This window comes from Pseudochaenichthys georgianus, chromosome 10 (assembly GCF_902827115.2).
Source record: "Pseudochaenichthys georgianus chromosome 10, fPseGeo1.2, whole genome shotgun sequence".
Classification (NCBI taxonomy): Eukaryota; Metazoa; Chordata; class Actinopteri; order Perciformes; family Channichthyidae; genus Pseudochaenichthys; species Pseudochaenichthys georgianus.
The window spans coordinates 24,630,888-24,702,976 of NC_047512.1; the positions used below are offsets into that span (position 1 = coordinate 24,630,888).

Genomic DNA, 72,089 nt, shown 5'->3' on the forward strand with positions numbered 1-72,089 from the left:
TCGAGGAGGGGAAATTTGAGTATTGAGAAGCCTCTCCTGTCTCCTAAAAATTACGTTCCCACAGAACTAAACTGCATTCTCAATTACGTTAAGCAAGAAACGTATTTTCTCCCACGTTACGTTCGTTATGAACGTATCTCAAATACGTTTATTTTCTACATATCTTCTAGAAACATATTTTCTCCCACGTTACGTTTGTTATGAACGTATCTTAAATACGTTTATTTTCTACATATCTTTGCCATTTATTGTCTTGCTTATAATAATGATAATAGTCATTTATAAATATCATTTTAGAGCACACATTTGAAATCAGTAGGCGAGGCTGTAATTTTGCCAGCTGTTACTCTCATGAGCGAGGCAGAACATAATAGTTTTAACATGCCAAAAAGCTGCTGTGTCGTTTATTGCACCTCAAACGTTAAAACAAATCCAGTTACGTGTTTCTGTACTTCCTCTAAGAAGAAAGGACAGTAACAGAAGATCTCTGTGACGCCAGATGTGGTGTTGTTAATGCGATATGATATCCGAAAAACATTTCCGTTTAGGATGGCCGAAGACACTACACTACCCATAATCCCCAGATATCGTTTGGGCTACAGTACCGTTGACAAACCCCGTGATTCATCTTCAAGCTCTGTGATTGGATGTTGGAGTGGCAGTGCGCCAAGGTTACGCCGAGCGTCAAGCTCTTTGAAATAGAACGAAACCACGGCAGACTATTCAAAACTGGACTCGAACGCCCCCCCCCCCGAGAACTACACATGCTGGCTATTGTGTTTCGCAACATGTTCTCTATGGCACGTCTCTACTGGGAATTGTAGTTTTAAAAGACGTTTTCGTTTTTCCAAAAATTAGAAGTTGACAGTATTAAACTGTGTACAGCCCTGGAGGTTTAGACGATAGGAAACACATTGGTATGTACACATTTAAAACATGTAATTACTACATGGGTGAAAATCGCTTGTATCCATAATGGGCAGCATTAATGTATATTCTACTCCACTACAATTCAGAGGTTAACCTGGTATTTTTACTCCACTACATTTACTTTAGTAACTCTGCAGATTATGATTAATGATGTGAAATATAAACAACCTTTAAAGCAGACCTTAGTTACACCTGAATACAATTCAAGGAAAGGTGATTGTCAAGTGCCAACAATCAGGAGAGATATTTGATAGTTGGTGCTTGAGAAGACTAAACATTTATCTGCAGATCTCTATAAAGTATATTAATTACTCGTTATTCTCTACTAATAGTTAATTACAAGACATCTATCAATATGTGTGTACCTCCACCATTAAACTGTCAAATTCTGCACATTTCTTATTCTATCTACATACATAAGAGTATAATTAATGTGTATAATATCAGTTAGAATAAGTGCTTCAACATAGTTAACATTGCAGGAAAGCAATACATTAGACGTTAAGTACTTTGTCAGGCTTAATATTTATCTGTTCTCCTGTTTTTCCAGAAGTCTTCTCATCAGGGCTCTATAAATAAAGAACTACAGCAGATGTGTAATTAATGCAGCCGAACTGTGTATTACAATGCCGTTATGTGATGACTTCCAAAGAGGAAGGAGACAAGCAAAACACCCACTACCAGACACACAAAACTAAACACTAGGGTTACATATTGTAACCCAGCTTCTATGAGTATAGGCGCAGTCCTCTAAGGCTATCGCTATTGGGTAAACCCCACTGCACGTGTGCAGCACTGACAGACTTATTCCACGCCGACCTACGACGTGGGCCCCACCTCCGGGCTCACTTCCGTATAAATAGGAAGTAGGCCCTACAATCCACTCCAACAGCTTTTCTTCAGCTATTCGCGGCACCAGTGGGGCCCGAACCTTAGAGGGCTGTGCCTATACTCATAGAAGCTGGGTTACAATACGTAACCCTAGGTCTATTTCGTATAAGGCTTCGCCCTCTAAGGCTTCGCCCTCTAAGGCTATCGCTATTGGGTTAAGGGTGAAGCAGGATGTAGTCTACGCCCCACTGGTTCCGTCCGTTACCAGAAGCACAAAACACACCTACTCAGTTAATAACCCATGTCCATTTCGCCGTGCGTAAATGGAGCATCACGTTCCCAGGGAATATAGCATTAAAAAATGAATATTTCCCCATCAAGGAACGAAGGTAGGCTTACTCGGGCTACCTGTCGTTTAAAAAGTAGAGTTTTTTTAAGTCTTACTTGTTAAAAACGATCAAGAGAGGGGAGCAACGGCCGCGTTCTACATGCCTACATTCCGTGTGTACAGAATATCAGTATGACAATACGACACCCTCTGTCCGTAGACCCTCACATCGTACAAGGAAAAACTTCCGAAGAAAACCCAGTTTAAAGGGAAAAATGGGAGAAACCTCAGGGAGAGCAACAGAGGAGGGATCCCTCTCCCAGGACGGACAGACGTGCAATAGATGCCGTGTGTAAATTGAAAAGATAATACATTTGCAACATAGGTAGTCCAAATGTTTGGAAATGCATGTGTGTATAATAGGAAGATGAATCCACGAGGATATCCATCCAGGACCGATGATCCAGGACCACAGCCACGACTCAAGATCCAGCGCTCGCGATCCAGGACACAGGACCGCAGGATCATCCATGACTCCGGATCCCGGCGTATATAGACACCAAAAAGAAAGACATTTGGGGAAGCTGGGTTAATCGGAACATGAGAGGACACAGGTATAGACAGAGAGAAGGAAGAAGTAAGATGTCCCCCGACAAACTAAGCCTATATCAGCAAAACTAGGGGCTGAATCTAATCAACCCTAACTATAAGCTTTATCAAAAAGGAAGGTCTTAAGCGCACTCTTAAAAAGGATAGGGTGTCTGCCGCCCGAACACAAACTGGAAGCTGATTCCACAAATGTGGAGCTTGATAAGAAAAGGCTCTGGCTCCCATTGTACTTTTAGAGATTCTAGGAACAACCAACAACCCTGCATTCTTAGAACGCAATGCCCTAGTAGGACAGTAGGGTATAATGAGTTCTGAAAAAACGCAGGAATTTCCTGTGTTTTGGGATGATGGTTATATGGAAGTAAGCATCCTTCAGGTCTATAGAGGTGCACCAATCTCCCTGGTGAACACACTCCATTACCTGTTTGATTGTCAGCATGTGAAACGGTCTTTTCCGTATCACTCTGTTGAATGCTGACAGATCTAGGATGGGTCTCATCCCCCCGGCCTTTTTCGGGATAAGAAAATAACGGGAGTAAAACCCCCGATTTTCTTCCCCCTGAGGAACCCTGGAAATCGCACTTTTTACCAGGAGTTCCTGCAGCTCCGTCTGGAGTGCCAGGCACTGTTCTTGGGATGACAGAAGTGTTTCCTGAATCCCATTGAACTGCGGGGGGGGGGAGGCAAATTGCAGAGAGTACCCTCTGCTGATCAGCCTGCTCATCCATCCGTCCATTAAACATAGCCGCCTCCACTCTGAGCATCGCTCTGAGAGCGGGCGTACCTGTTTTTGTTGTGCTGTGGTAGTCATGGTGACTAGCCATGCCAGAGCCCTTGCCGCCGTAGCTCGTGACGCAACCCAAGGGGGGCCCCACCCTAAAGGGCTGTGAAGGGGTCTCCACACGCTGCATCAAACCCCGACTCTCATCCTGTCTCTGTTTATGAGAAGGCTCATAAACAGGACCCTGAGGCGGGTTTATGCTCCAACTTGTGGAGGTGTGTGCAGTGTTTTTCACCTCCTGCGTAATAGCCGTGCTAGGCTTAATACGACTGTGTGTAGGCACAACTGAGACAGAGGAAAAATCGCGCTGCTTGTTACCCGTAAGGATAGAAGCGGCCGATTTAAATGTCAAGCCCTGCTGTCTTATAACCGACTGGTTAAATACCGCAGGCTTATACAGCGAGCCTAGCTGTTTGCTAACCGTTCGATTAGAAACAGCTGGCTCCACCAGCGAGTCCCTCTGTCTATTAACCGACCGGTTAACAGCAGATGGATTATGCAACAAGTCCCGCTGCTTTTTAATCAATAGATTAATAGCAACCGGCCTGACTAGTGTGGGGGATACGTGAGACACAGATGCTACAGACACACTGTTGAGATTTGAATCATTTTTATTGACCAATCTCTCTTCCCACATAACCCCCCCAAAGAGTCATCTTCTGTTCTGCTTCCTCCGAGGTTCTCTCGGAGGAGCAGACCAGGAGCGGGGGTTCTTCCTTCCCCTCCGACTCGCCGCCTGCAGATCCTGTCTCTGCGGCGGAGGAGCGGAGACCTGGGACGGAGCCCCTGCCGCTGCCGAAGGGTGGTGCTTTCGCCGTTGCTGCTCTCGCCGCTGCCCGCTCTGCCCCCGTTGAGACTGTAGCGGGGGCTGCGGATGCTGTCGTTGCTGACGCTGCTGACGCTGCTGTCGCTGCGGACGTTTGTCCTGTAGCCAGCTAGCATGACGCCTTATGTCGTCTGCTTGCTCTGAAGCAGACTTCATACCTTCCACCATGGCATGGAACTGTGGTCCAAATAGTCCGTCCGGACTAATTGGAGCCTCCAGAAGATCTTTTCCTGCACCCTCCAGTATATTCCCCTGCTGTAGCCAGAGATACCGGTGGACCTGTGTCGCCCATGCCGCAATCCGCGCCTGCGAGACTGCGACTGCTGCGCACAGGGTGAGTGCAGTACTGGCCGCCTTGCCTATCTCCTCAGCCTCCCCTGAGGACATAGTTTTAGACTGCTCCGACATTTCCACCATGGAGTTTGTCAGCAACGCGATGTTATTTGCCGCCGCTGACGCCTGGAAAGCACACTGGTGCATCCGGTCCGTCTGTTTGGCGACAAACCTGTCTTTGGTGGCAGCCAGCATGGGTTGCCGTCCGGAAACCGAGCTGGCCTGCCTAGCCCCAAAGAATGCCGTGAAGACCTCTACCAGTTCTGTTTGCTGGGGGACAAACCTCTTGTGCCACCAGGCCTTACTAAAGCAGAACTTAGACTGACATTAACAGGTTTTATTGTAGCTGCCAGGCTTATCCTGCGCAACTGGAAGAGCCCACATCAGCCAGAGTTTACAGAATGGCTTAAACTCATGACAGAGACTGCAGCCTTTGAAATTATGATCGCCAGGGTAAATAATGTCCCAAGCAAATCTAATGGAGTGTGGCACATCTTCTTGGCCTATATCAAAGGGGCACTGTCCTAGGGAGGGACAGGAACTATATTTGTATATGTGTATATGTGTACATGTGCGTGTATATGATGTATTTGTTGTAAATGTATATCTACATGCTTTACGTTGATGTATATATGAATGTGTGCGCAGGCGTATGTAGGCATGTGTGTGTGAGAGAATAATTGGAGTGCCACGGGGGGCGGGTCTGCTGCCTGTATGTTTGTTCTGCATTTATGTATAAAATGTGAAAAATGTATTAAAAATCTTAATGACAAAAAAAGAAAGAAATAGACTGCTGCGGCTGCTTCATCCTACTTTGTCTTGATCAAGGAAGCACAATATTTTGGGGAAAAGCGTAATGCTTAGACTGAACTTTGGTCTTGTCAAACAAAGTAAATGTAAACCCCTGTGTGGGTTTACCTTGGGTCAGTTTTGGCTTTAAAGGTCCTCTATTATACAGTTTTTCATCAATATATTATAGGTCTCAGATATATAAAAAACATGTCTCTGAAGTGTTTGGCTGGAAACACCAAACAGATCATTGCAGCATTACCCATAATCCCCTCTGTTTTAGCCCTGTTTCAAAAGTGTTGATTCTCTGTCTGTTACTTCTAGGAGGAGATGCAGGTGATAAGGTGGGGGGGGAGTCAGCTCATTTTCAGACAGGTTTTTATATAAATGGATCAGGACAAAAAGTGAGTTTTTTTCCTGAAACTTTCAGAATCTCTGAATGTGAGGGGACACATGTTTATGAATAAAATACATGAAAAAGTGGTTTTGTGCTTTTCAAATGATGGGTATTATAGATTGTATTGTATTGCATTGATCTATCCATACTAATCCCATTTCAACTGAAGGCATGATCTGACTTTTTCAGAAAAAAACATCATTGAGTCGTCCAACATATTGCTACTATGAACAAATGTGTTGTCTTTGGATTGGTTTAACCTAATTTTGGAACAAAGCTCATTTTAATTGACTGATTAGATCAATAATATGTTTGTATATTTATGTGATTTTGTTTATTATGTATTTATATTTCATATTGCCCATAATGAGATGTTGTAATGCAGTCAGGAGACTTTAATATTCAACAGAGAAAAACACAAATCAATATTCTATTAAAAATATGAAAAAAATAAACTTCTTTGGAAATAATTTAATGAAGCCTATAATTTATCATGAAAGTGAATATACAAACATTTGGACTACCTATGTTGCAAATGTATTATCTTTTCAATTTACACACGGCATCTATTGCACGTCTGTCCGTCCTGGGAGAGGGATCCCTCCTCTGTTGCTCTCCCTGAGGTTACTCCCATGTTCCCTTTAAACTGTGGGTTTTCTCTGGAAGTTTTTCCTTGTACGATGTGAGGGTCTAAGGACAGAGGGTGTCGTATTGTCATACTGATATTCTGTACACACTGTGAAGACCACTGAGACAAATGTAACATTTGTGATATTGGGCTATATAAATAAACATTGATTGATTGATATACACAGTACATTCATGTATTTAAGATACTTCAAATTTGTGAAAAAAAGTTACATTTTTTTATAATACATACAAAACACAAATTTAAGTTACCCAGCTAGATAAGTGACATTAGTGTCTGTGTGCATACCACTATAGAAATGACACACCAATATGCATCATTCAGATAAACAGACCAGCATAATACAGATATCAGAACATCAATCAAACAACACCATAGCAACTATTGCATGTCCATCCCTGCATGGATTTCACATTTAAATACATCTGAATAAAAATGTCATTTGGCAACATTTGTTATAGTGCATTGGTGCTATGACTAATTTCTGAGGACTGGACTTTGTTCAGGTGCAACTGTGGATGGTGTAGAGTTTCCGCTTCCTCTTCCTGACTCTGATGCGTCTTCCATTACGAAACTTTTGTCCCTTTGTATATCAGACGGATGTACGTCATCTTCGAAAGCAGGGTTTGTCTGCCCATGTCTGTGCCGCATCTGAACCTCCTCGAAGATTTGAAGAACCTTTAAAGCACAACCACAAGCCGCAGGTATTAGAATACGCATGCACTAAATTAAAATTGTGTATTAGAACTAAATGCATAGAACCAACATTACCTTAGATTTAGGAATGAGACCCACTCTGAAGAAACCAATATGTCCTGTCTCGATCTTAGTGCAGTCGACCACAGTGGAGGCAATGTTCTCTGGGGAGGGTCCGTCACACAGCACTCCATCAACCTAACAATGCAAAAAGCACATGTAGTTTACTGGAAAATAAAATAACGTACCCAGGCCTCTTATCCAATCCAACTTTATTTATATAGCACTTTAAAAACCTTCAGACCAAAGTGCTGTACAGAGAGATAAGCTCACACAACATAATATAAATACATTTAAAATACAAGATACAAACACAAAACAAACCAGAATAAACGTAATAATTAAAAAATAAATAACAGCCATATAATAAAAATAATAGACCACTGAAAGCAAATAAAAGCAACACTCTACTTGTTTCTGAATGCCAAGGAGAAGAGGTGGGTTTTAAGACGGGATTTAAAAGCAGTCAGTGTGGGAGCCTGTCTGATGAGCGAGGGCAGGTCGTTCCACAGTTTAGGGGCGGCAGCAGAGAAAGCACGGTCCCCTCAGCGCTTAGACTTTGTTTTTGGCACCCTCAGGAGCAACTGATCAGCTGACCTGAGAGTGCGAGTTGGCGTGTAGCTGTGTAACAGCTCAGAGAGGTAGGGCGGGGCCAGGCCATTGAGGGATTTAAAAGTAAATAAAAGAGTTTTAAAATGAATCCTCAAATGAACGGGCAGCCAGTGGAGTGAAGATAAAATGGGGGAAATGTGCTCGTATTTGCATGTGCCAGTTAGTAGCCGTGCTGCTGCATTTTGCACCATCTGCAGGCGAGCAAGGGAGGATGCACTTATCCCCATATATAGTGCATTACAATAATCCAAGCGGGAGGTGACGAAGGCATGGATTACCGTTTCAAAGAGGTCACTATTTAAAAAAGGCTTTATTTTGGCTAGCTGCCTGAGGTGGAAGAAGCTGTTTTTAACAACTGCCTTGATCTGGCTGTCAAGCTTGAGTTCAGGGTCCATCTTTATCCCAAGATTTGTGATGGTAGGCCTGGTGGAGTGGCCCAGGGATCCTAGGTCTATAGGAGTGGTCCGAGGGGCACCAAAAACCATCACTTCGGTTTTGTCATCATTTAATTTTAAAAAGTTGCATGACATCCAGGATTGAATGTCTTCAAGGCAGTTTAACAGCGGTTTAATTGAATATGAGTCGTTCTTTTTTTAAGTGGCACATATATTTGGCAATCGTCTGCATAGCAATGGAAAGCGATACCGTGCTTCCTAAGAATGGACCCAAGAGGGAGCAAATACAGGGAGAACAACAGGGGGCCTAACACTGAGCCCTGTGGTAATTTGGAAATGGGCCTAAAGTTTGCAAGAACTGTGGGATCCAGACTAGGTTTCTTAATAAGTGGTTGTACAACGGCATGTTTCCAATTTTCCGGAACAACCCCTGTGAGCAGACTGCTGTTAAAAACGTCAAGAACAAAAGGTCCTATAGTGGGGAATACCTCTTTAAAAAATCGAGGAGGGACAGGGTCGATTGGAGAACCAGAGGGTTTTATTTTGGAGACAATCTCCTGCACAGAGGACAGAGTCATATGCTCAAATGGTCAAAAACAGCAAAGCAGGGGGCAGAGACAGAGGTGTCTTTTGATGGAGCAGTGATTTGAGTCCTAGTTGAAGTGACTTTATTAATAAAAAATTGAAGAAAATGTTCACAGACTGCAGGGGAGGTCTCTTATATTAATATAATATTGTCTTGACCTTTTTTCCCAACTTGGCGTAAACTTGGTTGTGGTGAGTCGTGTCTGCCTCGCCTGTAGGGTTGGCTGAGGTTACAGCGATGGGCCCCACCTGCAAGAAAAAAAGTTGTTGTTTTAAACAAAAGGCCTGCTGACTAGTTTCACACACATTTTGAATGATACATTCACTTACCATATTAATGAGGTGTGTGGCCACAGAGCAGTCTGGGTTTCTGATGGCAATGCTTTGTGGAGTCCCTATGTGTTTGGCAGCATCCCCTAAACCAAAAGTGTCCATCCACGGGCCTGTGTGAGCCGAAAAACCAACGTAAACCCCCGTCATGAGGCACACACAATAATATACATACATGAAGGCACACTTACCATAGTATGACCATGCTGATCGAGGAGGGCCAGGCAGCCTCCATGAAGTCCAGGAGCAGAGGGCTCAGCAGGTGTCGCACCGGCTCCAGCTGCTTGATGGAGGAGATCCACAGAGACATGGGCCGGTCCTCCGCCTGCTTCTTCACCCTGGAGTCAAACACAGCAATTAAAGAGTAATGAAATCAAATCAATAAATGAATGTAGATCAAATCTAAAAGGGAAACTCACTTATATGCTTTGATAACTGCGTCTGGCCTGTTGCAAGCTGCCACCAGCACATAGACGGTGTCAGTAGGCATTCCACATATGCCCCCATTTTTCATGATTTCTACAGATGGTAAAAGAGGAAAAGTAACGGCAAGTATGTAAACAACTTTTTTTTTAACTCACAGAACGGCCATTTGTATATCAAATACGCTCACTGTGTTACCTTGTATTGTAGATTTTTTTTAACTCATTTATCAAGTTTTTTGTTTACTACTTTTTTCACTAAAACCTTACTATTTCTGCATAAAGACTCTTGCACTGATGCAGTACTCGACTCATATCATTCCAAAGTGTTTTAACTATAGTACACAGTATTAATGCCTATAGTACACAGTATAAATGTTTCTCCATTTATTGATTCTTCGTTCACCATGAAGGCATGCAAGAAAAGCAAAGTCTTCAAGTTTCAAGGTTTAATAATAATTGATACACAAATGCTAATCTTTATGGAGAAGCATCACTTTTGAAGATTCTCACCGGCAATCTGCTGGACGGATGAGGCCTTGCGGGCCGGTACATGCGGACAGACATCTGCGCCTCCTCCAACCCCGCTCAGCTTCACTAAAGGTTTTCCTAAGGGCATCTGGGGGGACTGGAAGCTGCTGTTGAAAATGTGTGCCAGGAAACAATAAAAACTGACCAGACCAAAGATGATGGTGACTCCAATGTCATAACCATATGGCAGTGAGCCTACGGCATCCAGCAAGAAGCTTATAAGGATGAGCTGGAAGGTGAGGGCATAAACAAACCAGGCGACATTTAGAAACAACGCCGCGACCGTCACTAAACAGTTAAACAGCATGAAGCTTATGATCCCGACAGCCACATGGAAGCCTCTGGTTTCACCGTACAGGCCGCCGTATCGGGTCAACCCCCACACTGCCCACATCACCCCGTACAGAGTAAAAACTGTGCTCTCAAAGGTTTTACCTCGAGCAAAAGCTACTGAGCCGCAGAGCAGCTGGAGCCCGCCACCAGCCACCACCACCCAGGGCAGAACCAGCACAGACAGAGGGTTTCTTTCACCAACTGTGGCTGTGACAGCAAAAGCAGCCAGCACACTGCAGGCGTGGCCCAACACCTCTGCATCAGCATACTTGGAGTAGCCCAGGCGAGGAGCATGTAGCTCTTCATCATGGGCTCTGAGAGTGAGGCCCTGAATCCTGGCTACTAAGGCCTTGAAACAGCCCTGGCCTGTGGGAATCATTGTAGTCGAGACCATATTGAATGTGGTAATTAAAAGCATGCCGGCAGAGAGTACAAATATAGCTCCCTGTACACCCTGTGTGCCTCCTTGGAAGAAGCCTTGAGGCTGGGCTGCAATGGTGATACAATAAGCTGCAAAGAATAACTGGTAGAGCCCCTCCACCAGGCTCTTCTGACAGCTGAACACAGCCAGGATGGAGAAGAGCACGGAGAAGACAGCAAGGAAGGGAACAGGGGAGAAAGGCTGAATTGAGTAGAATGATAGAAGAGCACTGTAGCCCTCAGCAAATCTCAGAATAGCAGTGAAGCCGTAAAAAGTGGCAGCAAGTGTGTCCATGGCTCTGTAGAAGAGGACACACATGCCAAGCTGAAAGACTCCACCGTCCACAGCCAGGGGACATGACCGACGGAGAGCCGGGGGACCACGCCCAACAGAGGACAGGCTAACACTGAGGCGGAGAGCAGGTGCATCACCAGACACACTGACACTGCATCACTACACTGATTCTGCTCAGTTTCCAGCTCAGATTTTTTCTTCAGGCCTGTTCCCGGAGGCTCCACTTTACCATGAGTGATGATGGACAGCAGACGTCCAAATCCAAAGTAAACACCAACCAGACAGACAAGAAGGTAGTTGGCAGCTGTAGCAGACTGACCAAAACCTACAGCTGACAAACCAGCGATTTGATGGGCACATGCTAAGCTAATGCAGAAAGCTATGAGGAAAAGCACTGCTTTCTTCACTGCTATTGCCACGCCACCTATGACGAGCAGAGCTAAGGTGAATGCTGCCAGGCCCGGGACCAGAGAGGCTCTCAGCTCTGAGGGCTGCTGCACCCCCTGCCCCACCAGTATGTGCACCAGACCGGACCCTAGTGCTGCGTACTGGTACGCCGAACTTGTAAAAAGTTTCGGTTCAAGTCCGGTTAAAACCGGAACGTCGGGAACCGGTACTTGGACTCGCAAACAAACTAGCACTTACGTATATTCTGGTGCCTGTGGTTATTTAAACATTCCCTGATAAACGTTATTCAGTGTGAATAAATGAGTGCTAATCCCAGTGTGCTCAGTGTACAACATCACATGTCATTTCACCTTCGATTCACGGTTTGAAAACCTGGGCTGCAGTCGAATAGTCCAAAGATCAGCTCCTAAGTTCTAACCCTATCGTCTATTCCTTGACCTCTGAGTGAAACGTCACGGGGTTAAGGGATAGTGGATAGGAGAATTAAAAAGGACTTAGGAGAAGAGACTGTGGCACTTTAGAGAATCCGAATGCACTTTCACTATCCGACGTGTTTATGATGCGCCAGCGGACATCATTGTATGCGTCTGCTGCTGTGGGGAAACCATGGAAACCACAGTTTTCTATACAGTGGACTACAACATGGATGTTTAATAAGAACGAGGGACTACTGTAAACTCATCTAGAGACTCTGCACCGTGCTCTGATGCTGCTGCTTTGCTTTATCAACGTGGACAACAGAGAAACATATTCTTCATGACCAAAGTTGGAATTGAAATAAAAAAGGAAAGTGAAACTTATGCTCGTCACCCTCTCCCTCCGGTTCACATTAATACAAATGATCCCAATACGTATGATTGTATGAACTAAAGATCTTAAAATCAATACAGATGTATTTATTATAAACGTTAGTCCTTAACATCTATCACTGTGTATATCACCATTCAAACATCTTTTAAAAGTTGAACAAACCCCACACACATAATTTTAGTGAAAACTAACGTTCATATTTCTCTCTTTGATTATAATACTGATGAACGTTCAAAACAAAGCACTTTGGCAACTTACCACCTATGTTTTAAAAAGCTTAATAAGCACCGTAACTTTCATGATATCATTTCTCCGTCATAATCGTTTTTTTCTGTGAACGGCCGACTGTTGAGTGACAGCAAATGCTGCGGCTGCAAGGCATTGTGGGGCAGCATTTTCGCTTCTCCTGTCAGTTAGGGAGGTCCAGTGGTTCCTAAGCTAAAGGAGGCTATAAAGGAAGTTTGAAACCTCCTTTCCTTTCACTCTCATCATTCTAGAGAATTCGAACGGCACTTATCATGGCTGCCACTGAGGGACTTCCGGGTCATTTCACTCCTTTAGGAAGGTTCCTAAGCTAAATGGACTATTCGACTTCAGCCCTAGCATTTCGCCACATGCTAATGCTAACCGGAAGGGAAGAATTTTCAGAATAAAAGCATTAAGTTAATAGTGTGAACTTCCGTTTTTTTCAGAATAAAACTGATTTAAATTAAATAGTGTATTTAATTCAAAATTACGCCATATCAACATTGATTTTAATTTCTAACAGTATGTATGTACATCACTATGTATGTAGTATGTACTGTATAATGTACACATGTAGAGTTGTTTTTTTTACATTTGTACTTTGTAGAGAAATGTAGACACAAGTTGGAAGGGAGCACAATAAACCTGACGAGTTTGAATTTGAGTTGATTATGAGTTAATTTTCAATTGATAATTAGCTCACAATAGGTTCACTTTAGTCACACAACTTGACACAAGCCATGGGTTCAGGTCCGGACTTATAAGTCCGGACCTGAACCTGAACCTCTGGACTTGAGTCCGGACCTGAACCTGAATGTGAGTCCAGGTACGCAGCACTACCGGACCCACACCACAGGGCAGAGACAGTCAGACACACAGAGGAAAACAGCTGGGCGTGGGACAGGCTGCGACAGATCCCTTAGAGAGGAAGAGTAAACAGAGGAGAGGAAGACCTTGAGCTTACCCAATAACAAGTTAACCATTGATTCAGTTATGTAATAAACAAAACCAACCTGCATAGGCTAAGAGGACTGCAATGATGAGGAGCAGAATCCCCAGTGCAGTATGGGGGATGAAGTCTTTAACAGGCGAGCTGGCATAGTCGTTAACCAAAAGCAGGAGAGAACCTGTAAGTAATTAGATGAAAACATGATCCTTCTTACTCTGACATATTTTCAAAAATGTTATTAAAATACACTTGATGCACTGTGAAAAAAGTAATAAATTAGAGTCAGAGATACTATATGTGTGTGCCATATGACTGTAAACGAAAGAATAACAAAAATATGTCCATGTTTTAATTTGCAAACACGATTAAATAAAACAAATGCCAAACGTGTATATTCAATTCAAGTTTAGTTATATAGCCCAATATCACAAATCATATCTGTCTCAGAGGGCTTCACAAATCAACAAACACAATTAACATTGTAAAAGTAATGTAAAAACAGCAAATTAATCTTACAAGATAAATGTGAAAATACCAATTAAAAGAGGTACTTAACACAATGACACAAATACAGTTAGAGTACAATAATTGTACACAGTATTAATGCCTATAGTACACAGTATAATTTAAATTCCATAAAACGAAGGGTCCATGAGAATGTTTAAAAGGGGGTTTAAAACCAGTCCTAACTGTAAACTGTAGGCTACCAAAGTTTCACTTTAATGTTTTTGTTTTAGCAAAGATTACCGTTTAAAGTAATTGCATTTATGTATTAAAAACAATGGATTGGTTTCTGATATAAATATTTGGCCACTCGTTTTTTCCCCCTAACTTTTCAAAACTTAAAAATGTTTTACAAAAGGATTTCACTGAATTCAACCCAACAATTCATGATTAGTAATGATAAATAACAGTAGACAAGCAGCAAGTCCAACTACCGCAATAAAAACATCGTTACTAACCTCCAGAGATGCCCAGTATGCCGACGGACTCATGCAGAGAGTGGGGGTGAGGTGTAACTAAAGTCTGATTTAAGGGTTGTTTATATTTCACATAATTAATCAGAATCTGCAAAGTAACTCAAATAAATGCAGTGGAGTAAAAATACCAGGTTACCCTCTGAATTGTCGTGGAGTAGAATTACAAAGTAACAATGAGCTGTCATGTGGGTATATATTAATGCTGCGCATTATGGACACAAGTGATTTTCACCCATTTATTAATTATATGTTTTACATTTGATAACACCAATGTGTTTCAGTAGAGACGTCCCATAGAACATTTTGCGAAACACAATAGCCAGCATGTGTAGTTCTGGGGGGCCGTTCGATTCCAGTTTTGGATAGTCTGGCGTGGTTTTGTTCCATTTCACACAGCTGTTTGACGCTCTGCAACCTTACGGGGACTGTAGTCCTAAACGATAGCTGGGGATTATGGGTAGTGTAGTGTCTTCGGCCATCCTAAACTCAGACATGTTGACAATCGCAATGATGCTCGAAATGTCCCTTACAGGCCTACGTCTGTTTCCGGTTATTTTTATTTTGAAATTCAGTTCCTGACGGACGCCAAAAAAGCCAGAGATTATGGAATTAAACCAATAAATAAAAGCAAGGATAATTGTGTGTTATTGGTGAGTAAATAACAGTGTGTTATTTTGAAAAGAATAACGAATTAGAAGGAAAAAAATATTTAAAAATACAGATTTCCGTATTCTGAGGCTCTGAGCCCCATTTATTGTCTGAGCCCCATTTATTTTCCTCACAGACGGCAACAAAAGTCCGAAATTATACGATTTAAAATAAAAGCAATAACTGTGGCTTGATATTGAGTAAGAACATGTTTTTATGAACCACACAGCTTCCAGTCTCCCACAACCCGACCGGAGAAAAAGACGTGCTGCAGGCAGTAGAAATACATTGCTTTTAAAATCGTGCTGTGCAACACGAAAAAAAGGGCAAATCGTGTTGGTGAACACGAATCAATAGATTAAAAATCGTGTTGGTGAACACGAAATGCCGTGAGACTGGGTTGGTTATTTATGAAAGAGGTGTGTTTGTGTGTTTAGGGGCTGTTGATATAATAATTTTTTAATTGTAATCAGATTATGAATGAACAGTATGAAATTCATCAACACTGAAATATATGTTATTGTCAAAATAATATTGAACTGTTATCAAAACGTAATGCAACTGTAGAAGCTTGCTCTGTTGTCTCACTGAAAGAATAACTTGTACCACGTTTTTTACAGACAATATTGAGAGATAAATAGTAGCATTTCTCACTATGTGTTAAATATCTTTGCCTTCAATACATTCAATTAGAAAGCTGACAGTCATATTGCTTGTTAACATCTAAATGTAACCTTTTGCATGGAAAAAACCCTCAACTTCACTGATGTGTAGGTGATCTAGTATTTAGTATTGTGTAATGGAATGTATATCAGTGTATTAAAGTCAATACTTCATTTATTGAAACCAATATCTTTCTTGATTCTTTGTACAGTATGAAAAAAAGAGTCTTTGTACCTGTGCTGAAGTTCACTGCTGTGAGGCGTCCAGTTCTGTCTCTCACTCTCTGGTCCAGCCTGTCTGCATCACCTGGACACCTTAAACAAACAGATATATATGTAAAGAACCATGTGTACAAACAATATAACTGATTCTCTTCTGTTGAACATGTTGGATTGTGTATTGTCCGAGTCAGGGTCCTTTTTATTTTACTGTAACTTTGGAAGTTGTGTTACCAATGCTTACTGTTTATTTGATACCCATTTGGTGATACAATTAATAAAAACAACAAGGTTTGGATTTGTTCTTCAAATGACTGTGACGTTAACGTGTAAGCTCGATAATGAACTCCAGCTCAACCAACCATATTGTAATATCAAAGTAATCATCTTGAAATATGACATTAATGATTGTAATATACACACATCTTATTGTGAGTGATATCATAAACCTGTTAATGTACGCATTCAAACACTTTTTCTTTTACCAGCTGTATTCACCTTGCAGGTGCAGCTATGTGGCTTTGATCCTGGATAAAGTGTTTAAGTCATGGATGAACTTCTTCATATTTGACTAAGATTATAGTTGACTTTTCATTTAGGAAGTATGACGCTGCGCTGTCAGTACGCTTCTCCATGTTTGTGATTGGTCGAATGCTCCAGATACCACCCCTTTTATGTGAACGCGCACCTAATAGGACACGGCTGGCTTGAGCGAACGAGTTGATAGCTAGCGTTGTAGGACAGTTTAGCGAGAGCGGCTTTGTTTTCGATTAAGTCAACCGGATAACTCAAAACATATCCAGGATAGGTTGAACTAGATTCGTAGTATACCCCCCAGGTTAGCCGCTAAGCATACATTACCATGGAGATCTAGCCTGCTAAAAAGAGAACGAGCTTCGTAGGACCGGAAAGCCGGAGTTTTCCCTGAATTTAGCGGCTAAGCGAAAATCCTGCTTCGCAGTATACCCCCCAGGTTAGGTTGCAGGCTAAGAGCTCAACTCAGTGAAAGCACCGCCTGCTGACCAATCAGAGCTCAGTGTGCGGAGTTTAAAGCGATCAAGTCATATTACAGGAGAAAGGAAATACAGAAAAACTGCCGTCGCAGGAAAGACGGCCGGCAAAAATCACCGACTGTGTGAACGTGAACATGAATAGAATATCACCTCCCATCTTCAGAGCAATCTGACTATTATAACATTAGCGTTAAGAAAGCTTACTTAAATATCGGCCACAACATAAGTAACCGGATCAGAGTACATTAAGTACAGTCCGCGGCATATCACTTCATAATGTATCATATATCTCCTTATCTGAGTCAGCTGAGCCGTATCTGGCCGTGCAACACTCACAGTGTCACATACTGGATGCAGAAGTATTATTTTAAGCAACACATAAGTTGACGAAACACTCGAGACAAATGTAATTGAAGTCAGATCGTGTTTTAGACGGGGCAGTGATATCATAAACCTGTTAATGTACGCATTCAAACACTTGTTCTTTTCCCAGCTGTATTCACCTTGCAGGTGCAGCTCTGAGGCTTTGATCCTGGATAAAGTGTTTAAGTCATGGATGTTTAAAGTTTAACTTCTTCATTTTTGACTAGTATTAAAGTTAACTTTTCATTCAGGAAGTATGACGCTGCGCTGTCAGTACGCTTCTCCATGTTTGTGATTGGTCGAATGCTCCAGATACCACCCCTTTCATGTGAACGCGCACTTAACTAGATAGGACACGGCTGGCTTGAGCGATCCACTTGATAACCAGCGTCGTAGTACAGTTTAGCGAGAGCGCGTATGTTTTGGATTAGGCCAACCGGCTAACTCAAACATATCCAGGTTAGGTTGAACCAGGTTCGTAGTATAGGCCCCTGGTCCATGCCAGTGATGCCAACACATCCCAGAGAAGGCGCTGTGGGCTTGTGATCCGTTATGTTCCCACCTGTGCACATCCCACCCAGGTGAGATCAACATGGTAGATGTATTGCTATATTTCATTATAATTTCACAGACTTGTTTTGTGTGTTGATCTTGTATTTTTATGTTGCTGATAGGATCCTGATCGTCCCAGGAAATTTGATGCAACAATGTTGGCCTGTGGATCGGATCGCTTCAATAATTTCTCCGACAAAACCACATGAATCCTTCCTAGATTCATCCTGTGCTACAGTCACTTTACTGAAATATGTTTTAAACTCAAACCAAGTGTCTCCTATGTTGATTAATAATATAGTTTAACAGAAGAAGGACAGGTCTTTATGGTAGTTTATTCTACATTTCAGAAGTATTTATGTATGTCTGGATTGTGAATAGTGTGCCTTGATTGCTTAAATGTTCAGAATCTGTGTAATTTGCAATGATATTCATTTACTTGTACTGTTTTTAAATGATTAAAAATAAACATTAGAAAACACTTTCACTTGTCACTCATTACGTCTCAGTTCAGCCCAATGAAAGATATGAAAGACATCATTAGTAAAGGTTCATCAATGGAGTATTGAAATATTATCCAAAATGGAGGTATTTCTTTTTTCTTTTTTTAATCCAGCACTTCCTCTATATATACTCAGCTTGTTGTAGGGGGAAATCTGTAAAACATCTAAAAATAAAATCAGGCACCTTCAGTGATTCAATACTTTACATTTGATTCAGGTGAAATAGATTCCCTAGAGATTGTCCTTAAACTGGACTGGACTCAATTAACATGTTATCTCTTACCCAAATAGCTGTTCCACTTCAAGGTTTTCTTTATAAAACACGAAAGTAGACACAATGTTACACACTGATATTCAGAATATAGCATTGTACAGTAATTTGTTTTTAGTGTTTTTTTTCTGGTTCTACTACATACTAGAATAAAGGTTTACCAGTGCCAAAATTACATTCATAGATTAACTTACTTTTACATTTTTGGTGTGTAACATTTTTTATTGCCCCTTTTCATGCAGCTCAATGCTGATTTTGATGGCTAACGTGTTGTAAAGGGAAAAACCACAGGTATCTCTGGCCTATATGTGGGCTTAAAATTCATCTGACTATGAAAAGAAAAATGTGAAGTACAACCACTATTCACAGTATATTTTGCTGTATGAAAATATTGTGGAGTGTACCAAATGTCCATTGCTTTAAAAGAAGAAAAAACTCAAAATTGTAATTCGAGTGCATTTTATTAAAAATGTCAAAACAACACAACACAGACATCACTGCTATAACTTTATATTGAACACCGTGTTTGTATAGAAAATCACAATAGGTTTTTAATCACAACCATGCAGTGTGTAATCAGTGACCTCCTAGGCCAGCTTCAGTGTCTCTTTAACCATGACCCCTATTCCATCAAAAACATTATGAATAGGAGCATTGCACATGAATGCAGAGGTGGTGACCAGCTTGTTTTTAACATCAACGTGAGCTTTCTCCACATCTGTGTTGACGTGTTTGCAGCCCATTTCCTTCATAGCGCCTGCGGTCTGAGCGTACGGCCACCTGAAGATAATTGAGAAAGAAAAGTTAGAAATGTAGATCATTTTCTCTTTATATGCAAAGACATTTGATAAAGCCAAACTGTGTCACACACTTTTCACACTCCTTGTCCTGTCCCACAGTGAGCTCACAGCCGGGCAGGATTTTGGCAGCGAGGACGGGGGAGATGCAGCACATGCCCATCGGCTTTCCAGCCTTGTGGAAAGCCTTGAGGAGCTTCTCCAGATGTGGCTGCACGGTGCAGTCCTTGTTCTTCACTGCCCAGTCACTCAGGTTCTTTGCCACACCAAAGCCCCCTGGAAGACAACAGAACAAAAACGAATAATTAAATAAAACAGACAGAAATATGAGATATTGTTCTCTGCAGCATTTACTTATTGCAGCCTAACCTGGGATGATGACGGCATCGAAGGCTGAAACTTCCAACTTGGCCAGATCAGTCACGTCACCTCTGGCAATGCGAGCACTTTCCTGCAGGACGTTTCTTTTCTCCTCTGTGGGTTTCCCCTCACAGTGGTTGACAACATGCATCTGCTCTGTGTTTGGAGCAAACATCTGCACCTGAAATGAAGAATGTCAAAATGTAGACTCTGAGGACTGTGGGATCTCTTTAGGGTTGTTATAATGAACCACTTACTAAAAGAAGAGAAACGTCAAACTGCAGTCCTTCTTAATAGGACCAAAAACAGATGAATACACTCTAGTACATTTACTTCTCTTCTTTTCTTGCCCTTACTTTAGCCCCAGCTCGACTCAGATGTACGAGGACAGCAGAGGCCTCGTGGACCTCTGTGCCGTCATAGACTCCGCAGCCTGAGAGAATAACTGCAACACGCTTTGCCATGGTTCCTGTGAAACACACATAAAGCACATACATTTATCAAATGGGTCTTACCCTTGTTTAAACATTGTTGTTAGTTTCCCTATCACACATGCAGAGCTCTGCTGCAGTGCCACCTGTTACACTTGTTGACATAAAAAATGCACGGAGACAGAGGGACCCAGGAGAGCTGCTGCTGCCAGGTTACACTGTTGTTGACACCAGTGGGCACGAGATACAGGAAGAGTCTGAATTAATGAATATGTCTAAGACACTTTTTAAGCATTTCAACATCTCTCAATGCATTTTGCAGTGCTACTTTACATTAATGTATACAAATATTATAGTCTAAAATCAACATGTGTTAGTTCCTAAAAATATAAGGAATAAGCTTAAGGTTAAGTTTAGATAGCAGAAGAGAAGACAGTGTAGATATATCTCACCTTGTATACGTGCAGGTTAGGCTGTGTGTAATGGAGCAGTTCAGCAGAGAGGTGTGAGGCTGTAATCTGAAGCAGAGTCTTTATATCGTGCCTGTCTCCTCCCACACTGCTGTCCAAAAGGGTGGGATTAAGGTAACCATGAACCTGATGGATTGACTCAGTTACCTTTTAAGGTAAAATGCTGAGTCATCCCTCTCAGATTTCAATGCACAACAATGGGGAAAATGTAGGAACATTTAAATTACTCTATGAAACGATTTTGACTGGTTTGCATACACTAGAATAAAAATGTGATAATTATTTGATAGATAAAGATGCATTAGGTAATTTACTGTATTTCTAGGCTTAATAAATACAGAGCAAATAACAGGTGCTTTTAGTATAATATGAAAGTTTGGACATTTTATGTGACACAGTTGGAAGAAATATATTAGCCTAAAACATATTAAGCAAAACAAAAATCACCTATTTGTTGTTAATATTAACATGAGTTTGAAATGAATATATAGAAGAATATAAAGATGTTTTTAAGACGTATTTTCAGCGGAATGATTAATTTGAGTAGCCTATTTTTCTTCTTTGACTGTCTGTGACGCACCTGTCTCGGCATTTCCCGGTGAGGGGAAGATCAGGAGTTTGCGTGCTGACGTCACACGCAGCTGTATAAAGCAGCTTCACGTGCTCAGAGCTGTACTCCGCTATGGCTCACCCCCACTCTCTGCATGAGTCCGTCGGCATACTGGGCATCTCTGGAGGTTAGTAACGATGTTTTTATTGCGGTAGTTGGACTTGCTGCTTGTCTACTGTTATTTATCATTACTAATCATGAATTGTTGGGTTGAATTCAGTGAAATCCTTTTGTAAAACATTTTTAAGTTTTGAAAAGTTAGGGGGAAAAAACGAGTGGCCAAATATTTATATCAGAAACCAATCCATTGTTTTTAATACATAAATGCAATTACTTTAAACGGTAATCTTTGCTAAAACAAAAACATTAAAGTGAAACTTTGGTAGCCTACAGTTTACAGTTAGGACTGGTTTTAAACCCCCTTTTAAACATTCTCATGGACCCTTCGTTTTATGGAATTTAAATTATACTGTGTACTATAGGCATTAATACTGTGTGCAATTATTGTACTCTAACTGTATTTGTGTCATTGTGTTAAGTACCTCTTTTAATTGGTATTTTCACATTTATCTTGTAAGATTAATTTGCTGTTTTTACATTACTTTTACAATGTTAATTGTGTTTGTTGATTTGTGAAGCCCTCTGAGACAGATATGATTTGTGATATTGGGCTATATAACTAAACTTGAATTGAATATACAAGTTTGGCATTTGTTTTATTTAATCGTGTTTGCAAATTAAAACATGGACATATTTTTGTTATTCTTTCGTTTACAGTCATATGGCACACACATATAGTATCTCTGACTCTAATTTATTACTTTTTTCACAGTGCATCAAGTGTATTTTAATAACATTTTTGAAAATATGTCAGAGTAAGAAGGATCATGTTTTCATCTAATTACTTACAGGTTCTCTCCTGCTTTTGGTTAACGACTATGCCAGCTCGCCTGTTAAAGACTTCATCCCCCATACTGCACTGGGGATTCTGCTCCTCATCATTGCAGTCCTCTTAGCCTATGCAGGTTGGTTTTGTTTATTACATAACTGAATCAATGGTTAACTTGTTATTGGGTAAGCTCAAGGTCTTCCTCTCCTCTGTTTACTCTTCCTCTCTAAGGGATCTGTCGCAGCCTGTCCCACGCCCAGCTGTTTTCCTCTGTGTGTCTGACTGTCTCTGCCCTGTGGTGTGGGTCCGGTCTGGTGCACATACTGGTGGGGCAGGGGGTGCTGCCGCCCTCAGAGCTGAGAGCCTCTCTGGTCCCGGGCCTGGCAGCATTCACCTTAGCTCTGCTCGTCATAGGTGGCGTGGCAATAGCAGTGAAGAAAGCAGTGCTTTTCCTCATAGCTTTCTGCATTAGCTTAGCATGTGCCCATCAAATCGCTGGTTTGTCAGCTGTAGGTTTTGGTCAGTCTGCTACAGCTGCCAACTACCTTCTTGTCTGTCTGGTTGGTGTTTACTTTGGATTTGGACGTCTGCTGTCCATCATCACTCATGGTAAAGTGGAGCCTCCGGGAACAGGCCTGAAGAAAAAATCTGAGCTGGAAACTGAGCAGAATCAGTGTAGTGATGCAGTGTCAGTGTGTCTGGTGATGCACCTGCTCTCCGCCTCAGTGTTAGCCTGTCCTCTGTTGGGCGTGGTCCCCCGGCTCTCCGTCGGTCATCTCCCCTGGCTGTGGACGGCTGGAGTCTTTCAGCTTGGCATGTGTGTCCTCTTCTACAGAGCCATGGACACACTTGCTGCCACTTTTTACGGCTTCACTGCTATTCTGAGATTTGCTGAGGGCTACAGTGCTCTTCTATCATTCTACTCAATTCAGCCTTTCTCCCCTGTTCCCTTCCCTGCTGTCTTCTCCGTGCTCTTCTCCATCCTGGCTGTGTTCAGCTGTCAGAAGAGCCTGGTGGAGGGGCTCTACCAGTTATTCTTTGCAGCTTATTGTATCGCCATTGCAGCCCAGCCTCAAGGCTTCTTCCAAGGAGGCACACAGGGTGTACAGGGAGCTATATTTGTACTCTCTGCCGGCATGCTTTTAATTACCACATTCAATATGGTCTCGACTACAATGATTCCCACAGGCCAGGGCTGTTTCAAGGCCTTAGTAGCCAGGATTCAGGGCCTCACTCTCAGAGCCCATGATGAAGAGCTACATGCTCCTCGCCTGGGCTACTCCAAGTATGCTGATGCAGAGGTGTTGGGCCACGCCTGCAGTGTGCTGGCTGCTTTTGCTGTCACAGCCACAGTTGGTGACAGAAACCCTCTGTCTGTGCTGGTTCTGCCCTGGGTGGTGGTGGCTGGTGGCGGGCTCCAGCTGCTCTGCGGCTCAGTAGCTTTTGCTCGAGGTAAAACCTTTGAGAGCACAGTTTTTACTCTGTACGGGGTGATGTGGGCAGTGTGGGGGTTGACCCGATATGGCGGCCTGTACGGTGAAACCAGAGGCTTCCATGTGGCTGTCGGGATCATAAGCTTCATGCTGTTTAACTGTTTAGTGACGGTCGCGGCGTTGTTTCTAAATGTCGCCTGGTTTGTTTATGCCCTCACCTTCCAGCTCATCCTTATAAGCTTCTTGCTGGATGCCGTAGGCTCACTGCCATATGGTTATGACATTGGAGTCACCATCATCTTTGGTCTGGTCAGTTTTTATTGTTTCCTGGCACACATTTTCAACAGCAGCTTCCAGTCCCCCCAGATGCCCTTAGGAAAACCTTTAGTGAAGCTGAGCGGGGTTGGAGGAGGCGCAGATGTCTGTCCGCATGTACCGGCCCGCAAGGCCTCATCCGTCCAGCAGATTGCCGGTGAGAATCTTCAAAAGTGATGCTTCTCCATAAAGATTAGCATTTGTGTATCAATTATTATTAAACCTTGAAACTTGAAGACTTTGCTTTTCTTGCATGCCTTCATGGTGAACGAAGAATCAATAAATGGAGAAACATTTATACTGTGTACTATAGGCATTAATACTGTGTACTATAGTTAAAACACTTTGGAATGATATGAGTCGAGTACTGCATCAGTGCAAGAGTCTTTATGCAGAAATAGTAAGGTTTTAGTGAAAAAAGTAGTAAACAAAAAACTTGATAAATGAGTTAAAAAAAATCTACAATACAAGGTAACACAGTGAGCGTATTTGATATACAAATGGCCGTTCTGTGAGTTAAAAAAAAAGTTGTTTACATACTTGCCGTTACTTTTCCTCTTTTACCATCTGTAGAAATCATGAAAAATGGGGGCATATGTGGAATGCCTACTGACACCGTCTATGTGCTGGTGGCAGCTTGCAACAGGCCAGACGCAGTTATCAAAGCATATAAGTGAGTTTCCCTTTTAGATTTGATCTACATTCATTTATTGATTTGATTTCATTACTCTTTAATTGCTGTGTTTGACTCCAGGGTGAAGAAGCAGGCGGAGGACCGGCCCATGTCTCTGTGGATCTCCTCCATCAAGCAGCTGGAGCCGGTGCGACACCTGCTGAGCCCTCTGCTCCTGGACTTCATGGAGGCTGCCTGGCCCTCCTCGATCAGCATGGTCATACTCAGAGGTAAGTGTGCCTTCATGTATGTATATTATTGTGTGTGCCTCATGACGGGGGTTTACGTTGGTTTTTCGGCTCACACAGGCCCGTGGATGGACACTTTTGGTTTAGGGGATGCTGCCAAACACATAGGGACTCCACAAAGCATTGCCATCAGAAACCCAGACTGCTCTGTGGCCACACACCTCATTAATATGGTAAGTGAATGTATCATTCAAAATGTGTGTGAAACTAGTCAGCAGGCCTTTTGTTTAAAACAACAACTTTTTTTCTTGCAGGTGGGGCCCATCGCTGTAACCTCAGCCAACCCTACAGGCGAGGCAGACACGACTCACCACAACCAAGTTTACGCCAAGTTGGGAAAAAAGGTCAAGACAATATTATATTAATATAAGAGACCTCCCCTGCAGTCTGTGAACATTTTCTTCAATTTTTTATTAATAAAGTCACTTCAACTAGGACTCAAATCACTGCTCCATCAAAAGACACCTCTGTCTCTGCCCCCTGCTTTGCTGTTTTTGACCATTTGAGCATATGACTCTGTCCTCTGTGCAGGAGATTGTCTCCAAAATAAAACCCTCTGGTTCTCCAATCGACCCTGTCCCTCCTCGATTTTTTAAAGAGGTATTCCCCACTATAGGACCTTTTGTTCTTGACGTTTTTAACAGCAGTCTGCTCACAGGGGTTGTTCCGGAAAATTGGAAACATGCCGTTGTACAACCACTTATTAAGAAACCTAGTCTGGATCCCACAGTTCTTGCAAACTTTAGGCCCATTTCCAAATTACCACAGGGCTCAGTGTTAGGCCCCCTGTTGTTCTCCCTGTATTTGCTCCCTCTTGGGTCCATTCTTAGGAAGCACGGTATCGCTTTCCATTGCTATGCAGACGATTGCCAAATATATGTGCCACTTAAAAAAAGAACGACTCATATTCAATTAAACCGCTGTTAAACTGCCTTGAAGACATTCAATCCTGGATGTCATGCAACTTTTTAAAATTAAATGATGACAAAACCGAAGTGATGGTTTTTGGTGCCCCTCGGACCACTCCTATAGACCTAGGATCCCTGGGCCACTCCACCAGGCCTACCATCACAAATCTTGGGATAAAGATGGACCCTGAACTCAAGCTTGACAGCCAGATCAAGGCAGTTGTTAAAAACAGCTTCTTCCACCTCAGGCAGCTAGCCAAAATAAAGCCTTTTTTAAATAGTGACCTCTTTGAAATGGTAATCCATGCCTTCGTCACCTCCCGCTTGGATTATTGTAATGCACTATATATGGGGATAAGTGCATCCTCCCTTGCTCGCCTGCAGATGGTGCAAAATGCAGCAGCACGGCTACTAACTGGCACATGCAAATACGAGCACATTTCCCCCATTTTATCTTCACTCCACTGGCTGCCCGTTCATTTGAGGATTCATTTTATTCTTTTATTTACTTTTAAAGCCTTCAATGGCCTGGCCCCGCCCTACCTCTCTGAGCTGTTACACAGCTACACGCCAACTCGCACTCTCAGGTCAGCTGATCAGTTGCTCCTGAGGGTGCCAAAAACAAAGTCTAAGCGCTGAGGGGACCGTGCTTTCTCTGCTGCCGCCCCTAAACTGTGGAACGACCTGCCCTCGCTCATCAGACAGGCTCCCACACTGACTGCTTTTAAATCCCGTCTTAAAACCCACCTCTTCTCCTTGGCATTCAGAAACAAGTAGAGTGTTGCTTTTATTTGCTTTCAGTGGTCTATTATTTTTATTATATGGCTGTTATTTATTTTTTAATTATTACGTTTATTCTGGTTTGTTTTGTGTTTGTATCTTGTATTTTAAATGTATTTATATTATGTTGTGTGAGCTTATCTCTCTGTACAGCACTTTGGTCTGAAGGTTTTTAAAGTGCTATATAAATAAAGTTGGATTGGATAAGAGGCCTGGGTACGTTATTTTATTTTCCAGTAAACTACATGTGCTTTTTGCATTGTTAGGTTGATGGAGTGCTGTGTGACGGACCCTCCCCAGAGAACATTGCCTCCACTGTGGTCGACTGCACTAAGATCGAGACAGGACATATTGGTTTCTTCAGAGTGGGTCTCATTCCTAAATCTAAGGTAATGTTGGTTCTATGCATTTAGTTCTAATACACAATTTTAATTTAGTGCATGCGTATTCTAATACCTGCGGCTTGTGGTTGTGCTTTAAAGGTTCTTCAAATCTTCGAGGAGGTTCAGATGCGGCACAGACATGGGCAGACAAACCCTGCTTTCGAAGATGACGTACATCCGTCTGATATACAAAGGGACAAAAGTTTCGTAATGGAAGACGCATCAGAGTCAGGAAGAGGAAGCGGAAACTCTACACCATCCACAGTTGCACCTGAACAAAGTCCAGTCCTCAGAAATTAGTCATAGCACCAATGCACTATAACAAATGTTGCCAAATGACATTTTTATTCAGATGTATTTAAATGTGAAATCCATGCAGGGATGGACATGCAATAGTTGCTATGGTGTTGTTTGATTGATGTTCTGATATCTGTATTATGCTGGTCTGTTTATCTGAATGATGCATATTGGTGTGTCATTTCTATAGTGGTATGCACACAGACACTAATGTCACTTATCTAGCTGGGTAACTTAAATTTGTGTTTTGTATGTATTATAAAAAAATGTAACTTTTTTTCACAAATTTGAAGTATCTTAAATACATGAATGTACTGTGTATATCAATCAATCAATGTTTATTTATATAGCCCAATATCACAAATGTTACATTTGTCTCAGTGGTCTTCACAGTGTGTACAGAATATCAGTATGACAATACGACACCCTCTGTCCTTAGACCCTCACATCGTACAAGGAAAAACTTCCAGAGAAAACCCACAGTTTAAAGGGAACATGGGAGTAACCTCAGGGAGAGCAACAGAGGAGGGATCCCTCTCCCAGGACGGACAGACGTGCAATAGATGCCGTGTGTAAATTGAAAAGATAATACATTTGCAACATAGGTAGTCCAAATGTTTGTATATTCACTTTCATGATAAATTATAGGCTTCATTAAATTATTTCCAAAGAAGTTTATTTTTTTCATATTTTTAATAGAATATTGATTTGTGTTTTTCTCTGTTGAATATTAAAGTCTCCTGACTGCATTACAACATCTCATTATGGGCAATATGAAATATAAATACATAATAAACAAAATCACATAAATATACAAACATATTATTGATCTAATCAGTCAATTAAAATGAGCTTTGTTCCAAAATTAGGTTAAACCAATCCAAAGACAACACATTTGTTCATAGTAGCAATATGTTGGACGACTCAATGATGTTTTTTCTGAAAAAGTCAGATCATGCCTTCAGTTGAAATGGGATTAGTATGGATAGATCAATGCAATACAATACAATCTATAATACCCATCATTTGAAAAGCACAAAACCACTTTTTCATGTATTTTATTCATAAACATGTGTCCCCTCACATTCAGAGATTCTGAAAGTTTCAGGAAAAAAACTCACTTTTTGTCCTGATCCATTTATATAAAAACCTGTCTGAAAATGAGCTGACTCCCCCCCCACCTTATCACCTGCATCTCCTCCTAGAAGTAACAGACAGAGAATCAACACTTTTGAAACAGGGCTAAAACAGAGGGGATTATGGGTAATGCTGCAATGATCTGTTTGGTGTTTCCAGCCAAACACTTCAGAGACATGTTTTTTATATATCTGAGACCTATAATATATTGATGAAAAACTGTATAATAGAGGACCTTTAAAGCCAAAACTGACCCAAGGTAAACCCACACAGGGGTTTACATTTACTTTGTTTGACAAGACCAAAGTAAGTATGGATACAAAGTAGGATGAAGCAGCCGCAGCAGTCTATTTCTTTCTTTTTTTGTCATTAAGATTTTTAATACATTTTTCACATTTTATACATAAATGCAGAACAAACATACAGGCAGCAGACCCGCCCCCCGTGGCACTCCAATTATTCTCTCACACACACATGCCTACATACGCCTGCGCACACATTCATATATACATCAACGTAAAGCATGTAGATATACATTTACAACAAATACATCATATACACGCACATGTACACATATACACATATACAAATATACTTCCTGTCCCTCCCTAGGACAGTGCCCCTTTGATATAGGCCAAGAAGATGTGCCACGCTCCATTAGATTTGCTTGGGACATTATTTACCCTGGCGATCATAATTTCAAAGGCTGCAGTCTCTGTCATGAGTTTAAGCCATTCTGTAAACTCTGGCTGATGTGGGCTCTTCCAGTTGCGCAGGATAAGCCTGGCAGCTACAATAAAACCTGTTAATGTCAGTCTAAGTTCTGCTTTAGTAAGGCCTGGTGGCACAAGAGGTTTGTCCCCCAGCAAACAGAACTGGTTGAGGTCTTCTGAGCCACCCTTCAAGGTTTTTAAATACCACCTTCCAAAAAGGCAGTACCCTTGGGCAATCCCATAGACTCGCTAGACTAGAGCATGAAGAAATGTGCCCATTTCTCTATATTACATTTCCAACATTTATTGTCCTGAGTTTAGCCCATTTCAAACAATTTCAGGGGTGTAGAATAATATCTATGCACAATTTTATAATGGATAAACTTGCTTCTCGTATCCCATAGCCCAACCTACATTTGACACTATATCCTGCCATAGATCCTCCCTAATCTCACTTCCAAGATCTTTTTGCCATATCTTTCTCAGGGCTTCAAATATTTTAATTTTAATAGTTGACATTTTTTATAGAATAGTGAGGCAGAGTATAGAGTATGAGGAGAATTTAGAAAGTCTTGAATCTTATTCTCTTCTTCCTCATCCCTTGTCAGTCCAAATACCGAACCAACGCTGCTCCTCAGCTGTAGATATTTCCAGTCAAGTTAAATGGTTTCTTAAGGTCCTCAAATGACATAAACAAGCGGTCTCTGTAGAGTTCATTGACAACATGTATCCCTTTCGCCAACCATGTATGCCATAAAAATACCTTTTTCCCTATACAGATTGAGGGTTTGTTCCATATGGAGGAGTACATTTGTTTGTATTGTGAGATGCCCAAAATCTTGTGTGCCCTTGCCCATGCCCAATAGGAATGTTGTAAAATCAGATTTCTTCCCTGTTTTGATGCGTTTTTCTGGGATAACAGTTCAACGACCTTAGCCGGTGCTGCAAGTGCCCCCTCCATCATCACCCACCCAGGGTTAAACCCATAATTGGTCCAGTGTCTTGCTATTTTATTAATTTAAAATGCTATGTTGTATAATTCCATATTAGGGAGGCCCAGTCCACCACTATCTTTTGGGGCAAAGAGTATTTTCAGAGCAATTATTGGCTTTTTTCCATTCCATAAATATTCCCTGATCATCTGATTTTATTTATTTTTATTCCGTTAGAGATGGTTACCGGTATCATCACAGAAATATAATTAAATTGTGGGGCAACCACCATCTGAATAATATTAATTTTCCCCAATAAAGTGAGATTTATCAATTTCCATTTTTCCAAATTTGCCTTAATTCCTTTAAATCATATTAATAGAGATTATGTCTTCCAGCCCTGAACACAACCTGATGCCAAGATATTTCATTCCAACTCCGATCCACTTAAAATTGAATATTGACACCGCTCCTTGGTTGCATCCAGTTGATATGGGCATACAATTATACAATCCAATCCAATTCATCACTCCGTTGCAGAAGCATTGACAGGCAAAAACGGTTCTTTTGAGAGCTACCTCTGAAAAACAAAGATTCCTCCTAAAAAGCTTTGTTTTTCTAACATGGAGACTGGACAGGAAAGTCAAGGCTGTGTCAGGGATTGCCTCGTGTGCGGGTCGGGCTACATCATGAGCTTTGACAGGCACTCACAGTGTGAGTCCTGCCTGGGAATAGAGCATGCGAACGCTGCTCTCATTCCCGGGGTAGCATGCTCGCATTGTGCCCGTCTCCCGCTGGCCCTCAGACAGCAGAGAGCGGACGCTCTCGCTGCTGCAGCTGCCGAGGACGATTGGCACGTCCGGGAGGAGTACTCCGGGGACAAAGCCATTGATTTTCTGGATCAGAATGGAGGGCACGAGTCGGACGACCCCCTCCATACAGGGATCAACGGGTGATTCCCCCATTATCTCTCCCCTCCGGACGGAGGAGACAGATAGGGAAACCGGTGTAGGTCCGGTGTATGATCCCGTGATCCCTATCTCCGCCAACACGGCATTGCCGTCGATTGGCGGGATTCTCCTGGAACTGCCAGAGATCATATCCAAGGCGGCCGCCTGGAGAAATCTCCCCGTTCCCCTAGCTCAGGAGAGCTCGCTGCCGGATGATATGTGCGGGGTGTTCTCCCGGGTACACAGGGTCAGGAGGGACCCGGTCTGGCCACGCTTCCCGGCCATAAGGAAGTACCAGGAGGGGGCGGCAGTGGACCCTGGAGCCATGAGGTCTCCGATAGGGACATACGTGCCTCTCACGAGAGTGGAGGGACTCACGGACGTGGGTTTCCCGACCGTGCCTCCGCTAGAGCCAAACCTCACGGCATACTTTGGGGCTAGGCAGGCCAGCTCGGTTTCCGGACGGCAACCCATGCTGGCTGCCACCAAAGACAGGTTTGTCGCCAAACAGACGGACCGGATGCACCAGTGTGCTTTCCAGGCGTCAGCGGCGGCGAACAACATAGCGTTGCTGACAAACTCCATGGTGGAAATGTCGGAGCAGTCTAAAACTATGTCCTCAGGGGAGGCTGAGGAGATAGGCAAGGCGGCCAGTATTACACTCACCCTGTGCGCAGCAGTCGCAGTCTCGCAGGCGCAGATTGCGGCATGGGCGACACAGGTCCACCGGTATCTCTGGCTACAGCAGGGGAATATACTGGAGGGTGCAGGAAAAGATCTTCTGGAGGCTCCAATTAGTCCGGACGGACTATTTGGACCACAGTTCCATGCCATGGTGGAAGGTATGAAGTCTGCTTCAGAGCAAGCAGACGACATAAGGCGTCATGCTAGCTGGCTACAGGACAAACGTCCGCAGCGACAGCAGCGTCAGCAGCGTCAGCAACGACAGCATCCGCAGCCCCCGCTACAGTCTCAACGGGGGCAGAGCGGGCAGCGGCGAGAGCAGCAACGGCGAAAGCACCACCCTTCGGCAGCGGCAGGGGCTCCGTCCCAGGTCTCCGCTCCTCCGCCGCAGAGACAGGATCTGCAGGCGGCGAGTCGGAGGGGAAGGAAGAACCCCCGCTCCTGGTCTGCTCCTCCGAGAGAACCTCAGAGGAAGCAGAACAGAAGATGACTCTTTGGGGGGGTTATGTGGGAAGAGAGATTGGTCAATAAAAATGATTCAAATCTCAACAGTGTGTCTGTAGCATCTGTGTCTCACGTATCCCCCACACTAGTCAGGCCGGTTGCTATTAATCTATTGTTTAAAAAGCAGCGGGACTTGTTGCATAATCCATCTGCTGTTAACCGGTCGGTTAATAGACAGAGGGACTCGCTGGTGGAGCCAGCTGTTTCTAATCGAACGGTTAGCAAACAGCTAGGCTCGCTGTATAAGCCTGCGGTATTTAACCGCAGGCTAATAAGGTTATAAGACAGCAGGGCTTGACATTTAAATCGGCCGCTTCTATCCTTACGGGTAACAAGCAGCGCGATTTTTCCTCTGTCTCAGTTGTGCCTACACACAGTCGTATTAAGCCTAGCACGGCTGTTACGCAGGAGGTGAAAAACACTGCACACACCTCCACAAGTTGGAGCATAAACCCGCCTCAGGGTCCTGTTTATGCAACACACTCTCACTCCCTAAGCGTCCAATAGCGACGTTTGGTCAGTGTCCGTGGCGTCCAATTGTGACGCTCCTAGGCTCCTTCGGCGTCATAAAGAGACGCAAATAGCTTTCAACTGATTGCAATGTATTCCCATCTGCGTCGGGATTTGACGCTCATGGAAGCACGGCATTCGTTTATGTCGGCTGCCCTTAAAGGTAATGTGAGCGTCCATTCCCAGGAGTAAAGGATGGCAGAAGACACTACACTACCCAGAATCCCCAGCTATCGTTTGGACTACACCATGTGCTCTGTTTGACAAACCCCGTGATAGTCCTCAAGCTCTGTGATTGGAGAGTGTGCTCCGAGGGTTAAGCCGATTCTCGAACAGCACTTGAAATGGGATGGAACCACGGCAGACTGTCCAAAACTGGATTTGAACGGGTCCACCGCGTCCCCCCTCCCCCACCCCGTCCCCAGAACTACACATGCTGGCTATTCTGTTTCGCAACATGTTCTCTACGGCACGTCTCTACTGGGAGTTGTAGTTTTTAAAAGACGTTTTCGTATTTCCCATAATAAGAAGTTGCCAGTATTAAACTGTGTACATCCCTGGAGGTTTAGGGGATAGGAAACACTCACATTTAAAACATATAATTAATAAATGGGTGAAAATTGCTTGTGCCCATAATAGGCAGCATTAATATATATACACACATGCCAGCTAAGGTCAGAAGAGCTTTATTTAACAGCTGGTCTTATGTTTGTGACCCCTGTTGTTAATTGATAACATTACATTACATTAATTGATAAGCCTGAAACATGCACTTGTCAAGGTTCAGAGGCACATTTTGCAAATATGGCAGTAGCCATCGATCAGCTTAAGATAAGATATACTTTATTGATCCCAAGTTGGAACATTTGCGTTACATCAGCATGTGTAACAGTTAAATATGCAGTTGTGTTTATTTGAAAATCATTTAGTATAATCACATAAATTCTGTGTTTTATATTCAACAATTCTGTGTTCTTTATTTATTGATTGTTCAATACCTGACAAGGCCGGAGATGAAATATCTACATACATCTTATAAGAGTATAATACATTATGTATAATATCAGTTAAAATAAGTGCTTCAACATAGTTAACATTGCTGGAGGTATGCACAAATATTGATAGATGTCTTGTAATGCACTATTGAGGAACCTGCAACCCAAGTTTTTCATTCAGTGCAGAACTACACCACAGTTGTGTAGGCCTATATGATATGTCAATAAACCTTAGAAAATCTTGAAATCTTGAAAGGGATGTGCAAAATAGTCATTACATAGAGTCTTTAATTAACAATTAGTAGAGAATAACGAGTAATGAATATCATTTATAGGGATCGTATTAATATCTAATAATAAAAATATTGAAATTCAATAACATGCTTTAACCACCAGGTGTCCCTTTATATCAGCTGTGCACCTTTATGGTGTAAATACAGCCTATCTACCAATTGGATCAAATATAAAAGTGAGCCGAATTAGTGTTGATACTGCAAGGAGACGCATTGTGTGAAAAGAAATGTAAGATGTTGTTTAATGGCTGATATATTTATGATCCACGTCACGTTTCCAGTTCCTCATGTTTGTCTAGAAGTCTTCTCATCAGGGCTCTATAAATACAGAACTACGGCAGATATGTAATATTTAATGCAGCCGAACCGTGTATTACAATGCCGTTATGTGATGACTTTCAAAGAGAAAAGCAAGCACACTCGGAATAAGGTATTATTATTATTTCGGTCTGTTTCCGGTATTTGTTAATGACGGTGTGCTCTGAGATGTGAGACTGGAATTGCACAGGGGGGAAATAACGTAGGCTATCTTTAGATGCGGATTTTGTTAAACTAATATGTTTAGGCTGTGGACCAACACTATACATTGACGGGGAAGGGGGTAGCAATAAAGATAACACCACTAAACAGTTACACAACATAACAGAAATAATATCGATAGCAGCGTCCCTAGCAACCACCTTGGTAACAATGAAAACGTCGCGATTTCCTGAAGTAATCTTCGTAATAACTAGCAAACTAAAGATCATGTACATCCACTGCACACATAATCTGAAATAACAACTCATATTTCTCGCATCAAATGACATCAAAACGCATTTTAATAGCCAAACTAACTTTAAAATAGGCATTTTACACCTAGAATAAAACGAAGTTCGGCCATGTTTTCTTTTTCTGCAGGGAGACATTTGAAGATCACGTGACATAGACGCCAGCCATCGGAATGAATGGTGAAAAAAACGGGGTTTGTCAAACAGAGCACATGGTGTAGGCCAAACGATAGCTGGGGATTCTGGGTAGTGTAGTGTCTTCTGCCATCCTTTACTCAGAAAACATATTTGTTTCTCCGAATCGAAGGGGAAAAATACAAAAGCATTGCACACAATTTAAACCAATCAATGTTGTGTAATTAACAAGGATAATCTGGTGTTTTTTAGTCGATGAGTAGTGCAGATATCACTGTAAAATCAATCGTCAGTAAGAGGAGTACTTACTTCCGGGTGTAAAATTCTCCGTTATCCAATGGGAATGGATGCTCACATTGCTTTTAAGGGCAGCCGGCATAAACGAATGCCGTGCTTCCATGAGCGTCAAATCCCGACGCAGATGGGAATACATTGCAATCAGTTGAAAGCTATTTGCGTCCCTTTATGACGCTGAAGGAGCCTAGGAGCGTCACAATTGGACGCCACGGACACTGACCAAACGTCGCTATTGGACGCTTAGGGAGTGAGAGTGTGTTGGTTTATGAGCCTTCTCATAAACAGAGACAGGATGAGAGTTGGGGTGTGATGCAGCGTGTGGAGACCCCTTCACAGCCCTTTAGGGTGGGGCCCCCCTTGGGTTGCGTCACGAGCTACGGCGGCAAGGGCTCTGGCATGGCTAGTCACCATGACTACCACAGCACAACAAAAACAGGTACGCCCGCTCTCAGAGCGATGCTCAGAGTGGAGGCGGCTATGTTTAATGGACGGATGGATGAGCAGGCTGATCAGCAGAGGGTACTCTCTGCAATTTGAATCCCCCCCCACAGTTCAATGGGATTCAGGAAACACTTCTGTCATCCCAAGAACAGTGCCTGGCACTCCAGACGGAGCTGCAGGAACTCCTGGTAAAAAGTGCGATTTCCAGGGTTCCTCAGGGGGAAGAAAATCGGGGGTTTTACTCCCGTTATTTTCTTATCCCGAAAAAGGCCGGGGGGATGAGACCCATCCTAGATCTGTCAGCATTCAACAGAGTGATACGGAAAAGACCGTTTCACATGCTGACAATCAAACAGGTAATGGAGTGTGTTCACCAGGGAGATTGGTGCACCTCTATAGACCTGAAGGATGCTTACTTCCATATAACCATCATCCCAAAACACAGGAAATTCCTGCGTTTTTTCAGAACTCATTATACCTTACTGTCCTACTAGGGCATTGCGTTCCAAGAATGCAGGGTTGTTGGTTGTTCCTAGAATCTCTAAAAGTACAATGGGAGCCAGAGCCTTTTCTTATCAAGCTCCACATTTGTGGAATCAGCTTCCAGTTTGTGTTCGGGCGGCAGACACCCTATCCGTTTTTAAGAGTGCGCTTAAGACCTTCCTTTTTGATAAAGCTTATAGTTAGGGCTGATTAGATTCAGCCCCTAGTTTTGCTGATATAGGCTTAGTTTGTCGGGGGACATCTTACTTCTTCCTTCTCTCTGTCTGTACCTGTGTACTCTCATGTTCCAATTAACCCAGCTTCCCCACATGTCTTTCTTTTTGGTGTCTATATACGCCGGGATCCGGAGTCATGGATGATCCTGCGGTCCTGTGTCCTGGATCGCGAGCGCTGGATCTTGAGTCGTGGCTGTGGTCCTGGATCATCGGTCCTGGATGGATATCCTCGTGGATTCATCTTCCTATTATACACACATGCATTTCCAAACATTTGGACTACCTATGTTGCAAATTATCTGTATTATCTGTATTATCTTTTCAATTTACACACGGCATCTATTGCACGTCTGTCCGTCCTGGGAGAGGGATCCCTCCTCTGCTGCTCTCCCTGAGGTTTCTCCCATTTTTCCCTTTAAACTGGGTTTTCTTCGGAAGTTTTTCCTTGTACGATGTGAGGGTCTAAGGACAGAGGGTGTCGTATTGTCATACTGATATTCTGTACACACTGTGAAGACCACTGAGACAAATGTAACATTTGTGATATTGGGCTATATAAATAAACATTGATTGATTGATTGATTGATTGATTCCAGGGAATATCGTACCAGTTCAATCGACTGCCGTTCGGATATTCCCTGGCTCCACGCACTTTTTCAAAGTGTGTGGAGACGGCACTGGAGCCGCTACGCAGAGGAGGGATGAGAGTGTTATTTTATCTGGACGACCTGCTGTTGCTGGCTCGCTCCAGAGAGGAAGCTGCTTTACAGACGGTACAGCTCGTATCTCACCTGTCAAGCCTGGGTTTCATAATCAATTAGGAAAAGAGCTGTCCTCTTCCATCCCAGATCATCATGTATTTGGGGATGGAATTCAACTCAGCCCGCATGAGAGCACGACTCTCACAGCGGAGAGTGGATAATCTGACAGCTCTCCTCAGGCGCGTCACACCCGGCAGGGTGGTGACAGCCCTTTCTGTGATGCAGCTGTTGGGCATGATGTCAGCTGGTCACGTGGTGATCCCCCTGGGTCTCCTTTACATGAGGAGACTTCAGAGGTGGTTCATTCGCCTGCGCATCGACCCCGTGCGTCAGAGGAGACGCATGGTGTGTGTTCCTCCATCCGTAGGGTTAGATCTGACCTACTGGAAAAATCCCCACATCCTGTCCGTGGGGGTTCCCCTCGGCAGAGTGACGTCACACACTTCGGTGTTTACAGACGCATCGCTCTCAGGGTGGGGAGGAACATGCATGTCGCAGGCAGTGGGGGGACAGTGGCCGCCGCACATGTCCCTTCATATAAATGCGCTGGAATTACTCGCCGTATGGAGAGTAATTCAGCACTTTGCCCCGTTGCTGTGGAATCATCATGTGATGATTCGGACAGACAACAAAATGGCGGCAGCCTACATAAATCGTCAGGGAGGTGTACGATCAGAGCAGCTGCTGAACACAGCCAGACGGCTGTTGTGCTGGGCGCGCACACACATGATCTCGATCAGAGCAGTGTATATTCCCGGCGAGCTGAACAGAGGGGAAGATCTCATGTCGAGAGGAGGTCCTCGACAAGGGGACTGGAGCCTCCAACCCGAGCTGGTCTCCCAAGTGTGGAGCAGGTTCGGGAGAGCGGAGGGAGATCTGTTCGCTGCACGCGGGAATATCAACTTCTACGGCATTGTTCGGAGGAATGACAGTGGAAGACATTTGCCCTGCTGCATCTTGGTCTTCACCCTGTTCGTTTATTCGTTTTTATTTGAGGGATGTCTCCCATTCCTCTCTGACACACTCAGTACTGAATAGTCTGTCAGATTGAGGAATATCGGGGTTTTTCCAAATTGCAGGCCTCTCTCCTGCCTGTCGGCATGTAGAACGCGGCCGTTGCTCCCCTCTCTTGATCGTTTTTAACAAGTAAGACTTAAAAAAACTCTACTTTTTAAACGACAGGTAGCCCGAGTAAGCCTACCTTCGTTCCTTGATGGGGAAATATTCATTTTTTAATGCTATATTCCCTGGGAACGTGATGCTCCATTTACGCACGGCGAAATGGACATGGGTTATTAACTGAGTAGGTGTGTTTTGTGCTTCTGGTAACGGACGGAACCAGTGGGGCGTAGACTACATCCTGCTTCACCCTTAACCCAATAGCGATAGCCTTAGAGGGCGAAGCCTTAGAGGGCGAAGCCTTATACGAAATAGACCTAGGGTTACGTATTGTAACCCAGCTTCTATGAGTATAGGCACAGCCCTCTAAGGTTCGGGCCCCACTGGTGCCGCGAATAGCTGAAGAAAAGCTGTTGGAGTGGATTGTAGGGCCTACTTCCTATTTATACGGAAGTGAGCCCGGAGGTGGGGCCCACGTCGTAGGTGGGCGTGGAATAAGTCTGTCAGTGCTGCACACGTGCAGTGGGGTTTACCCAATAGCGATAGCCTTAGAGGACTGCGCCTATACTCATAGAAGCTGGGTTACAATACGTAACCCTAGTGTTTAGTTTTGTGTGTCTCCTTGTCATGTTTTCCTCCCCGTGTATTGTCTGGTCTTTTCCCCTGTGTTTTCATGTCTGTCGTTAGTTTCCCTGGTGTGTCTAATTTCCTGATTGTTTTCACCTGTCACCCCTTCTGTGTCTCCTGTGCTCATCAGTGTCAGCCCCACCCCTGATTGTTCCCACCTGTGTCTTGTTACCCTGTGTTTAAATTCCCCTGTCTCCCAGCGTTCAGTGTCAGTTCGTTTTTTTTCCTATGGTCATGGTCAGGTCTATGCTCCTTGTCTTTTGCCATGGTCAGGTCTATGCTCTTTTGTGCTCTAGAAAAGTTTTTCGTGAGCGATTATTAGTGATGGCAAAATGAAGCTTTGAATGAAGCGTCGAACCACTTGGACAATTGTGTCGGACATAGGTTCATTTCTCGAAGCTTCAGTTACAACGACCTCTCCTGGCGAAGTGCAAGGCTGCAGTGGGTTTAACGTATCATTGCCTTGAAAAATATTCGACACTAATACTGAATATCATGTTCTATTTGCAATTAAAGATTGATAATTGTGTGTATTGGGTTATTGAGAAGAGACTAGAGAGTGCTGTACATTTTTTTGGGAGGAGACGGCCTTTTAATAGTTATTAAAGTTGAAAAGCAATGATTAAGAGTACATCCATTCCGGGCTTTGAACCAGCTGCGCTGGGGACATCGCCGCATTCGGGCCGCCGGCTCTACCCAATGGGCTATCTATTCCTTAAAACATTGAACTTGTTTTATATTACTGATAATTGTCTTTTTGTTCAGAACTTCTCCACATTTCGAAGTGTTTCCCGAGCCAGAACGACCTATCTTTCTTCCTGGCTTGCTCTATAATGATACTACAATTCAAATGCAATACCAACAACAACTCAACAGCAACAACGCAAACTACGACAACAACCCACACATTGCGCATTGTTTAGAGTGGTCATAAAGTGTTGAAGCGCTCAAATTCAAAACTGTTTCAACCTGTCACCTGTCAGAATCGAGACAAGGCAGTGCATTGAATTGCGTGAATGGACCGTGAACCAGTCAAGTGATTCATTCAGGAAATGAAGCAGTTGCTGGTTCGGACGTCACATGTCACGTGATTTGAAGCAGTTGCTGCTTCTGACATCATATGTCACGTGATTTGAAGAAAGGTAGGGTACTCACGCACACAAAGCCGTGGCAGCACATCACTCCCACCCTCATCCACCTACACTGGTTGCCGGTCAAGTCCCGCATATCTTTCAAAGTCCTCCTCCTTACCTACAAGCCCCTCCATGCCCTTGCCGCCCAGTACCTATCGGACATCCTTCACCCACATGCCCCACCCCGGAACCTGCGGTCCTCAGACTCTGGCCTGCTTACCACCCCCCACACCAAACTGTGAACCTTCGGGGACAGAGCCTTCAGTGTGGCAGCCCCCACCCTCTGGAACTAGTGTTAATTTCGTCAGCTATTTTTTTATTTAGTTTTAGTCTTAGTCCTGTGTTACATTTTCTTTTTAGTTTTAGTCATATTTAGTCACCTTCATCTTGTTTTTATTTAGTCAAGTTTTAGTCGACTAAAAGTCTGAGCATTTTAGTCTTATTTTAGTCGACTAAAACAGTAAACATTTTAGTCAAGATTTAGTCGACTAAAAGTCTGAGCATTTTAGTCTTATTTTAGTCAAAGAAAACTAATTATTTTAGTCTACTTTTTGTCAATGAAAACTGTTGAGTCTTTTTTAGTAATCAGATTATATAGAACATTTCAGTCAAACTAGTCTAGCCAAAACCAATCATTTGTCATTTTAGTATATATAAATAGGATTATATCTTGTCCTTATTTGATGAAAAACACAGGTTGAATGATTAAGAAGCTTTGCAGAGAGTATCTGGTCAGGTTTGTGGTGTTTTTACCAGCTGTGTTGTGGCCACATTGCTTCCCTTCTGATAAAACAATGCATTCGCTTTTTTTCTCCGCCTCATTGTAGCGAAAATGGGCCCAAATATCACATCGTTTCTTTCCCCAAGCAGTGGTGGCTTTAGACTTTTTCGTTGTCAGTCATTTTGACGGACAGGATTCAGGATTGTAACATTTCCGTCATAATGAATTATTATCCGTCGAGTGCACAATGTATCACTCACTCGCGCTGACGGGGGGGTATTCGGTTAACGCGACCACTGCTCCCAAGCCCTGTTGTTGCCATTTTATTTTCTGTTAAATAAGGTTAGTTAGACCATGAGTTAGACCCGAGTCTTTCACGTTAACAATGTGCCGCTGCCCGGTGTAATTCAAATGTACCGCCGCGCGCAGCACAGACACAGCTGCTGCTCTGCCGCAGCACCGGAAATGGAACTGCTGGGAGAAAAACTGACTATCAGAGATTTAACGTTATCTTTGATAATATTTCGTCTCCTCATTTTTCGTCAACGAAAGTAAAGAGAGATTTTGGCATAGTTTTTATTTAGCAAACTACATTTTCGTCTCGTCACTTTTCGTCAACGATATTGCATGATGATTTCGTTACAGTTATTGTTTACTGCCGTCGGTGCCGTCTCGTCATCGTCTCGTTTTCGTCATGGAAAAAAGGGTCGTTGACGAACATATTTCGTCATAGTTTTAGTCAACGAAATTAACACTATCTGGAACGCTCTCCCTGCGGAGATTCGCAACATCCCCACACTTGACGCCTTCAAAAGGGCCCTCAAGTCCCATCTGTTTGCCAAGGCTTTCGACCCCTAATCGATCTGTTGTTTTGTCTGTCTGACTTTTGTTTTGTTATGTTTGTTTTTGCCCTATTACTTGTAAAGCGACCTTGGGTCCCTTGAAAGGCGCTATATAAATCAAAGCTATTATTATTATTATTATTAAGCTTCGAAGCACTGCTTCTATGAAATAGGAAGTCCAGGGTTGAAGCTCCGTTCGAAGCTTCAGTGTCAAACTGTCATCACTAGCGATTATCATGTTGTTCTCATTTTTTGTCATCTCATCCTGAGATTAGTTATTGACAATTTTTTGCTGTATTTTGGAAAATAAAGTATCCTACCAATACTTTACCTCTGTCTCCCGGGTCGTGCAATTGGGTCCTACATCCTAAGTGCCTGAGCTTTAACAGAACGAACTGACCATTATGGACCCAGCCGACCCAATAACGCTTCATGCCGCCCTGTCAGCACGAGACGAGAAGATGTATCGCCACGGAGAACAGCTGGGCATAGCCGCCCAGGGAATAAAAGAGCTGGTAGGACACCAGGCAGAATTTCAGGAAAACTTTTCTACACAGATGCAACAACTGGCTGTACAGATTAATCGTTTGATCACTCACCTACGGACTGCTCCAATACCGGCCCCAGCAGCCATGGTTCCGGCTTCACCACCGGCCCCAGTAGCCATGGTGCCGACTCCAGTTTCGGCTCCAGTACTGTGTTCCTGTGTCCTGACGGCTTACCGACCCTCTCGAGTCTCCTCTCGAGTCCCCTGTCAAGTTCCTTCTCAAGTCCCCTCTCGAGTCCCCTGTCAAGGTCCTTTTCAAGTTCCCTCTCCAGTCCTCTCTCGAGTTCCCTTTCAAGTCACCTCTCGAGAGCCCTCTCAAGTCACCTCTCGAGTTCCCTCTCAAGTCACCTCTCGAGTTCCCTCTCAAGCCACCTCTCGGTTTCCCCCTCGAGTCCCCGCTCAAGTTCCCTCTCCAGTCCCCTCTCGAGTCACCTCTCAAGTTTCCTCTCGAGTTCCCTCTCAAGCCCTCTCTCGAGACCCCACTCAAGTCCCTACTCAAGTGCCATGGAGGTTCCGCTGGGGGTCCTGCCAACTCCATGTCCTGTCACGTTGGGGGTCCCGCCGACTACTCTTCTGCCGGGGGACCTGCCAATCCTATGGCCTGTGCCGTTGGAGGCCCCGCCGACTACTCTTCTGCCGGGTGTTAGGGGTGTTGAAAATAATTGTTTCTACGATGCATTGCGATGCGGACGTGGACGATTCGGTATCGATGCCGTGACGGAAGATAATCGGTTATAGCGTAGTAACGTTGCTTCCTGATTTTCCGGCCGCGGCTTTACTATAACGTTTTTTTTTTCTGTCACTTTAATATCAAATTGGTCGGTGACGCAGAGATCAGGGAACAGACGTGACAGCGGCACAGCGGCACAGCAACACCAAACACGGAGCAGTCTGCTTTATCCACCAACACAACACCACCAGTCCAGAACCAACAGCAGAAGGACCCGCTCTGAATCACTCCGTGTCGCTGCGGCACAGGGATTTATGTTTTTCAACAATAATCGCGTTACAATCATGTCAGGTTTTTGGTGGATTTAATTAAGTCTTGGATTGCAAAGTATGAATGTCCTCTAGCAATTTTCAGACGATATATACGTGTGTAAAGTTTGTGAAGGCAGGAGGGAACGTTACGTTCGTTATGAACGTATCTCAAATACGTTTATTTTCTACATATCTTCTAGAAGCATATTTTCTCCCACGTTACGTTTCTTATGAACGTATCTTAAATACGTTTATTTTCTACATATCTTTGCCATTTATTGTCTTGCTTATAATAATGATAATAGTCATTTATAAATATCATTTTAGAGCAGACCTTTGAAATCAGTAGGCGAGGCTGTAATTTCTCCAGCTGTTACTCTCATGAGCGAGGCAGCAAATAATCAATCAATCAATCAATCAATGTTTATTTATATAGCCCAATATCACAAATGTTACATTTGTCTCAGTGGTCTTCACAGTGTGTCCTTTGCCAAATAATAGTTTTTAATATGCCAAAAAGCTGCTGTGTCGTTTGTTGCACCTCAAACATTAAAACAAATCCAGAGTTACGTGTTTCTGTACTTCCTCTAAGAAGAAAGGACAGTAACAGAAGATCTCTGTGGCTTCAGGCTTGATCGCCGTTCAAATGACAGCGTTGGTTTCCCCAAAAGTGGGCAAGGCTGTAAAGTGATTTTACTCTCATCTATTATTCAAAACCATTCTATTTATTCTAACGTAAATTACATGCCAGTGTTTTATGTTTTTATTTTAAATCGTATAATGTCGGACTTTTTTTCCCGTCTGTGAGTAAAATAAATGGCTTAGAGCCTCAAAATACTGAAATCTGTATTTTTGCAAATCTTTTTTTCCTTATTTACTCAACAATAACACACAATTATCCTTGTTTTTATTTATTCGTTTAATTCTATAATCTTGGGCTTTTTAGCCGTAACTAAAGTCACCGGAAACAGACGTAGTGTCACAAGTTGTGTCATTTCAGATGCCCCTTTCCTCCAGGCCCTTGTAATCAGCTCATTTCCCTCACCTGGTCTGCTCAGCCCTTCCTCTCACCTGTTACTCATTCCCTCATCACTCCACAGTATTTATACCACCTCATTATCAGTTGTCCTTTGCCAGATTGTCTTGTCGTTTCCGCCAAGCTCTCCAGGGAGTGTTGTGCTCTAGTCCCGAGTTTTGTCCTGCCCAGTTTTCGATTCCTGCCTGCCTGTCTGACGGATTTACTGGTTTTGACCCTGCCTGTCCTTGACCTGAAATAAACTGAACATTACTATATACTGGTTGTATCTGAGTCGTGCTATTGGGTTCTGATCTGTACCTGTGATCGTGACAGTACAATCTGGCCAAACATGAATCCAGCCGACTCTGCGACAGAACCGCCTTCGCACGATATTGTGTTACAACGCCACGAGCAGCAGCTTACCTTCATGGCTGAAGCGATGCAAGAGATGGCCGCTCGCTACGAACGGACCTTTGTGAATCTCCGTGATCATCTTCAGACCCGTCCTGCAACGGTCCATGGCCCGGAACTAACTCCAGCTTCCGCTGTTGGAATCCAGAGTCCTCCGGCATCGGATGCACGCCTGCCTCCTCCGGAACGCTACTCTGAAGCTCCAGGTTCGTGCAGACCATTCCTGGTCCAATGTTCCCTCGCCTTCGAGCTTCAGCCTTCCGCCTTCCCAACAGAAAGATCCCGGGTGGCGTATATTGTCTCTCTTCTCACGGGCAAAGCTAAAGACTGGGGTACCGCCGAATGGGAAAGACAATCCTCTGCCTGCTCGTCTGTAAGCGTATTCTCCGATGAACTGCGTAAAGTTTTTGATCACGCTACACCCGGAAGAGAGGTAGCTCGGGGACTGTTTAACCTGGTGCAAGGAGGGAGATCTGTGTCCGATTACTCCATCGAGTTTCGTACCATAGCCGCCGAGAGTAACTGGAATGCTTCTTCACTTCTCGATGCCTTCTACAACGGTCTGTCGGATCGCCTTAAAGACGAGCTGGCAGCTAGGGACCTTCCTGCTGATTTAGATGAGCTGGTGGCTCTCTCCATCCGCATTGACTGCCGTCTGCGGGAGCGGAGGAGAGAGAGGGTTTTCTCCGTCGCCCCTCAGGCTCCGCCTCTCCCGTCAGCGCATGCTCCTGAACAGGTGAGAGGAGGATTTTCTAACTCGTCTGAACCAATGCAGCTGGGGCGGACCCGGCTCTCCGAGGCAGAACGACAGCGCCGCCTGCGGGACAACTGCTGTCTTTACTGCGGCCAGCAGGGTCATCTTGCCTTCTCTTGTCCTGTAAAAGACAGGGCTCACCAGTCATCCAGAGGGCGCTGGTGAGCCGTATGATTTTAGAAATGCCCTCTCGACCCCTAACCCATGCTCAGCTGAGCTGCTTGGGGAAAATGCACACTGTGGCAGTTCTTATTGACTCTGGTGCTGATGCCAGTCTTTTGGACATAACACTGGCCTTTCAAATGGGACTTGGTCGGGAGGCTTTGGAGAAGCCCATCAATGCTACAGCTCTAGATGGTCGTCTTCTCTGCAGAGTAACACACCGTTCAACTCCAGTTCAAATGAGCATGTCAGGTAATCACAGCGAAACACTCTCTTTTCACCTTATCCATGCACCACATCAGCCTGTAATTTTGGGATTTCCTTGGTTAAGGAGGCATAATCCTCATATAGATTGGGCTTCAGGGACTATTAGAGAGTGGAGTGCTCATTGTCATGCTGTCTGCTTAAAATCTAGTTCCTCAATTGATTCCAGTCAGCCGAGTATCTCTGAGTGTGAAGACCTTTCCGGTGTTCCCAAGGATTACTGGGACCTTAAAGAGGCCTTTAACAAAGTTCGGGCCACCTCACTCCCGCCTCATCGTGCTAATGACTGTCCTATTGACCTGTTACCTGGTACTTCTCCTCCTAGAGGTCGACTTTTTTCTTTATCGGCTCCTGAAACTAAGTCAATGGAGAAGTATATCAATGACTCTTTGGATGCAGGGCTTATCCGGCCTTCATCATCTCCTGCTGGTGCAGGTTTTTTCTTCGTGGGTAAGAAGGATAAGACTCTGCGCCCATGCATTGACTACAGAGGACTCAATAACATCACTGTCAAGAACAGGTACCCCCTTCCACTGGTTTCCTCTGCATTTGAACTGTTACAAGGCGCTACTATTTTTACCAAGCTGGACCTACATAATGCGTACCATTTGGTGAGAATCAGGGAGGGGGACGAGTGGAAGACGGGATTTAACACTCCTAGTGGACATTATGAGTATTTAGTCATGCCTTTTGGACTCACCAATGCACCTGCAGTTTTCCAGGGGTTGGTGAATGATGTTCTGCGGGATCTTCTCAATATCTGTGTTTTTGTATACCTGGATGACATTTTGATTTTTTCCAAGTCTAAACAGGAGCATGTGGTCCATGTTCGCCTAGTCCTCTAGAGGCTCTTGGAGAACCACCTCTTTGTCAAGGCCGAGAAGTGTGTGTTCCACACCACAGAAGTCCCTTTCCTGGGATTTGTGGTCTCCACCGGAAACATCAAGATGGATCCTGAAAAGACCAAGGCGGTCACTGACTGGCCACGCCCTTCAACACGCAAGGAGCTCCAACGCTTTCTGGGTTTTGCCAACTTCTACCGGAGGTTTATTCGCAACTACAGTTTGGTGGCAGCCCCTCTCACAGCTCTCACCTCTCAGAATATTCCCTTCCGGTGGTCCTCGGTGGCCGAAGGGGCTTTTGGTGAGTTAAAGTCACGCTTCACCTCTGCTCCCATTTTGATTTTTCCAGACTCTACTCGGCAGTTTACTGTAGAGGTAGATGCGTCGGACACTGGAGTTGGGGCAGTTCTTTCTCAACGGTCGGCCAAGGATCAGAAGATGCACCCGTGTGCCTTCTTCTCCCGGAAGCTGTCTCCAGCAGAAAGAAATTACGACATTGGAAATCGAGAACTGTTGGCAGTGAAACTTGCCCTGGAAGAATGGAGACACTGGTTGGAGGGAGCAGAGCAGCCTTTTGTGGTCTGGACGGATCACAAAAATTTGGAGTACATCCGTTCAGCTAAGCGGCTGAACTCTCGTCAAGCCAGATGGGCTCTGTTTTTCACACGCTTTGATTTTTCTCTTTCATACAGACCTGGTTCGAAGAACATCAAACCTGACGCCCTGTCTCGCCAGTTCCAGCCAGAGAGCTCTCCATCTCATTCTGAGAATATCATCGCTTCTACATGTGTCATTGGTCTGGTGACCTGGGAGGTGGAGGATAAGGTCAAGCGCTCTCATGCTGAACACCCAGCCCCAAGTGCCTGTCCTGTTAACCGTCTGTTTGTTCCTGCCACTCTCCATACCCAGGTTCTCCAGTGGGGTCATAACTCCCGCCTGGCTTGTCACTCAGGAGTGAGACGGTCCCTAGCCCTGATTCAACAGCGATTTTGGTGGTCTTCCATGGAGAAGGATGCCAAGGAATTCATTGCTGCTTGCCTAGTCTGCTCCCAAAATAAGACCTCACGCCAAGCTCCCTCCGGTCTTCTTCATCCCTTGCCTATCCCTCATCGTCCCTGGTCCCACATCGCCTTGGATTTTGTCACCGGACTACCACCCTCAGACGGTAACACAGTCATACTCAGTCATAGACCGGTTTTCCAAGTCTGCCCGGCTTATTCCATTAACCAAATTACCTACTGCCAAGGAAACGGCTGAAATCATGCTACAACATGTGTTCAGGCTGCATGGTCTCCCCAGTGACGTTGTGTCTGATCGGGGACCACAATTTACTTCTCGTTTTTGGTCCGAGTTTTGCAGGCTGCTGGGAGCCAGTGTCAGTCTCTCGTCCGGATTTCATCCCCAGTCCAATGGTCAAGCAGAGCGAATGGACCAGGAGATGGAGACTGCCTTACGCTGTCTAGCTTCCTCCACTCCCTCCTCCTGGTCGAGGCAGCTTCTATGGGTTGAGTATGCCCACAACACCCTTCCTAGTTCTGCTACTGGTCTTTCTCCATTCCAATGCTCCCGCGGATACCAGCCGCCCCTTTTCCCGGCACAGGAACGGGAGGCCAGCGTCCCATCTGCACAGGCGTTTGTAAGCCGATGTCGACGCATGTGGTTAAAGGCCCGCTCCTGCGCTCTTCCGACCGTTATCAACGGACCGCCAATCGCCATCGCAAGCCAGCTCCACAGTACTCCCCAGGGCAACGTGTCTGGCTCTCCACACGGGATCTCCCTCTCAGAGTTGAGTCAAAGAAGTTGTCTCCCCGTTTTGTAGGGCCATTTCCCATAGCTAGGATTATCAATCCTGCAGCTGTCCGCCTGCGTCTGCCCCCTTCTATGAGGATTCATCCTACCTTCCACGTGTCCAAGATCAAACCAGTTAATGTGAGCCCTCTTCAGCCCCCCTCTACACCCCCACCACCACCCCGGACTATCGACGGGGAGACTGTTTACACTGTCCGTCGCCTCATCAAGTCCCGGCGACGTGGTAGAGGGTTGCAGTACCTGGTACACTGGGAGGGTTATGGTCCTGAAGAGCGGTCATGGGTGCCCACTCGCAGTATCTATGACCATCTCTCATTACTGACTTTCACCAGGCCCATCCCGATCAACCTCGTAGGACGTCAGGAGCCTCCATAGAGGGGGGGGGGTTCTGTTACAAGTTAGACACTTTTATTATTGTTTGTTTGATGCCTCATCTAAACTCTCCTGTCATTTCAGATCCCGCTTTCCTCCAGGCCCTTGTAATCAGCTCATTTCCCTCACCTGGTCTGCTCAGCCCTTCCCCTCACCTGTTACTCATTCCCTCATCACTCCACAGTATTTATACCACCTAATTATCAGTTGTCCTTTGCCAGATTGTCTTGTCGTTTCCGCCAAGCTCTCCAGGGAGTGTTGTGCTCTAGTCCCGAGTTTTGTCCTGCCCAGTTTTCGATTCCTGCCTGCCTGTCTGACGGATTTACTGGTTTTGACCCTGCCTGTCCTTGACCTGAAATAAACTGAACATTACTATATACTGGTTGTATCTGAGTCGTGCTATTGGGTTCTGATCTGTACCTGTGATCGTGACACGTAGGCCTAAAAGGGACATTTTGAGGATACACACAAACCCACTGAACAGATTACCCAAGATCCTCAGCTTGAAGCTCGTTGATTGGATGTTTAGCCGCAATGCATGTTGGGATATGATGTTAATGCGATATGATATCCGAAAAAAAAAAAATAATAATAATAATACTTTATTCCGAGTGTTCTTGCTTTTCTCTTTGGAAGTCATCACATAACGGCATTGTAATACACAGTTCGGCTGCATTAATTACACATCTGCTGTAGTTCTTTATTTATAGAGCCCTGATGAAAAGACTTCTGGAAAAACAGGAGAACTGCTGCCAAAACTGAATATGTGACGTGGATCATAAATATATCAACAATTAAACAACACTTTGCATTTCTTTTCACAAAATACGTCTCCTTGCAGTATAAATACTAATTCGGCTGACTTTTATATTTGATCCAATTGGTAGATAGGTTACATTTACACCATAACGGTGCACAACTGATAGAAAAGGACTGATTTTCTTTGAATATAAGAATGTAAATACTGAGTTGAGAGAATAGTCAGGGGGTTTGGGTGATGGGAGACACACCTATGGAATCACAATTTCAATAGCTTACCATTAAATGACGGATATGCCTTTCTGTCTGTGATGTTTTACAAATCAGATATTAATGTGTAGAAGTAAAGCATGAGAAATAGTATAGCAATATCCTGTAAAATTATGTAAAAACATGAATAAAACTACACATCTTCAGATGTTATACATACATAAGCGTCCTAATACAAAGTTATTATTAGTATGCTGTGTGTACCTTGTGTGCACCGCCTAGTGGTTAAAGCACGTTATTGAATTATTTTTGTTGAATAATGTTATTTTTGTTTAATGTTATTTGATGAAAAAAATATTAAGAGTACATACTTTCATAGGGGGAAAATAGAAGGTCTGTGATAGAAATATAGAATATAAAAAATCAAGAAGATACTGCAAGTGATCTCTACAATAAAACAGTTTAGTGCTGGATGTACAAAGATATTAAAATGAGGATGTGCAAAACATACAAACTAATTAACCTCTATTTAAACATTAAATAATAATTTAGGTTAAGGTCTTCTTTCAAATAAGAAAAACACTTTGGGGGTATCTATCTACAGATAAATATTAAGCCTGACAAAGTACTTAACGTCTAATGTATTGCATTCCTGCAATGTTAACTATGTTGAAGCACTTATTCTAACTGATATTATACACATTAATTATACTCTTATGTATGTAGATAGAATAAGAAATGTGCAGAATTTGACAGTTTAATGGTGGAGGTACACACATATTGATAGATGTCTTGTAATTAACTATTAGTAGAGAATAACGAGTAATTAATATACTTTATAGAGATCTGCAGATAAATGTTTAGTCTTCTCAAGCACCAACTATCAAATATCTCTCCTGATTGTTGGCACTTGAGAATCACCTTTCCTTGAATTTTACTCAGGTGTAACTAAAGTCTGCTTTAAAGGTTGTTTATATTTCACATCATTAATCATAATCTGCAGAGTTACTAAAGTAAATGTAGTGGAGTAAAAATACCAGGTTAACCTCTGAATTGTAGTGGAGTAGAATATATATTAATGCTGCCCATTATGGATACAAGCGATTTTCACCCATGTAGTAATTACATGTTTTAAATGTGTACATACCAATGTGTTTCCTATCGTCTAAACCTCCAGGGCTGTACACAGTTTAATACTGTCAACTTCAAATTTTTGGAAAAACGAAAACGTCTTTTAAAACTACAATTCCCAGTAGAGACGTGCCATAGAGAACATGTTGCGAAACACAATAGCCAGCATGTGTAGTTCTCGGGGGGGGGGGCGTTCGAGTCCAGTTTTGAATAGTCTGCCGTGGTTTCGTTCTATTTCAAAGAGCTTGACGCTCGGCGTAACCTTGGCGCACTGCCACTCCAACATCCAATCACAGAGCTTGAAGATGAATCACGGGTTTTGTCAACGGTACTGTAGCCCAAACGATATCTGGGGATTATGGGTAGTGTAGTGTCTTCGGCCATCCTAAACGGAAATGTTTTTTGGATATCATATCGCATTAACAACACCACATCTGGCGTCACAGAGATCTTCTGTTACTGTCCTTTCTTCTTAGAGGAAGTACAGAAACACGTAACTGGATTTGTTTTAACGTTTGAGGTGCAATAAACGACACAGCAGCTTTTTGGCATGTTAAAAACTATTATGTTCTGCCTCGCTCATGAGAGTAACAGCTGGCAAAATTACAGCCTCGCCTACTGATTTCAAAGGTGTGCTCTAAAATGATATTTATAAATGACTATTATCATTATTATAAGCAAGACAATAAATAGCAAAGATATGTAGAAAATAAACGTATTTAAGATACGTTCATAACAAACGTAACGTGGGAGAAAATATGTTTCTAGAAGATATGTAGAAAATAAACGTATTTGAGATACGTTCATAACGAACGTAACGTGGGAGAAAATACGTTTCTTGCTTAACGTAATTGAGAATGCAGTTTAGTTCTGTGGGAACTGTAGGAGCAGACACAGTTGTGGTGGCTTAAAGCCCAGCTCTGCTCCGCACCGTCCGTTTAGATGAGCCTGGTCAGATTAATAAGAAAAGGAGTTCAAAACACCGGCATACAAGTTATAACAATAATCTGATTTTAATGGTAAAAAGACACAACACGAAAATACAGAGTGCCCTGTAACAGAGCACTCCGGGCTCCCCGCTCTAACGCCGTGCGATACAGGTATCGGGACCAGCCAGTCAGCAACAGGGGGCACCGTGCATGAATAAACAACAGTATATATGGACCTTTTTGGGGCGGAGAGTCACTTCTTATCTTCCACTGGATTCTACTCCTTTAATTTCCCAGGGAAGGTTTCACACAAATTATTCTTTCTCAAACAATCAAACATTGTACACAGATATATTGGTATCAAACATTGGCCTCAAAAAGAACCTTGAAAAGGACATGTGTGTGCGTTTGGTAAAGAGGAAGTGTATGTGTGTGTGTGTGTTGATATCTTGGTCAGGGAGTGTATGTGTGTCAGGGTATCTGGGAAAGTGTGTGTGTGTGTGTGTGTGTGTGTGTGTGTGTGTGTGTGTGTGTGTGTGTGTGTGTGTGTGTGTGTGTGTGTGTGTGTGTGTGTGTGTGTGTGTGTGTGTGTGTGTGTGTGTGTGTGTGTGTATCTTGGTCAGGGAGTGTATTGTGTGTGTGTGTCAGGGTGTCTGGGAAAGTGTATGTAAGAAGGTTTATATATATAGGACTACTTAAAAACAGTCCCAAATCATACATGTTCACTTCAATACAGTTCAAGATAATACCTGTTTACTTTAATACAGTTTAGAACAATATCTGTTTGCTTTAGAATGTAATTTTTAGGAGACAGGAGAGGCTTCTCAATACTCAAATTTCCCCTCCTCGACTCCTCGACTCCTCGACTCCTCGACTCCTCGGTCCTCCGGTAGTGACCCGGAAATGAATTTCAGCCGCCATTTTGAAGGACGTCTCATTTCTCTAAATGCACACCGAGGACCGAGGATCGAGCGTCGAGGAGGCTCTCTGGAGGAGCTATAACCGAGGATACACTGATGGTTCCTCCACGGCTCCTCCGCGGATGCATTTCCGGGAACGGTGGAGGCGTGACGCACGGCCGGACTTATCTCAGCCAATGACAGCTCTGCATGCAACCCCTGGATATTATTTTAGAAACTGCTCTCATTGCAACGCGATGTTTACAGTGAGAACAGCTGTGAGGTCCTGCAGAAAGCAGAGCAGTGTGTAAAATATATATCACTCAGTATAACAGACCTACTCTCTTTATTTACTTTAGTTTAGTAGATATCTACAAACAAAGAGTCGATATTTTTCTAAAACCATTTAGTGCTTCACATAATAAAATACACAACGGCTGAAGCCTGATTATGCTTTAGGAGCTGTAGGTGTGTGTGGTACAGTGTGTAGGTGTGTGTGTGGTAGGCTATATTGTGTAGGTGCGTGTTGTACAGTGTGTCGGTGTGTGTTGTACAGTGCGCAGATGCGGCGGACAGACAGGTCTCAGTTGGTTTGGTGTCCTCTGCTTACTTTTAATACTTTTAATACAACTTTTGGCCCGTAATTTCAATTCCCCATTTCAGCGACCAGAGAGAGGGGGAGATATATCCAGTCTCTGATTGTGTTACGTTATTATGAGAGTGCTCTCATACTTTAAATTGCATATATCTATATAAATATATTTGTGTTTGTGTGTCCGCATCTGTAGCCTGTTATTGTCTCATTATACCGCACTCTCAATGAATTCAAATAAAATATGTGGGGGAACAATGTTCAGCTGATCTAACAGAGATTATAAAATATGACAAAACACTAGACAGCTGATGCAGCTGTTGCCACGTAATAATGAACGGACGTCGCTTTAATATGACCGCTCAGAGGAGAGGAGTTCTCATTTCTTTAAACGTCTGCTGCTTCCCCTCCTCTCTCCTCGGTTCCCCTCCTCGGTCCTCCGCTCGCATCTCCTGTGGGCGGGACTAAGTCTCGAGGAGGGGGGTCGAGGAGGGGAGTCGAGGAGGGGACATTTAAGAATTGAAGAATCTCCTCCCTGTTCCTCCAAACCCCGCCCCCTCCCTGAAAATAATGAGTGACAGGCTGATAGTGACCCGATAGAAACTTTATTATTCACTTAATCACTGAGATATAATGAAGCTAATTTAATCTCATACATTCATGGGATTTATGTAACAGTAAAACAGAGAATGTAAGTGTGCACCCACATGCAGTATTTTTGTTTGTATATGCTATTGTAAATACTCATGAAGCTTAGCGCAAGTTCAGACAGGAAGACCTAACACTCCGTATTGCTCGTCATGGAAATACTTGCTCCCTGCATCTAAATGACAGGGAGCGCCTCTCCTCAGCTAAACCTATCACGCCCCTCCATTTACAAGCCTAATTATCGCACCTGTTAATCCCTCTATATATGCTCTCCCCTGTTCTATCAGCTGTCTTCCAGGTGTCAACACGCAAGCAGCAGCAGGGCTTCGTCCCAGCTCCAGACATTATTCATCAGCTCCGTAGTCTGGCGGATTAAGCTACAGGCGGCGTTCCCCAGTCGGCTAGCGGTTCCAGCCGGCCGCCCCGCAAACCCGGACGCGGGAGGAAAAGACAAGGAAATCGGGCTCCACGGAAGTTCCTCCGGCTTAATGGAAACGGGCTACTTCACCCAAACAATTGACGCACGCCTTCAGTCTCTCGAGGGCATCACTGGCTTCAGGGCCGCTCAAATGCGGCGCTTCCGGCTTCACGCGGAACGGGTCCTCATCGCATACGAAGCTTTACCCATTCTTCAAACCACAACCCCTCCTGCAGGCAGGCAGGGCTCAAGCTACATCCCATTGAAGCTACTTCCTCCTGCGCCTCACTCTAAATAGGCGTTTGAGTAGCGCTGGCAAGAGGGGTAAGGTGAGTTCCAGGCAGTGTTGGGTGTAACGCGTTACAGTATGGAGTTTCAGTAACGTATTACTTGCATTACTAATGCAGTCGGGTAATTACTACCCATTACAATGCTCAGGAACTAACGCAGTTTCAAGCTTCAACACAGCGTTACCTGAAATGAATGGTGCCAACTCATTTCTAATATGCAAAAGACAAACAAATGCGTCTATGATGTATTTTCGATCAGACGAGATCTCTCTCCCGGTCTGCGTGCGAGGGGGCGGGGCAGTTTACACACACACGCAGCTGCTACATGCAGCGGAGCACTCTGCGGAGGTGGCGGAGAGAACGCACTCCGAGGCGTGGTTAAACTTTACCCGTCTCCACGTGGAGAATGCTCGTTGCCAAAAGTGCAATAAGAGTTTAGCTTTTGTCTAAACATTTATCAAAAGTGCAGCACATTCAGACAGAGGAATGCACCGTTTTCGACTGTCTAGCAGCTCTGTAGCCCCATCCATGAGTAACGTTTCCACGTCAGGTGTCATGTATGCTGGCAGCAACACACAGAGTTCACTAAATTATACATACATGGGTTAATGATTAGAGGTAACTGAGTATTTTATTTTGTTGGGCTAGAGTCTTTCCCATGCTGTTTTCCGGGAATAATAGTCAAAGCCGTCAGGTGCAGCATAGGCAAGACGACAAGATTTGTCGTAACTTTAACGAAAACGTCTGCTACCACCCATATCGTACATTCCTCCACACCTGTAGTCCTGCAAGGACGCTCATCCGAGGTCTGTATGCCCCAGGCGCAACGCAGCTTGCCGGTACCTCGCGCCAGGAACCACATGGAAAATAATCTTTCAAACCCCCCCCCCACCCGCATTAACGCCACACATTAGCAGCGGCGTATCTACTCACTCAGACACTCAATGAGTCTTCGTTTTTATTCACGGATGCTACCCATCCGTGGGGTTTTGGGGAGTTTCTTCAGGGAGAAAGAGAAGTTCACGTAAGATGATAGAAGACAGTCTAATCACCCAATCAAGTGCATCTATGTCTCACCGTGGGGTAATTAAACTGCTAATTAAGATAGGCCCATATCATGGGTCATGTTTCAGTATTTACCTAAGCATACATCATTTTATGCTGCGCATATTGTCTCATCTATATTGGCTCATGCTCACATGGCTTACGATAAGCCAGGGTATAACATTCATGTATCATCGTACTCAAGCAAACAGCTGCATTACATTGTCTACATCTCCCTCTTCCCCCGGACATCAACTCGTGCCGGCTATCCTAGATCTCTGTTTACCTATGGTAAACATGCATATAACTGGTGGTGGTGTCTTAATAGCATTCCAGGGCTTCGTCCAGGATAGGTGCAGCAACCCTGCCGCAATCAAGGTAATTATTCCTCATCCCTACAACAACCAGACAGCCATCCAAGATCTCTCTTCCCTGGTGTTTATACATTTAGTGGTAGTGTTCATCTGTGCATGTTTAACCCTGCATCGCAGGTCATCGACCATCGTGTCGGCAAGGTTTAGTGGTAGTGTTCACGTAAGCCCGGCGCTGATTCCGGCCGTCGACTTCCGAGTCAGCATCCTATGATGTACAGTAAGCCCGGCAGCGATTCCGGCCGTTGTTTAGTGGTAGTACGTAAGCCCGGCCTGATTCCGGCCGGTGGCTCTCGGGTCAAGCATCTTATGATGTACAGTAAGCCCAGCAGAGAACGGTAAGCCCGGCAGCGATTCCGACCGTCGTCTAGTGGTAGTGTTCTCGTAAGTCCGGCGCTGATTCCGGCCGTCGACCTTCGGGTCAGCATCTTATGATGTACAGTAAGCCCGGCAGTGATTCCGGCCGATTGTTTAATCCACATGTTAATCTCTCATTTCATCCATAGATCAGCCCGCAAGACGTTCCGGAACCTCTGCCCAGGAGCCAGCGCTCAATCCGTCAGGATTCCTCCCCTGCATCTCCTCTCTCTCTCTTAAATAGAAGCCCCCTAGAAAGGCACCTCGAATCAGCAGGTTTATGAGGAAGGGCTTAGCGCGTCCACCCTCAAAACATATGATTCGCTTGGAGAACGTTTGCGACGTTTTGCTTTCCGTAGGCTTCACACTTAAAACTGTTCTCATCTCCACCGTGTGTGCCTGCATGTGCTACTGCGCCACTGATCGCCACCTCAAACCTCAATACATCCGGGGCCTCTTAGCGGGAATTCAGTTTAACGTTCGCTGTTCCGATCCCGGCTTTCCCAGCCTGTTCACAAACCAGTCAGTCAAACTCATCCTCAAAGGTCTCATTAAAACTTCTCCCCCCGTTTTAGACCGGAGACGCCCTATTACACTCTCCACTTTACGCCTCATGCTCTCCAAGCTTAGAAGTGGGGTATTCTCCCCTTATATCGATGCTCTACTCGACGCTCTATTTCTCCTAGCTTTTTATGCCTTTCTCAGACCAGGCAAATTTACCACCGCTTCCCTTACTTTCGATTCCAATCGAGACGTCAGCTTTTCTGACTTATCCTTTCACGCTAGCCGTTTTAGTTTATATCTTAAACACTCCAAGTGCGGCGGCGCCTGCTCCGTCATCGCCGCCCGCATCGATTCCCAGTTCTGCCCTTATAAGGCCATGATCAAGTTCCTACGGCTTAGACCTACCTCTAATCCTCTCTCGCCATTATTCCTTATCTCAGGGAATTTTCTTTTAACACAACGACAGTTCAATGTCTACTTAAAACAAGTCCTCATTAAATCCGGGTTATCACCCCTTCTATACACGGGGCACTCCTTCAGAATAGGCGCAGCTACTTCCGCTGCCAATCAAGGCGTCTCATCCTCATCCCTGCAACAACTCGGACGGTGGTCCTCCTCCGCTTTCTCATCCTACATTCGCCCTGACCTCAATGCCATGCTGGCTATCCAAAGGTCTCTCCAACCTTAAACAAATTGGTACGTATGCATATAACTGGTGGTGGTTCTTAGTATGTCAGCACGTATGTCGCCCCACGGCTCATGTTTATTTCTGCATATCTAAACCTGTATGTCCAGGCTGTAAAACCTTCGGGTCTGTATAACGTGTCTCTGCTAAAGCAGGTTGCCCCGCAAGAGAAAAGGTTCGGGAAGCCTCGCACGTTCCGGGCACCTGGGGCTCTGGTCGGGTCGCTCGGTGCGTCCGGGTAGTCCCCGCTCACCCGGGATGCCCCGTACGTCCGGGACGCCCTGGACGGCCAGGATGCCCCCTCCGGGATGCCCCGTACGTCCGGGACGCCCTGTATGGATGCCCTGTATGGATGCCCTGTATGTCCAGGATGCCCTGTACGGCCAGGATGCCCCGTATGTCCGGATTGCCCTGTACGTCCAGGATGCCCCGTATGTCCGGGAAGCCCCGTATGTCCGGGTCGTGAAACCTCCGGTCCGTATATTGTTTCCCTGCTAAAGTCAGGTTACCCCGCACATTCGGGAAGCCTCGCACGTTCCGGGCACCCGGCACTGGTCGGGTCGCTCGGTGCGTCCGGGTAGTCCCCGCTCACCCGGGATGCCCCGTACGTCCGGGACGCCCTGTACGGCCAGGATGCCCCCTCCGGGATGCCCCGTACGTCCTGGACGCCCTGTACGTCCAGGAAGCCCCATCCGGGATGCCCCGTACGTCCGGGATGCCCCGTACGGCCGGGAAGCCCTGTACGTCCAGGAAGGATGCCCGGGAGGCATCAGTCGCTTAAATCTCTCCTTTCCATCCATAGATTTCCGCTGCATCCCACAAGGTAAGATTATTCACATTCAGTACTTCATACTTCATTCTTTTGGGGGTTCATCGGAAACGGTTCTTCCCTTCCCGATTGATATCTAACTAAAACCTGGGCCTAATCGCCAAAACAACATTTCATTCATTTGTGATGAACTGTCATCATTATGTTTCATTGATATAATGTGACCGATAATAAATATGTATTCCATACATCATGTCTCTCCTGATTGAACTGTTGTCTGCTGTGTTCAGACTCAAGTCCTGTGTGTGATGACACATTCAGGACATTCAGTGTCCTTTCTTTAACAGAAGACCGTTGCTAGAAGCTGCAGCTAGACTGCAGAAGCATTCTTTTTTTGTTTTTGAGGATGGAACAACACGGAGGCTAGACCTATACAATTCATTTATTTTGGTTTATAAATTAATGTAAAGACACATTTTATGTTCTTGATTTCTGAAGCACTTTCTAAATAATAAAAAGAGAGTTCATATGTATTTACTGCATGATGAAAAATAAGCCATGTGCAGTAATATAGAAAATTGAGTATGCAACGCATTGGTATGAATCGTGATGCAACGTGATGCATCGGGATATCGAATTGAATCGAATCGTTGACAGGATAATTGTAATCGAATCGAATCGTGAGACCAGTGTAGATGCACAGCCCTACCGGGTGTCCTCCACCTTCTGTCTGTTTTCCCTCCCTGATTACCCGATTGTATTCACCTGGTGTCCCTGTGTTTTCTCCTCCCTCCTCACCTGTGTCTTGTTTGCATGATTAGTCTTGTGTGTATTTAAGTTCTGGTTTTTCTGTCTGTCTTTGTCGGTTCGTCGTGTTATGACTTGGTCTTCGGTGAGTGTTCTGTTCTGTCTTTGTTTATAGTATAGCCTTGAAATAAAGGAGTTCTTTTTGACACTTTAATCTGCATTTGGGCCCTGCTTCCTGCACACACCGTAAAATTACGAACCGACCTGACATGTGGTAGTGATGGCGAGATGAAGCCTTATGAAGCTTTCCAGCCAATTGGTTCGCAAAAGGGTTCATCTCATGAGGCTTCATCATGGGCTTCATTTGAACACAACCCCCTGTTGGTCAAAGTGTGTAAAACAGGCAGATTGGACATCTCAACAGAGTGCTCTATCTCATACCGAGTTCCCAATGAGTAAAGCCTTAGAATAACTCTAAACAACGAACATAAAATCATATTTTCATGTTAACAATATTGTTTTTATTCCAGTTGAATGATTGTGATTGAAAAGCCTAAGGAGGCTGGTAAACATTGCAAAGAGGGATTTGTATTCCTTAATAATATTCTTAAACGTAACCATGTTGTAGCCTGAGAAAGGCTACACCATATCAAAGAATACATTTATTAACTACATTATCTCATTTAGCTGTAGCTTTTATAAACAACAAAAAAGACGTATTGTTCAGTCGTTGAACCAGGGACCCTGCGGTCATGAGTCAACTGCTTTCCAGCTGAGCCACAGCACACACACTAAAGCTCCCTGAAAACACTGCAACATATTTATTCATGTTTTTATTCCTACATTTATGTATGCTTGTATCTATTTATACTTATGACATGTTCCGACCTCTATATAAGTGAGGGTCTGAGCTCTCTTAATTCCATCGTGTCACCGGGCCCGGGTACAGGAGGGTTAATATGGTTCTTATAAATACATTCATGGCATGGGTAATATCAGCACTGTGGTTCAACCATCCATGGGTTCAACGGTTCAACCGATCTGAATCGCTTCGTGAAGCAGTCACGTGGTATCGACAGGCAGCGAGGCTTCGTTTGTCATCGATGACGTCACTGGCCCAAAACGATACATGCTTCACAAAAAGCTTCGGGGATTACTCGACACACGCTCCGAAGCCTCGGCACAATACGTAACATCACTAAGATAGGGGCCCAGCAGATCAGTTTGAGCAGGAACTATTGGATTTTACCTTTTCTTTGTCTGTCTGCGCTCATCGATGGATAGGAGCGGTCAGGGTTCAGCAGCGAGAGGCTGCTATGGCTGAGGCACACCAGATGGCTATGGAGAAGCCAGGGGTAGTGAAGTTCTTACCTGGCTGGATTTTGGACTTCCTCTCGGTGTGTGATTCCCGGCCTGCTAGCCCCAGGGATGCTAGCACCCTGACTCCCAACTCCCAACCTGGCGCCGTACGCCTTGCTGTGTTCCGTCTGGAGTCAGCCTCTGCTTCTTCCCCAGTTCCTGCTCCTGTCCTGGAGCCATTCTCTGGAACTCGTCTGGCTTTTGGAGGTCCACGGAGCCTCCAAAAGGTTCTTAAGAGAAGGAGTCGCAGGTCCAGGCTAGCAGCCTTAGCCCCGGAGGCCATGCTTTGGGCTCCAGTACAGGCGCCAGCAGCCATTGTTCCACCCCCAGTTCTGGCCCCAGCAGCCATGGTTCCAGATCCAGTTCTGGCCCCAGCAGCCATGGTTCCAGCCCCAGTTCTGGCCCCAGCAGCCATGGTTCCAGACCCAGTTCTGGCCCCAGCAGCCTTGGTTCCAGACCCAGTTCTGGCCCCAGCAGCCATGGTCCCGGCCCCAGTTCTGGCCCCAGCAGCCATGGTTTCGGCCCCAGTTCTGGCCCCAGCAGCTATGGTTCCAGCCCCAGTTCCGGCTCCAGCAGCTATGGTTCCGGCTTCAATTCCGGCTCCAAAACCGGCCCACACAGCCATGATCCAGGCTTCAGCTCCGGACCTTACAGCCATGTTTCCGGCTCCAGGACTGGATCTTACAGCCATGTTTCCGGCTCCCGAACCGGCCCATGCAGCCATGATTCCGGCTTAAGTACCGGGTCCAGCAGCCATGGTTCTGGCCCCAGTTCCAGCCATGTTTCCGGCTCAAGTACTGGCCCCAGCAGTCATGGTCCCGACTCAGGCTCCTCGTTACCTGTTGACTCATCGGCCGACACCAGATCCCCGAGTCCTGTCGGCGTACCGGCCGACTCCAGCACCTCGTCTCTTGTTGGCTTTCCAGCCAACGCCAGCTCCCCGTATCCTGTCGGCGTACCGACCGACACAAGTGACCTCTCAAGTCCCCTCTCGAGTCTCCTCTCAAGTTCCTACCCGAGTCCCCTCTCAAGTTCCTACCCGAGTCCCGTCTCAAGTTCCTACCCGAGTCTCTTCTCGAGTTCCCTCTCAAGCCCTCTCTCTCGAGTCACCTCTCGAGTTCCCTCTCGAAATTCCTCTCAAGTCACCTCTCAAGTCTCCTCTCGAGTCCCCTCTCGAGTCACCTCTCGAGTCTCCTCTCGAGTTCCCTCTTAAGCCCTCTCTCTCGGGTCCCCTCTCAAGTCACCTCTCAAGTCTCCGTTCAAGTTCCCTCTCGAGATCCCTTTCAAGTCACCTCTCAAGTCAACTCTCAAGTTTCCTCTCTCTCGAGTTTCCACTCAAGTCCCTACCCCTGTACCGTTGGAGGTTCCGCTGGGGTTCCTGCCAACCCTTTGTCCTGTCCCGTTGGGGGTCCCGCCGACTACTCTCCTGCCGGGGGTCCTGCCAACCCTATGTCCTGTCCCGTTGTGGGTCCCGCCGACTACTCTCCTGCCGGGGGTCCTGCCAACCCTATGTCCTGTGCCGTTGGAGGCCCCGCCGACTACTCTTCTGCCGGGGGTCCTGCCAACCCTATGTCCTGTACCGTTGGAGGTTCCACTGGGGGTCTTGCCAACCCTTTGTCCTGTCCTGTTGGGGGTCCCGCCGACTACTCTTCTGCCAGGGGTCCTGCCAACCCTAAGTCCTGTGCCGTTGGGGGCCCCACCGACTACTCTCCTGCCGGGGGTCCAGCCAACCCTGTGTCCTGTCCCGTTGGAGGCCCCGCCGACTACTCTTCTGCCGGGGGTCCTGCCAATCCCTTGTCCGTTTCCGTTGGAGGTCCCGCCGACTACTCTTCTACCGGGGGTCCTGCCAACTCTATGTCCCGTGCCTTTGGAGGTTCCGCTTTTTTAACTCTGCCTTGCCCCCGGGCCGTCCGCCCGAGACCCCTTCCTTCAACTCTGCCTTGCCCCCGGGCCGTCCGCCCGAGTTCCCCTTTTTGAACTCTGCCTTGCCCCCGGGCCGTCCGCTGTCAGCCCAAGCCCGTCCTCCAGACCCCCTCCACCCACCCTGTTGGGCTTAGTTTTGTGTCCCTCCTCCGGTCCCCCTCCATCCACCCTGCTGGATTTTTTTTTTGGGACGTCTGGGATCCGTCCCTTGAGGGGGGGGGGGGTACTGTCAAGATCTGTCTGTGTTGTGTTTTGTCTTGTCTTTTTCTGTCTTTGGTTTCCTGTTTTGTTTTGAAAAGTGTTCACCTCCTGTTTTGCGTGTTGCCTTCTGTCTGTTTTCCCTCCCTGATTACCCGATTGTGTTCACCTGGTGTCCCTGTGTTTTCTCCTTCCTCCTCACCTGTGTCTTGTTTGCATTTAAGTTCTGGTTTGTCTGTCTTTGTCGGTTCATCTTGTCTTATGACTTGGCCATCTGTGAGTGTTCTGTTCTGTCTTTGTTTATAGTATAGCCTTGAAATAAAGGAGTTATTTATTTTTGACACTTTAATCTGCATTTGGGCCCTGCTTCCTGCACACACCGTAACACCGAGCCTATATTTATTATGGTAAGTATGATGTTAAAAAAGTTTAATAAGTAATTCAATAGTATGTCATTATGTTATAAATAACCTATAATAATGGATACAAAGTATGTCAAAAAAGTATATCTCATAGAAATGCATAAAACTTCACAGTAAAGTAATCGGTGAAAAAGGGTTTGTGTAAAAAAAGTCCTAAGTCATATTCGAGGTCAAAGTATATTATGTCGTAAAAAAAATTAATGTTTTCTTTCAGTTTAACTAAAGACATTCATTATTAAGGATTCTGTTATTATACAGTATCGTAGTTTCTATTGTTTTCTTTTTTATATATTTTCTAATTTGGTACATTTTGTGCATGACTGTATTTGTCTAATCTGGATATATGGAGTATCATGTGAGCCCTCATGTGAGCCACATCTTTATTTATTCACTTATTGTAACATCTGCAAAAAACGAAACCAGTAACGTCATAGCTCCCTATGCATATATCTCAAGCAAACACTGCTGATTAAACTGTTTGTCAGTAAATGTTTACTCAATGAACATCCTTAATCATGCTTTTGACTATCACTTGATGAATACATCCTCTATTGCCGTAAGCTAAGTGAGGAACAAATACAGGCAGGTTTTACTGAGTGATGGATCAAACTGTAGAGAAGTTAACCACAGCGACAAACACGTGGAGAGGAGGACATCTACACAGTCTAAGATCATCAGTAAAACTACATTTATATTTATATTTATATGTGCAAATTGATATGCACATATGTAGGTTGACTCTCCAACCAGCTTTTACATTCGCTGACGGTGTGCTCATGTGATGTTTGTTAATGTTATAATATGTAATGTATCATTCAAAGCCTAATGAGCCTGTGGACGGGGTTAATTAGTCACGCTATTAAAAACTAAAAAACATTTAAAACTCTTTCCTACTCCACCTGGTAATGACTTGCGGTATAAGAAGAGCCGTTTCCTTGTTTAATCATTAGCTTATAGTGTCTCTTTGAACAGGGAAAATCTCAAGGGTATTTGTTTCAGTCCATTGAGATTAAATTATATTACTGTGTTTCTTGCGTGCTAGGGTTTATCTCTGTTAACTGCTTTCATGTTTGTGCTAAGCTTGAGAAATATCCTAATTAGGATGTATTACATTGATAGTGAGTTTCACTATGTGCACCTTATCACGTATCCAACTGCCAGGAAACAATTCTTATGGGAACCTGAGCAAAAAGGTGCTCTGTGTGTGAGTGACCTTAAAACATCTAGTGCCATCAGGCTCCTCCCTTTCAGTGTTGAAATATGCAACGCAGTCTCTCCTTTTTGTATTTCACTCTGCAGACAGTGATACTCTCTGTATGACTGCAAGCATTAAAGAGGCCCTTTCCTGTAGTGTGCATGTAACCATGGTAAAAAAGGTCTATTTTTTAGCAACACCTGTGATCACATGCTTTAGATTGTCTATGTATAACCTTTGAGAAAACTTGCTAAATGCTCAATGTTCAACATGACATAAAGCTATTGAAAAACACTACTTAGAAATATATTTATATAACATCCAAAAAAACACAAAGATTCAAATATAAGAGGTATACACTCATCCAGTGTAGAATAATAATGCTGCATCAATGTAGAGTCACTTGGTCACATGACTTGGAAGCTACCGAAAATAAAGTTCTTCAAATACAATAAAGTATTCATATACTAAAAAAGGTTTGTTCTTAAGACTTGTTCATACATTATTTTCAATATGTTCACTTTTTGAAAGTGTATTAAAACAAAAATGGTTTCACTCATCAATGGTCTCCTATGGTTGTACTAACTACACCAATAGTTTGTTTGTTTTATTCTGCTGTAAAGCAAACTTGGGTCCCCTGAAAGGCGCTATATAAATCCAAGTTATTATTATTATAATTATCAATTTCCAAAACCTTCAAAGCTCTCTTGCATGTGGCAGCTCCATTGACGAGAGCTTCCTTTGAGCAAGAAAATCCGTAAGCATGTCCACGAAATTGAAGTGAATATAAGTCGCTGATGGATTGTGGTAGCAATACATTGTATACAATAGTAATCTAACATGTTCCACAATAAATATTCAAAAGGAGTTGTTCCTAACTTGTTGGTGTATTATAACCAAATTCAGTTGACAACTCGCAGTTAATCATCTGGAACTGAATCCATATGCAGTCTTTTTCTCAACAAGCGGGACAACATTGACACTGAGTCAATAAAGAACTGCCATGCATACAAAAGTCCAATGAAAGTACTTTTCTTTTCCAAGTGTAGTTCAAACAAAAACAGAAGGATGTGTTTGCAAAAGTGGAGCAATGCTGCGAAGAGAGGGCTGGTTTCCTCATTCCAGTCTGGATCCTTCAGTTAAGTTGTGTGGCAGTAAGTCTGCAGGAGATGGAGACAAGTGGGGTTTGTTTTATGCACCTGTGTGCAATGGGACATCTGAATTAGAGTGTTTTTGCAAAGTAAGGGTAAGTATTAACGCCAGATTAAGTTAATTATTCAAGTGATTTCTAAACAGAGTCTATAGCAGCCCAACTAGGTTCTATTTAACAGTTAATGTATTAATTGTGATCTTATCTTACAAAAAGAGGGACACCCAATGTATTCATGTTGTTTATTCATTTGTTCACACTTTTCTCTGTAATTCTACTTAACATATTCATTAATCTTTCGAAATTTGGGCATACTGCTGCATATCAGCAGATGACATTCAACCTGTATAAAACAGTGCGTGCACAGTGTACGTATACAATCATTTAAGACTAGGACTTTTTCAATGAAATGTCCTATTGTAAAAGCTAGATTTGTGTAAAAGCAAAAACTAACACCTTGTAACGAAACTTTTAAATGAACAAAAAGGGTCTGCACAATGTTCTCAGCGTCAACAGCAGACACTACACTTCCTAAGCGAGAGAACGGAATATAGTATAGATATATATATATATATAGAGTTTTCCACAAAGGTCCACAGATCAGGTTACAAACACTATGACTATAAACTATAAAGCACTGGATCAAGGTTATCAATAATCATCTGAACATGGTCTGTTGTGTTTGGCAAAAAAGGAAAGAAAATCTAGGGCACAGTCTTTTGACAGTCTTCCCCCAATACCAGGGGGATAATGGGGTTTCTGACTGATGTCATGTTAACGCATAATAAATAGAATAGGTGGTAAAGACACTTCAGATAAGGTACTGTTGTCACTTTGCATGGAAATAAAAGCATTCCCTATGAATACAGCATTGAGGTACGATGGAAATACTAAAACAAAGAAAGAAAAAAACAGTAATGTGATTTCATAATTTGTTTTTTACTTTTATCCAATTGGTTTTTTTTTAAGTCTTTTTTTACTTTAAGGTTGTGTTGTCACGTAAAATAAACAATACAAATTCAAAGAAGGAAATAAGCAATAGATACAATGCAATGGATACCAGTATGTTTATTCAGGTAATTACGAGCATTGGGTAAAAGTACCCACACGTCAAGGATACGTTCTATTGCCAGGAACGTTTTCCGAAGGATACTTCCAGTTCCTGCATATCTCTGAGTTATCGTAAACATTACCATGGTAAAAATAGCACTGAATACAATATCTAAGCTAACAATATCCCCTCAGGTATAAAATGTTGTCATAAAAGACTTCTGTGTGGTGACACATCAATGACAAGGGAATTCAAACACAATAGAGATAAATTACAGGTGTAAAGTTGTACTTTATAATCCGCCCACAGCAAACAAGGCTACACAATATTGGTGCTCAGACTTCTTTATAGACGTAAATCTTTGACAGGGATTAAGTTTCCATACAACAATGGGTAGACAGGTTTTTTTTGATGAGTGCCAGTAAGTCTAATGTTCTGGTTTACATTCAGGAAACAGGGAAAACAAATATTCTTCTCACTATTGATAACATTCATTCAAGTGCACAATAAACTTCCCCTTACACGCAGGTTTCAGATAAGGTAGCACCGTTAACTCAGCCTTCAGTTGTTTTCATCCGGTCACTGATAACAGACCACAAACAAAGGTACGATTGTGATTCGATACGTGGGGTGATAGTGGGTGAAAATACAGAGACAGAGTAATGTTTATCGTCTAGCTCTTCAGTGCATATTTTAAGGGAAATATTAAATACAGGGAATTGTGAACTTAAGAAAGGAATATTCAGTACTGACAAAATGAACTATAGCCCTATATTTGTGCTACAGTCTTGTTGATCGATGCCCAGTTGTGTACAGAGTTGAGACTGTCTTGAACTGTCTTTGTACTCTTTTAGTGTTGGACATTAAGTGTTCCAGCTGCAGGATGTTTTAAGAGAAATGCACTACTGAAGAAATAAAATAGAAGTACACATTTGTCATGGCCCATGCGCCAGCGTGTGTTTATACAGTATACTATACACATAATAGTATACCTATTCAGTGTTTGTGAATTAAATGAGGAGAAATGTTGCCTATTTCAAGTGCATCTGACCCACTAGTCAATGTGCTTTACAGTAGTAAAAAACAAAAGTCCCGATATCTCAACGCCACATAAGAAATTGAACATTTTATTTTTTCAACTGTCTTTTGTAACATATGTTGAAATATTATATTATCTTAAATAATACATTGATCTATTCAAACAGGCTAAGCACTACTGCAATGAAACTGATAAACTGCAACAATAAAAGGCTTACAATATGAAGACATAATAAGCCAATATTGTCTAAAGCAGGGGTGTCAAACTCAAGGCCCGGGGGCCAAATCCGGCCCGTGACTTCATTTTCTGTGGTCCCACAAGAGCTTGCAAAGAATATTATATATTTATTATACGGTTACATGATGATTTACAGAAGCCCATAAACTACATGTGCCACAATGCATCTCAAATTAGACTTTTCTTCTCAGAATTTGACTTTCTTCTAAATATGCCTTTTTTTCTTAGAATTTGACTCTTTGAAATAGTTTTAACCCTTGTGCCCTCCTCGAATTTTCAACTTTTCAACCCCTTTGTGGCAAAAATGTACACACACATAATAACTGCTATTAAATCATCATACATCAATATTTTTTTCTACTTTTTTTTTTTCATGAATCACTTAAACAACATATAACGTACTCAAAACTACCAAACATTCAATCATTGTCAGGATGTTAACCCTTTAAATGCATGTTTCATTATTTTAATTATTTCATTTATCTCAAAAATGCCTCATTGACTTCCATTCAGACCACATTTTTTGATCTCACTGCCATTGCAGTATAAAACCATGCATTTTGTAATGTCAGCATTTCATTTAGAAGACAAGTAATATTTGATATTTCTACTCTATTCCAACATATTACACCATTTTCCCACTGTAGGCCGATGCATGAAATTCTTATATTTTTACTGTGTGTGTGTGTGTGTGTGTGTGTGTGTGTGTGTGTGTGTGTGTGTGTGTGTGTGTGTGTGTGTGTGTGTGTGTGTGTGTGTGTGTGTGTGTGTGTGTGTGTGTGTGTGTGTGTGTGTGTGTGTGTGTGTGTGTGTGTGTGTGTGTGTGTGTGTGTGTGTGTGTGTGTGGATCATTCCATGGCCAAGGGCTTATTTCTTTAGTGAGCAGAGAAGGAGAAAGACCTGGAGCAAAGTGAAGGAACTAAAATGAAGAAGCATTTCAGTGCAGAAGAGACTTCAGAAGTAATCTTGTTCTTCTTTTGCCAGCGAGCTTCAGGACTCATCTGAAGAAGACACAAAGGTTTGAGGGGGTCTGACACTGAATGCTCTCTGGAGTCCAGCATTTCTTTGAGTTCCTCTGACCCTTCCTCTGAAAGTGGAGAGGACACTGAGGGTCCCGTCCACAGTGAGGGGACAGAGAAGAACGGAGGTCGTTCTCCCAGGAGCTGGGGAAAACCAGGGTGTCCTCACAGATTGTGAGAAGAAAGCCCACCGTGGTGGTGGATGGTGAGCCGGACCCTCAGTGTCCTCTCCACTTTCAGATGTTATGTTACTTTTTTATTTCAACTTTTTTTCCAGAATTTGCCTTTTCTTTTTAAATCATTTTGTGACATTCTCACTGAAGAGACTTGCAATTATTTGCCCCAGACTTCTGCTTTCAGATGTAGTTAATTTAGTGGGAATGCTGATACAGCATTCCCACTATCTGTTCTTCGTTTTCTTTATTATTATTCCGCCAGGATTTTGCACCTCTTCCCCTCCCGCATTGAACATCCCAGAAACTCCGTTCAAACATCAAAACGTTCAGCTCGGTCGGGAGTCGATGGCTATGACTTTTATCATTCATAACTTTTATAATTCCAGAGACACATCCCATAATTCATCACATTTTTAACATGGAAGTTAATGGAGAAACACTTCAGACTTCAACAAATCTTCATGCGACTTCAACTGCTAACTGTTCATTCATACTTTCACTCAGAAACCTCATTCCAACTTTAAAATGTTACACATCTTTCTGACATTATTCGTGTAACACAACTTTACATTACATTACATTACATTTAGCTGACGCTTTTATCCAAAGCGACTTACAATAAGTGCATTCGACCAGGAAGACACAACCTTGAAGAAAACAGAATCATATAAGTACATCAGGTTTCATAGAGCCAATCATTCAAGTGCTACTCAACTGGCTATAGATAAGCCAGTCCTTTATTAGTATATAAGTGCTCTGTTAGCAGTTCTTTGTTAGTCATTCTATCGCTCGAAGTGGAGTCGAAATAGATGAGTTTTCAGTCTGCGCCGGAAGGTGTGTAAGCTTTCTGCGGTCCTGATTTCAATGGGGAGCTCATTCCACCATTTAGGAGCCAGGATAGCAAATCCACGTGTTTTTGCTGATGGGAACTTGGGTCCCCCTCGCAGCGAGGGTGCAGCGAGTCGTTTGGCTGATGCAGAGCGGAGTGCACGTGCTGGGGTGTACAGTTTAACCATGTCCTGGATGTAGGAAGGGCCATATCCATTCGCAGCATGGTACGCAAGTACCAGTGTCTTGAAGTGAATTCTAGCAGTTACCGGAAGCCAGTGGAGGGAGTGGAGGGAGTGGAGGAGCGGCGTGGTGTGGGAAAATTTAGGAAGGTTGAAGACCAGACGAGCCGCTGCATTCTGGATGAGCTGCAGAGGTCGGATGGCACATGCAGGTAGACCAGCCAGGAGGGAGTTGCAGTAGTCTAGGCGTGAGATGACGAGAGCCTGGACCAGAACCTGCGTCGCTTTCTGGGTCAGCTGGGGACGTATCTTCCTGATGTCCCTAACTTTAAATCTGATTCTTACTTTTAGAGATATTAAACATTGTTCAGACCTTGGTACAGAGGCCTTCTTCAGATTTTAACATTAACTAGAGTGCGTGATGTCACAGCTAGAGTGTAGGACAGCTTGAAATGTGCCTTCATATTTTTTTTTAAACCTGCCATAATTCCCAAACCCTACATTCCTGAGACATCATTTTTCATGACAAACGTAGGAAAACATCTCGTAGCTGGAAAAATAACAAATAATTAAGCGAAAAATAATTAAACAAAATGCCTCTTGAGGGCATGAAGTGAAAACAACTTTCAACATGTCTCCATTAAAGCCCATTGTAATTTCAGGCTGATATTTCCTCACAGCTGCAGCTGCACATCTTTAGTTAATCTGCCAAAAAGGCCACATTATTGACCCGAAAGTACACAAAAAGCACACTTCAGATACTCAAGGTCCTTGAGATGCTTCAAGCTTTGAAATGTCACCGATATCTGTTACAGTTCTTCAACAAAACGTTCACATGTAAGAGGTTTATCCCTCATTCAGAACAATGCAAATGCTCTCCTCTCACTGATTACTGCAGGTTGACACGTCATTAGCTCAAATATGAACACCTGTGTCATGGAACACGATGATGTCATAACTCCAACTGACATGCTCAGAGCAGCAGACTTCAGATAATGGTTAACACAGCTCAACATCAAATCTGATGTTACGTAATGTGGTGTTACTATGGCAATGCATCTCTCGCCATAAAACAGCAGCAGACTTCAGATAATGGTTAATGGTCCTGCCCTCAACAGCTCTACGTCAATTATGGGGTGTCATCATGTGCCGTTTCCATGGAAACGCATCCCTCGCCAAAAAACACAATGTCGCTGTAACTCCAATGGACACGGTCCGATCGTCCCCCAAACTTCGCTTGTATATCACCGGTCCATGCCTCAACAGCTCAACGCCAAATCTGAGATCTCACCATAGGTTGTTGCCATGGAAACGCATCCCTCGCCATAAAACACGATGTTGTCGTGATACCTATGCAAATGGTCTAAAACAGCAACAGACTTCAGATGACAGTTAATGGTCAAGCCCTCAACATATCTATGAGCCATTGGTGAGTTTTCCTCAAAAGCTGTTGCCATGGCAACGCATCTGTTGCAATAAAACACAATATTGCTATAACTCCTATGAAAATTGTCAAAAAGTGCTAAAACTTCACATGTGTGCTAACCGTCCAGCCGTGAAGACATCTACTCGACAGTTTTGAGATTTCTTCAAATGCCGTTGCCATGGCAGCACTATGCTCGCTATGAAACACGCTCAAAACATCCCAAAACTTGACAGGTTTGGTAACGATGCAGCCATCAACATATCTAAGCGTATTATGGGGTGTCATCAAATACCGTTGCTATGGCGACAGATCATTTGCCATCAAGTTAGTTCAATAGTTTGCAGTTGAAATATTCTGCTGCTTTTCCAAGCTTTTTTTACTTTCTTTTCTTCTCTTATCACACATTCAAGCCCCCAGTGTATAATTTCAATCTAAATTCTTCACTTTCTTCTTACACATTACATTTCAGCATAGCAATTCAGCATCAGGTTTTCAGCATAAAGCATTCCGACTAGCAATTTCTTCAGGAATTGCATTCTCTAGTTATGAAGTCATTACCCTATCTGATAATAATCCAATGCAGAGGCAATAATGTAATATAATACATTATCTTATATATATTTATATATGTATTTTTTAGGGCTGTCAAACGATTACAATTTTGTATCAGATTAATCACAGCTTAACAATGAATTAATCACCATTCGAACTATGTCCA

At 43.8% G+C, this 72,089-nt stretch overlaps 2 protein-coding genes and 1 pseudogene across 2 annotated transcripts; 1 reads left to right on the forward strand and 2 right to left on the reverse strand.

Moving 5' to 3' along the window:
- Positions 1-6,280: 6,280 nt before the first annotated feature.
- LOC117453444 (uncharacterized) lies at positions 6,281-16,336 on the reverse strand (annotated as a pseudogene).
- Positions 16,337-19,218: 2,882 nt separating this feature from the next.
- Positions 19,219-20,915, reverse strand: LOC117454139 (glutamine amidotransferase-like class 1 domain-containing protein 3, mitochondrial). Its single transcript, XM_034093246.2, has 5 exons — positions 20,817-20,915; positions 20,290-20,402; positions 19,943-20,114; positions 19,648-19,849; positions 19,219-19,556 (listed from the first exon to the last, which is right to left on the reverse strand). Exons 2-5 carry the CDS (start codon positions 20,395-20,397, stop codon positions 19,364-19,366), a joined length of 675 nt encoding a protein of 224 aa, XP_033949137.1. The 5' UTR covers positions 20,398-20,402; positions 20,817-20,915; the 3' UTR covers positions 19,219-19,363.
- A 601-nt stretch (positions 20,916-21,516) lies between these two features.
- LOC117453486 (uncharacterized) lies at positions 21,517-28,043 on the forward strand. The gene is made up of 9 exons (XM_034092299.2): positions 21,517-21,571; positions 22,356-22,469; positions 22,565-24,238; positions 24,655-24,754; positions 24,836-24,984; positions 25,063-25,175; positions 25,257-25,346; positions 26,957-27,079; positions 27,173-28,043. Exons 1-9 carry the CDS (start codon positions 21,517-21,519, stop codon positions 27,371-27,373), a joined length of 2,619 nt encoding a protein of 872 aa, XP_033948190.1. The 3' UTR covers positions 27,374-28,043.
- Positions 28,044-72,089: the final 44,046 nt, after the last annotated feature.

Bases quoted from the DNA above. Each gene is read 5' to 3' on its own strand.
- LOC117453486 (XM_034092299.2), top strand. From the start codon at position 21,517: ATGGCTCACCCCCACTCTCTGCATGAGTCCGTCGGCATACTGGGCATC. The intron at 25,347-26,956 runs GTCAAGACAATA...TTGCATTGTTAG, and splicing joins ACGCCAAGTTGGGAAAAAAG to GTTGATGGAGTGCTGTGTGA. The intron at 27,080-27,172 runs GTAATGTTGGTT...TGTGCTTTAAAG, and splicing joins GTCTCATTCCTAAATCTAAG to GTTCTTCAAATCTTCGAGGA.
- LOC117454139 (XM_034093246.2), bottom strand. From the start codon at position 20,397: ATGGCAAAGCGTGTTGCAGTTATTCTCTCAGGCTGCGGAGTCTATGAC. The intron at 20,115-20,289 runs GTAAGGGCAAGA...TCTTCATTTCAG, and splicing joins TGAGTCGAGCTGGGGCTAAA to GTGCAGATGTTTGCTCCAAA. The intron at 19,557-19,647 runs GTGTGTGACACA...AATTATCTTCAG, and splicing joins CAGGACAAGGAGTGTGAAAA to GTGGCCGTACGCTCAGACCG.